This window comes from Amaranthus tricolor, chromosome 6 (genome assembly GCF_026212465.1).
Source record: "Amaranthus tricolor cultivar Red isolate AtriRed21 chromosome 6, ASM2621246v1, whole genome shotgun sequence".
Lineage (NCBI taxonomy): Eukaryota > Viridiplantae > Streptophyta > Magnoliopsida > Caryophyllales > Amaranthaceae > Amaranthus > Amaranthus tricolor.
This window is the reverse complement of record NC_080052.1, coordinates 27,878,517-27,950,605: the sequence shown is the minus strand read 5'-3', so window position 1 is coordinate 27,950,605 and position 72,089 is coordinate 27,878,517. Positions and strand designations below refer to the sequence as shown.

Below are 72,089 nucleotides of genomic sequence, written 5' to 3'. Positions count from 1 at the left end.
TAATAACTTATAAAGCGTGCACATTATCTTTAATTTGTCGATGTGGGACACCCCTCTGGCCCTCTCACATGGGAACCCTCGTCAAGCTTGCATGTGGGAATAATCAAGGGTAAGAACGCCATTCTTTTTTGACCTACAATTTTTTTATTTTTAATCGAACCATCAGCTCAGATACAATGTTAAGTTTTGTTAGACTTATTGTCAATACCACAAACTTCATAAGCCGAAAAGATACATACTATTCAAAAACCATATGACAATGTAAGAAGGATGTAACCCTCTGGCAGCTCGGACCGCCGATGACTACTCATGAAGATTATAGACTAGCTCCACAAACCAACACAAGTCTTTTCAGCTCCCTAGAAAAAAAATGCACCTTGTTGATATGAGTAGTCTATAAATCCTTTTTTCAAGCTAAATTCGAAATATCACCAAAGACTCCTATAAGTTATAAAATATAGACACCATCTTTAATTTGTCCCAACAAAAAATATGACAAAATTAAAGGAGTAACCATAAAAATAGAAAGTTCATATCCATTTTGACTCGTAAAACAAGCATGATTATTTCTAGGTAGTTAAAAAATAATGAAGAAAAGTTGGTTTTAATACGTGCACTTAAGTTATAATTTGGCACTTGACGAACCAAATTTTCTAGGATTTGAATAAGTTATGCCTTCATGATCTTTTAAAAAGCAATCCACTTTTGTCCCAATGAGTATAATATAAACAATTAGTTCATTTCCTGAGTTAACCATTTGAATATTTGATAATCGAAAAGAACGGATGCTTTCATGGTTAAATAATGTATTTCATCATGCTTAAGTGGACCTAATATGTACTTGACTGATTACTTTACAATATCAGCTTTAGATTTGCTTTATTTTCTATTATAGTAAGTTAATTATGTTAATTTTATCTAATTTTTATTTTTAGACATAATTCGACCACTGTGATACCTTTTTACTCTCAATGCTTTCTCTTAATTCTAAATCATCCCATCAATTAACATATTCAATTCTCAATTTTATATCTCCATGTCATTTTCAATTAGGGCAATAATGGGAGAGAAAGAGCAATACTATATATGCCCCCTCTTTTTGAGTTTATATTATAAGACTTACTGGCGGATTCAGAAAAAAATAAGTGATGTCAAATTAAGTAAAAGAAGCTTATTGGGGTTTGACCTCTGGTTACATATGTGGAAAGCAATACACTAACTAGCTAATTAAGCGTACATTTATATGTAATATTTAGTTTTATTTTAGATTTAAGTAATCTCTTTAACCTTAGTGACATCACTCCGGATCCACTAATAAATTAAAACTTAAATATAGAAAAGCATTTTCAGTGATATGATACAAATTTAAAAGGACGGAGAAAGTAGTAAGCAAGCAATGCAAGCAATTTGGTGATGTTCATAATAACAAATGAAGAATCTTATGCTTATATATAATGCTTTTCATCGTCTAGAGAGACCTACTTTTCTGGTCTATTGACTTGATTGCTTTACCATATTGTGGAATCCACCATGTTTGTTTATATTCTGTTTTACAAGCTACCATATCATGTAGTCTGATATTATAATTTTTGGTAACAACACAAAAAGCAAGAAAAAAAAATATGCTTCTATATATAATTTCCAGCCTTTTATACCAAGGAGTACGTTTTTACAATGTACTGTCACATGCATATGACAAGCCTATGAAGTGGATAACGTATAGGAGGAAATTCCCTATACAAATAGCTTAATGCCATCAAAATAAGCATATTATAGTCAGCAAATATCTAATCTAAATTAGACCCGAGTGATTTGAGAATTATTTATATTTTAAGATTTTTCCGAGTTTTATTTTTTTATGTCATGATAGTTGCAAATGAGCAATAGTCATCGTTTCTTAAATTTTAGATTTATCCCATTTTACATCAAATGAAAATTTATATATACCTATATAAATATTGGCATATACTTCCTCCGTTCCATAATACTTACTACTGAGTGTGACATGTTGTGTGGAAAAATGTCACTATTAGTAGTAAGTATTATGGAACAGAGGAAGTATTGAATAAGGTAATGATGATGGTGATATCTTGGAAAATAATATCAAGCACAAAGTAGGAAGGCCTTTATGTATAAAAATTTTAGAAAAATTATTTATAAATTAGGAAGTTTTCCGATCCAGAATAATCTCACATTTTCCGTTGTGAATAATTTCTATAATTAATCATTTTTAAATAATCCAATTTTTGTATATTTTTTGTAGACAACACTTCTAGTCACATTTTAATCAACTACTTTAAGTACTTACCATCAAAAAGGAGTAGAGGATGACCAAAGAAGAAGCATAAGGAGGAAGAAGTGGGTGTAACGACTAGTAGGTACCTATAGTAGTTGGTTAAAATGTGACAAGGGGTGCAGTCAGCAAAAAATACACAAAGATTAATTTATTTATAAATAGTCAATAATAAGGATTATTCACACCAAATAGTCATTAAGTGAGATTATTCAGAGCGATTTTTCTTATAAATTATAATCAAAAAATTCTAACATTTATAATTTTATAGTCATCATAAATAAAAAAGTACAACCATGGTAACCGTATTATCAAATTGTGATCACCAGCATCATAAATAACTTATAACTTTTACTCTTAATAAGTAGCCCAATAAAATCAAATTACTCAAACTACCCTTTCACACCTTTGCTTGGATTTAAGGTCCCATGGTGCGTGTAGCTCATAAAAAATAGAGGAAGCATGATGTAACTGAAAGTGGCATCATCCCTTAATGAATTGGGTAAGCATGAGATTGTCTAGGAAAGGGTTCATATGGAATAATATTCTTCATAAAGGGGCCAAAATATCAACCCTAAATTATTTTTGAAGTGAAATTTTTTATTTTTATTTGGCCGACAAATTATGCTTTTTCTTGTCTAATCTAAGCCACTATGAATGGAGGTAAGCTGTTTTAATATTTGTGAAGAGCAAATAAGATGCTAGCTGTTGTTTTACTTTTAATTTTTGTGAAATAATGTTAGGTTGGTCTTGGATATGACCCACTTATATATACTTAATGATGAATTTAATGATGTGATGAAGGTGATTAGGGAAAATTACTCATGCTTTTTAGGGATCTAATAAACCCTTAAAATAATATTAAAAGTTGTTATTAGTTTAATTTGATTAATTTCATCGCACCGTGGATTATTTGAAAATTAAAAATAATAAAGAGAACTCTATTTCAAAGTTAACGTATCACTCTTTGAAAGAATCAAACACGTCCTTACAATTATTAGATGGATTTTCCCCCAACTATGTCAATTATACTACCTCTACTCTACTGAAAATTTATCATTTACTTTTTTACGCTATTTAATGTTTTATATCTTTTATTATATTTTTTAAATATCAACTTTTTAGAATTTTTAAAAACTCATAATTAAAATAATTTGATTTTAAAGTTTACATTGAGATCTGCTATAAAAGTAAATGGAAAGAAAATTTTAAAACAGAGGTAATATTACTTTAATACTTTATATGAGATTTTCGAATCTTTTCCCATTATATTGCCCAAAATAAAAATAATTCCCACTTTGCATTAAATGGGAAAGTATTTCCCATAATACCGTCCACGTGAAAATTTGATTTTTTTTTAAATTTTTCAGACAAAACCGCCACTTGAGATGGCGGTTTGTCTAAAGCACTAAACCGCCACATGAAGTAGCGGTTTGGTCAAGGCACACCGCCATCTCATGTGGCGGTTTGGTCCATGGTAAACCGCCACCTCATGTGGCGGTTTGCTCTATGCCCTGTCTTTTTTTTTTTCTTTCATTTCCCCTAAATAATTAGCGCAACCTGCATTAAACTAGTTCAATACCATCTATTCTATAATAAACAATTACGAACTAGCTTGATTTGAAAAAATTAATCATGAAAATAATGCAAAGATATATTACAATCATGGAAAGTCATACAAGAAGTTCAAATCATATAAGAATATACAAAGTTTGTTAAACTACAATCCCCGGCCCCTTTTGTTTTGCGCACCGGTGGATGATGATGGTGTGAACTCGTCAACCTCCGCAATGACATTAAGAGCAGGAGCTCGTCGTTGACTAGCACGCTGATATGTGATGATCCTTTGCGGAGGCGATGCATGTGGAGGAGGAGTGGTGATGGAAGCTGGAGGAATGAATGGTGACATAGTACCGGATGTCGATGGTGATCTGGAAGACCGACTTCGAGTAGATGAACGCTGGCGACCTCTTGTGGGCCGAGAACTGGATCCTCCGGAAGAGCTACCTCGTTGGGCTGAACTCTGTGGAGACGGAGTGTGGAATGTGTCATCTGCCTCGCCAATGATGGGTGAAGTCGATATGAGGTACTCATACCCCGCCCGACTCAATGCATCGATCAATGACGCGTTAATGGAGCCTAGGGTCTGAGAACATAGCCGATACCCCACATCAACTGGCGATGTGGCGGCCCTTGAATCATGTCATTGCATTATATGAGCACCGATCGGATGCGCTCAGCCTGTATGTTATCATTATATTGTTAAAAGACTCACATTAAAGTATTACTATATGTTATGAGTGTTGAATGAAGACGTACCAGTAACGTAGAAGTCGGATGGTAATGTGATCCTGGCTGCGCAAATGTGGTGTTTGTTAGGCGTAATATGGAGATACATCTGTACCAACTCATGTACATACCAGAGCTATGATCTGTGAAGTTATCTCCTCGAACCAATCGAGATGCTCGGTCATTCCACGCATCTACATGCGATCTATGTCGTACGACATAGTTCTTGTCCCCAGTCCTCCGATCGATCGCATGTAGTTGAGGTTGGGTGTCACAGGCATGGAGAATAACCTGCTCCAAACCGAATTGACGCATGACACGATCCGGTAGATGTAGCTCGACGATGTCAAAGCAAATAAGTGGACAACGCGATCTCCAAATCTCGTGGCCCGATGTACATATGTGTGGCAGAGCAACCATCTTAGCCGCTGTGTAAGGCTGCCATGTCATCTGTAATAGAAATCAATATGCTCAGTAATATATACAATTTATTCTTAACTAATACAAATAGTAAATGTTAATAACCTGCTCGTCCCGTTGTCGATCAAGTTCGTCTTTGTAGTAGACGAGAGTATGTGGGAGTGGGACCTCGAAAGATATACACGAAGCCAGCTGCAAACAAATGAACATTGTTTAACATTTTCATGTATCATAAAATAGTGAAATTATGAATTTGAATAGTGAATTGAGTGTTGCTACCTTACTGCTAAAGGATCCATCCCACGACGATGCTGTGAACCTAACACCGGTCCAAAATCCTCCGCGTCATCTTCCTGATCATGTTGCCCATCGGGTCGAATTGTCCGAATTAAGGGCCTCCCTATATGAATATGCTCCCATGACCATATCTGTAACAACATCAAGCAGCCACCAATGTCCTTAGCACCCTTACGAGATGCTCGACATAAGTTACAATACAGATACGCTAGGGTAGCACTTCCCCAACTGTACTCATCTACCCGCTCCAAGTCTCCCAGTAGAGGGAGATAGATCAACTGCACCGAGTCACCGCTCTTCTTTGGAAACAAGATGCATCCAAACAGGTACAAGATGTACGCTCGCGCATGTCTATCAACCGTAACATCATTCGCGTCATCCTCTAGCGCGCTAAAATGCTCTGGAGCCAAGTCAGCTTCAATGACGATCCAATGATGATCTTCGGCTATGTGGGGTCTTGAGGGTTTTCAGGCCAAACCCCTAGTAGCTCATGAACTAATGCTGGCCAATTTCCCTTTCCATGACCTATCACTGCATGTCTTTCAATGGGCAGTCCCATTATAACTTCCACATCTTGCAACGTGATCGTTGCCTCCCCAACTGTGAGGTGGAAGGTATGAGTCTCCGGCCTCCACCTCTCCACTAATGCAGTGATAAGAGCTCGATCGAGCTCTAAGCCCCCGCCCAACAACCTGTGAATGTATCTGAAACGTGCTAATTCGACTACCTTTAATACCCTGTCATCCACCTCCCAATGTAACGTACTCGCCTGATAGTGCTAACGAGTGACCAACTGGGCAATGGAGCCCTCCCGGGCAACTAAGCTCCTGTGTGTCGCCTGAAGCGTAAGCACTGATGGATCAACTGGGCCCGGCATCGCCATTGTCGCTGTTACATACATAAGTGTTATAAAAATCACATAAATATTATCAGACTCAACATGGTATTGCAAAATATTTAAAAAAACATACTTTGTTGACCTTCGAGGGCATGTTTTCTTATTATGACCACTAAATCCACAAAAACTACACGTGTTACGAGGACGCGTCAACGCCCATTTTGTTCCGTATACGAGTTGATCGCGGACGACCCTTTCCACGCTTCGTTGAGGGATCTGGAACAATTGTAGGACCATTCCAAGGATCGCAGGTGAATATGTCTGGAACAAGCATAAAGGTCTTCTTATATGTCGATACGTATTTTATAGTGCGAAACGAAGGGTCCACAAAAGTATCATACGAAATGTTACGAGCTCGACATACTGCAAGAACATGTGAGCACGGTAACTTGAACATAGTTGGTTTCTGACAGGAGCATGACGTTGCTATGAGGTCAACCATGTAGCTTTTTCCACTTTTTCTGCTATCCTGTTGCCACAACCAGTGGTGACCTCAAATATCCCACGTACTGTGTCATATATCCTAACATCATGAAAGCGTGCTTTTTCAGCATTCTTATCAATCGTATCAGTTGGTTTCTTGGCATACACATGTCCATTCTCTAATCTGTTTCTCCCTAAATCCCTCCTTGTGGCAAAGTATTCGTTAACCCGAAAGAATGTCATCCTAACCAATGAAGTGATTGGGAGTGACGTCACCCCCTTCATTACGCCATTGAACGCTTCAGACATGTTTGTAGTTTTCACTCCATATCGATGCCCACCGTCGTTAATCAAAGTCCATTGGCGCTCAAGAATAGAACCATCCACTAAGTACTTATACGTGTCCTCATTAATCTCTTTAAGACGATTAATGTAGAAATTATATTTCCGAATCTTTGTCTGTTCGAAGCTTTTTCAAATAAGTTTTTAACTGCTATGTTTTTGAACTTTTTATGCACGTTCGAAGCTAGATGACGTTTACAAAACCGATGGAATGCAAATGACTCTTCCCAACCTTTTCCAACTCTATTCATTGCATGCAAAATTCCCTTGTGACGATCAGATATAACACATAAGTCGTCCCTCTTAGTGACATAATGCCTTATACAATCCAAGAACCAACTCCATGTGTCGTTGCTCTCTCCCTCCACACGGCAAAGGCAAGTGGGAAAAACTGAGAATTTGCATCTATCGCCATAGCAATCATAAGTGTGCCTCTGTACTTTCCGTACAGATGTGTACCATCTATAGAAATAAGGGGACGACAGTGGGGAAAATCCTTAATGGATGGTCCGAAAGCCCAAAATATTCGCTTAAACATCACTATGGTAGGATCCATTGTCGGTTGGACTTCCCATTGCACCACTGTTCCTGGATTAGATTGCATCAATGTCTGCAGGTACCTTGGAAGCTCCTCAAAGGACTTATCCCAATCCCCAAATACTTTTGTTATAGTCTTATTTTTGCCTAACCAAGCTCTCTTACATGTTATAACAAATCCGTATTTATTTTTTACAAAATTAACGATTGACTTCGCCTTAAACGCTGGATCAACTCTGATCATATCCACAATAAGATCAGCAACAAATTCAGAAGTAAGGAGGGGATGGTCGTCACTGTAATGTGCTGAGCAATCCTGATTATGACCCTTATATCGCACAATCTTAAATGATCCCGTTGAGGTCATAACAGCTCGCATCTTCCATTCACAACCTATATCCTCCGCATTAGTGCATTGGATAATGTACTTTGAAGGCTCCGACTCAATTACACGAAAATTTCTATTGTTAGAAATAGCCCATGCTTTAACATTCTTCTTAAGGTGGTCTAAGGAGCTAAACTTTTGCCCTATCCTAAAGTCTTCATTTTCATTCATGGAGTTGTCATCGTTACAGGTCATCCATGCATTAATCAATCTTTGATCAACATCATCAATTCTAAGCCAGTCTTGAGATGGAGCACCATCTCTAATCGCTGCATCTAGAGCTTCTCTTCTTTCATCATCCTCCTCTGAATCAGAATCAATATGCTCATCCTCCTGATCTAAAGAATCAACCTCGTTCGCATTACGCCTACCCAAGTGACTCGTGGAAAAGGTGTTCATTACACCACCACCAATGCCACGTGAATGAGTTGGAGAGGTAAGCTCATCCAAGTGCTCATTAACGTAATTTGGGTTACTTAACATTTCTATGAATGTATCATGGCGTACACTAGGACCTGATTCTGAAAGTTCCATGCTAGTCATGACTTCCCTCGCATTATCCAAATTTTCAACCAATTCAACATAAACCGCCGTTCCAGGGCTTGTGATGCTGCATAAGCAAGATCACTTATGCTTTCATCATTCTTAATCGGGACTAACACATTTTTCCCAGTCACCGGATATTTCATCTCCATTTTTAACATAAAAGAGTTGCGATTACAACCAATTACATCACAGATTTTGCTATGAATCACATCAAAATTAGTATTCTGACGATGGATAAACATCACTGTATTTAATCCTCCATTATACACAACATCGGATCCAGTATAACTTACTTCCCCACCCTAATACACTATAACGGGATAATGATCCATATTCTCCAAACACAAACATGTTTTTCATGTGATTTCACATACACTTTATTGTTGATTATAAGTAAGGGAAGTGTAAATGTGAATACAAGAATTTGTCATATTAAGGTATTACAACACTTATTAGAACTTTCAATTCAAATATAAAGCTAAAAATACCATGAATATATACTAAAACCATTAAACTAACCCAACAAAGTAATAAACTTTCATTGAAGCATTTCATCAAACACTTTATATGCATACAAACCAAATCATAAAATTCAACTACAATTGTGTAAAATGTAAGCTTAAATCATGAAATCAAGAGAATGTAACAAACAATCAATGTATTTATAACTTCAAATGACAACAATAATGAACAAAATATTCAATTTGCAAATTGAAATAAATTAGGGTTTATATTAATACCTTAAATGATGATGAAAATGAACAAGTAAAGAAGGAGAATATGAGAATGTAATTGATTAATTTAGTTGAATGAGAGAAATTGTGAATATGAAGTAAATGACGATTGAAGAATTTTTTTTTTAAAGAACAACCGGCAGCAAATTGAAAAGGAAGCAAATGAAATGAAGTGAAGTAATAAGAACAGAAACTGCCGTTTTGTACAGCTACAAAACTGCCACTTCAAGTGGCGGTTTGCTTCATTTTCTTTATTTTTTTTTTTTAAAAAAATAAAATTCATCTAAACCGCTATTTCATGTAGCGGTTATATTAAAAAAAAATTTAAAACCTATCCTACATGGGACGGTAGTGGGAAATACTTTCTCATAATACCTAAAGTGGGAATTTTTTTTTTTTGGGGCAATATTATGGGAAAACATTCGAGATTTTCTTAAAATTTAAAGGATAAACTGTAACACTCGAATTTCCTCCCGTCCCTTACGGTTTTGGCTGAATTTTCGACCCCTTAACGAAACCAAAACCGTAAGGGATGGGAGAAAATTCGGATGTTACATAAACTGAAAAAGAAAAGGTAAGATACGTTTTGCTAACTTTAACATAATATTTCTTATGTCTTAAATTTACTACTCTATACAAATTAATGTAAAAACTTTTGAATTGTAATTTTGTAATTTTTGAAAAATGTAAAGAATACAGGTCTATATCTTTAATTATAAGTAACAAACTCGGAAAAATAGAAAATATAACTAGTATAATTGACAAATTTTGTAGAAATCTTAGTCAATCACGGTTATTAGTAAATAATCATAAAAAGACAAAAATAAAATTAGTAATATAATCAAAATAAAAAAGAAAAACAAAATTATAAACATGATGGACCAATAGTACAATGCCACATACCAGTGATTTACAAAGAATGTGAATCACAATTATTTACCTAGTGAAACTCTAAATTTTGTACTCAAAAAACATATTTGTAATGTTACATATCTTCTAATTAAAAGTGTTCTAAACAAACTCGACGATATAATATTTAACCCAACTTTGTAATCGAATTCAACTTTAAATAGATTTATAATTATGTAAAAATAAATATGGACACAAAATATATTTTAAATCGATTCGAAAAATCTAACCAAAAATCAATCCAAGATGGAGACAATACGTCTACTTCTAATGGAATGCCCACATATGGATGAGTAAAGTAAACAAATAGAAGTATTGTTTAGTTTGATTGTTAAGGATTGACAAGAAGTGGGTGCTTAAAGGGATCATTTCTATGGTGACTATCGACTTTCCCTTGTCTCTCTAGGCTCTAGTCCTTTCACACGATACATCTTGATATTTGATATTTTATGATCGAAATGGAATATATGCATGTAACATCCATAATATTACGATCTTATCAAGGTCTATTTTAGGAAAGTTAATATTTATCTATATAGGTGGATATAGTCAAAAACCTTTGAATAAAAAATTATACTCCTAGGATTCCTTTGAATTATTTGTTGATGAGTATGGTGGAAAATTACATATGTTTTGGATTAATTAAGTTTAATTAAATTCAATTTAGGTGTTATTAATTATATGTTTGGCTATGGTATTTTATTTATACACACTTTGATTCGTGGTCGCCTTATTTGATTTATTTTTTTATATGTTTTAATATAGCCACTATATAATATTTTTAGTTGTGCATAAAATTTATTAAAAGTTAATATAAAAGTATGTAAAAAAATAAATAAAATTACATTAACTATGTATGTTTTTGTAGGTAGGAAATATACGACAAAATTAATTAATAGATACTTGGCTATTATACGAATCTAATCACTAAAAAATCATATAGGAAATAAGTATATCATACAAATCATTTCATACTTCATCCTTTAAGTTTAGAAGATATTTGTATCAATCGTGAAGTACCCCCCTAATCATACTTTCTCAGTTTTCTGATTGCTACATTTTTATTTTTATTGTTATTTAATGTATAATTTTAATCATTAATATTTTTAATTATATATGATTAAAGATTTTAAAAAGATAAAATTTTAAAAAATATGTGCATTAAAATGAATCAAACAAATATTGCACTTAACTATATTTTACGTTAGATGTAAAATGTAATATGCAAAATAAAATCAAGTGATGAGCAATAAACAAATATGATACCCTAAATTTAGCTTTAGAAAGGATTGATAAACTACTTATATCAACAAGGTGTATCTTCTTTTCATGGGAGCCCAATTACTAAGAACTCTACACTTAAGCGTGCTTGGTGGGGAGTAATCTTAGGATAGATGACCTCTTGTTGGGAAGTTTTCCCGAGTGCGCATGAGTGAGGCCAAAGTGCGCTGAAAAGACTTGTGTTGGTATGTGAGATCAGTCCACAGTCTCCATGAATAATCAGCGACGATTCGAGGGGCCCGGATTTTTACACTATAACTACTAAAAAAACCAGAGAAGAAGTAAGTATTGAATAATAAAATTATCAATCATTTCAACTTTCAACTAGAGTTAATTTTGAGTTTGTTCATGACTTGACTAGAAATCTCATCCTTAAAAGTACATGCATACTAGAAATCTCAATTATTTGAGTTTTTAATCTTGATTTTGATTATTTGACTAGATCATATCTTTGGACTAGGATAATCAAGTATAAATAAGTGTTTAATGTTTTGTTTATTAGGACAATTAAGTATGAAGAATGGCCTGACATAACCTTTTTAAAAACTTGAATATTTTGTTTGATTTATTTGGTTTGAATTTTAATGATGTGTTTTGACTTTTGACTAGTCGTCTTGTTTTTTTCCTCTTTGTTTTTTTTTTTTTGCAATTTAAAAAATTTACAAAATTCTAATTTCCTAGCAAGTTCTTTATTTTATATATGTGAATTTTTTTTCAGTTGTTAAGATAAATTTTTTTGATAATATTACATACTTCTATGCGTTAAAAGTGAGTCATATAAATAACTTTAAAATTTATTGATAAAATAAATATATAGCAAATTAAACCCTGATTACGAACCTTAGATAATTTATTTATACATGGAAAATAGAGTGAAGCTTAAAAACCATTAATTGATCGAGTCTCATAATGACCTAAAGCCATTTTATAATTTTATGTATGGGTTTTCGATCAAATTAAAATGGCCTTGCATTCCCCCTTTAATGTTCACATCCACAATTTCACCCATCAAATTCATGTGAATGTTGCTTGATAAAATACCGAAAACAATCCTTAGTCTTTCTATAACCAAATTAGCATAATAACTTAAAATGAAATACATAATCATGACTAATGGCTTCAAACAATGCATGTGCTCAAGATCATTTGCAGAATAATTAAAAATTTGAAAAAAATAAGCAATTTAAAAAATTCAAAAAATAATCAATTTCTAAACTTTATTTCCAAAATAAGCACTTTTTTCCACAGTAAAGGTTTGGGATTGTTCGCTATTACTAACAGTGAACAAAAAAATTTGGTCAAAAAAATCAAGGTTTTTGTTCGCTGTTAGTAACAACGAACAAAGATTTTGACCTTTTTTAGCAAACTTCTTTGTTCGCTGTTATTAACAGTGAATAACTACAATACTAATTTACTTGCTTGTCCCAATTTTAGCTATTTTCTTGGGTCATGTCAATTTTACAAGATTAATTTTTAGGCTTTTAATTATTAAAAAGCTACACTTATCAACTTTTTGTAATTGAATAAAATGACCTTTAATCACAATGATTATCAACTTTTCCGAATTTTTAGGAAATAAAATATGAAAGTTAATTTTAGGTTTTTAATTAAAATAACATTAAGTCACATCATATAATTGAATAAAATCACCCTTAATCCCATGATTATTAACTTTCCAAATTTTTAGGAAATAAAACAGAAAAGTTAATTTTAGGTTTTTAATTAAAATAACTGTATGAATTACAATTTAAAATTTTTAAGCTTTTTAATTATTAATAAGCTACGGTTATCAACTTTCTGATAATTGAATAAAATTACCCTTAATCCCATTATTATCAAGTTTTCCAATTTTTTAGAAATAAAATAGGGAAGTTAATTTAGGTTTTATAAAATAGGGAAGTTAATTTAGGTTTTAATTAAAATAATATTCGGCACTTTATATAATTGAATAAAATCATCCTCACCCAAATTTTTAGGAAATAAAATAGGAAATTTAATAATTAAAAGCCTAAAAATAAGCCTTGTAAAATTGACATGGCCCAAGAAAATAGCTAAAATTGGGACAAGCAAGTGAAATTAGTTTTGTAGTTGTTCGTTGTTAATAACAGCGAACAAAGAAGTTTCGTTAAAAGATGGTCAAAAACTTTGTTTTCGTTTTTACTAACAGTGAACAAAGACTTTGACTTTTTTGACCAAATTTCTTTGTTCGCTGTTAGTAACAGCGAAACCCGAACCCGTACTCTGGGCAAAAAAAGCTTATTTTAGGAATTAAGTCTAAAAGTTGCTTATTTTTTGAATTTTTTATATTAGTTTGTTTATTCTTTTCAAATTTTCAAGAATAATTATAGTGAAATGATCGATATACTAGTAAAATGAGACGAACCAAGAAATTTAATTTAAAGGTGCAATTAGTCTATATATTAGTAAAATAATTATAGTCAAATGATCGATACACTAACAATCATTTGTGACGAATTCAACAATAGCAAATTATTGAATAAAAAAAGTTAAAATTATAATTTTAGCTTTTGAATTGAAATATTTTATTGTATTAAAAGAGAGTTTGTTAATATTAGTATTTCAAAAATTTTTGCAAATTTCTTCAAAAAATTACACAAGCAAGTAAGCAACCAATAAAGGGAGTTTATTATGTTCATAGTAGGGTTCTCCAAGGCTAGTTTGAATGTAAAATGGCCCTATGATTTTGGGCGGTGTAATTTGTGCGGTACGGCTAGTAGGTGTCATGTGGACCATTTTAGAACTATTTGAGACAAACAAGAACAATATTCAATCATTCTCAAAATCTTTTTAATAAACAAATTTTTTATGAAATCATTTCATCGTAAAAGGCATTTTTCACATAAATTAAATGGTCAAATAACACAAAATATTAATATATATAGATTTTATTTTAAAATCGTCTCACGAAGAGATAATCTCTTACAAGAGTAATTCTCACAAATCACAATCATGAATTATGACTTTAAGTCGTTTAAGTTTTAAGTTTTAACAATTGCTATAGCTACTAATATACTGGGTTTGTGATCACCAATTGCATTACTTCATGTTCATACCTCATGGTCAAATATTTGCAATGTTAAAGATTTATACATTTATCCATATACAACTTCACAAATTCTTGTAAGAGACGGTCTCACTTTGAAAATGCCTCATACTTAAGTTAAATAGTCCAATAATAAAAATTTCTAATTTAAAGGCTTCTTTTATTAAGATTGTCAACTTTGACGAATATCTTGGATAGTTGACTTACATATTAAATCAAATTATTTGTTTAAAAAAAGTGTATTAATAAATATAAATGTAGTTCGATTCACTACAAAATGTAGTAGAAAAATCGATCACCCCTCCCCCAATACACTTGATTTTGGTATTCTGAATCTTTTGGTGCTAAGCATACTACTTAGCACCGAAATCAAGTTTAGGAGTGCGGAAATCAAATCCGAGCCAGTTCACGTGGCAAAATCAGAGATCATTGTAGAGGAGTTTGATGTATGGCAATATATAACAATAATAGGCATCCAGTTTCTCTACATAAAAGGTTCCAGCAGGGTGGGAGTGTTACATCACAATTTTTACACTTACATATGGGAATGTGTCCCCTTTCATTTGGGAAACTAGAAAATAGCAAGAGATGTGAAAAACTATAGATGGTTACCAGCTCTATACTGTCACTAAAACCATATACTTGGGTCTACGCCACAATACTCGGCTTACCTCTGATACATGATTCAACAATTCACCCAGATTCATAAACGCGCACAAAAGCCAGGGACGTTCATCATGCATACTGCATAGTCTGTGCATAGCATAATATGGGGTCGATTTTGCAAGTTTTCATCCCGAACAGAAGATCCACTGCTTTTTTAGGCTATAGTTTCTGTATGATTACTGAATTAGCAAGGCCAGCTTGTTCTATTGTCTGATTCAGATCATTGAGTGGCTTGGGAGGAAAACCGACAGTCTGAAGATGGTATGTTCTGCTTCCGCCTGGCTGGGAGGCATCAATGAAGTTACGAATATCACTAATGGTGTGATGGTAGTTAAAATGGGCCACCAAGCGAGTCCCATCTGTTAACCTGAGCTGAATGGGAGTTGATGGTTGGTTCTGATCGACAACCAAGCCGGCAGATGGGGCTCGGGCTCGGGCTATAGTCAACGGAGCAGGTGCAGATTCCTCGGATACTCCAGAAGAACTACTGCTACCAAGAGTTCTTCCAACACCTTGAAAAGGAACTTTGGGTTTCTCGGGTTCCTACAAGTAAGCAGATCAACATCAGACGCATAAATGTCTAACATCTACTCCCTATGTTCCTAAACGAATCGGTTACAGAAAAAGTTACAGCAAAACACTCACAGTATACAGATTATGCTTTCTTGTAAGGTTTACATGCACAGAAGACCTCCGATCAGCAGGTTCAAGTTCTTTCGGGCACTCGGATTTTTTGATACTCTGCATTATATAACACCATAACATAAATGCAGAATCAAAATTCAAAAATCATAAGTGGAAACTAAATTTGGGACTATACCTCTAAAAATGATGCATTATCAGGGTCATCCAACCTCCTAAGTGGACCATCATTGACGGTGAATCCATTCTGCCAGAACGTAATGTTGTGGACAACTGCTTCAGGTTGCTGAGAGGCTGCTGCTACTGCCTGCACTGAAGCGAGTGTTCTAGCAGTACCATGGAAGCTTCTCGAGCTAGATGGCTGAGAGTTGTCAAACGGCTCTTCAACAGCACCCAGTTGCCTCGCTTGATTGAAAATCTCATCCACATGATTCCCCCTGGAAGGGTCTTGGACCAGCATTCCACTGCAAACGTGCGTTTTCAAGCATTAAAAATCACCCCAAGCCCTCCATCCGATATTGACAGTCAGGCGTTAGCTGACAGAAGCATAGTGCAAACTAAGGTCAATGTCTGAAGTTGTAGTATTAGACGTGTTCAACACAGACCCGACGACCATATAAATTTGAAGACTTGACGACCATATAAATTTGAAGTTATCATAAAAGAACTAGGAACTAGGAAGTTATCATACACCTTTACTATTCAACAAAAATCACTTACCCTACTCAATCTTATGAAGAATCCTCAATACAATACGTCAACAACGTTCCTCCACACAAACGGGTTATCAACCTTACACGGTTATACTTACACACATATAAAGGATAAACTGAACTATCTCCATCATTAACTGCAAGTTAGAAATCAACCTTACACCCACTTTTATTGGGACAACCCCTCAATAGAGGTGATCGTTCGTATCATCGTCTCTTTACCCAATCCCGTTTCAGTCTAAATACGTTTGGTTCCAGTATACTCGTACAGCAATCGAAGTGGCTGAAAAGTCCTTAAATCTTTGACACTTAGAAAGCCAATCCTTTCACCACCCTTTTAACAATTGTCATGGCATCCCAAATTCCATTGATTAACAATGAAAATCAAGATGCTAACATATCAAAACTAAGCAACCAATTCATGGTGAAGCAACCCTTAATGCCAAAATCCGAAACAAAAGAAGAAAATCACCTCATCATGTGCACTACAAATCAAAATGAAAGAAATAAAAGGAAATAGACACTATTCTCATTTCCAATGATCATATATATCAAATTTTGTCGCCAAGACACAAGCAAGAATCAAACAGTGCAATTCAATTATATGTAGAAGTAGCTTGTCGGACACTTTTAGGCTCTTTTTAGTTACAAATAGATGGTTTGATGGTCAATTCATATAATACTATTGTTTGGTAAACTAATTAGTTAAAGCAAGTTGCAATTAATTGATTTATCAACTGTTTAAATCAACCACGTCAATTATTCATCCGCCCTTTTCCAAAGAGCCATTGTTTTTCTCATTTCAAAGAATCCCAATTGCATAAAATCTAACCAATTCACCCTATAAAGACAGTTCTGAAACATCTCAATCCTAACCAAAAATGCTTGAAAGCAATAAAAAATCCCAAAATTATCTCATGAAAAATACTCCAAAAGATATACCAACTCATACAATAAGAATTAAAAAAGAGTTCCAAACATCCCAAACTAATAATTATATCCAAAACCTTCAACAACAAGAAATCAAAAAAAAAACAAAAAAGCAATACAAAACCACAAAATAATCACAATTACATCCAATATAGAATATGGTAATCATCAAACATGAAAAATACAATAAAGCATACCCCAAATCAAATATTAGCAACAAAAAAAAAATACATGGGTAAAACAAAAAAACGAAAAAAAGAAAAAGAAAGAACCTTTTCTCACCACCAGTGTAATCCTCTTGAGGGGCATTATCAGAGTCACTATCAGAATCAGGGGTTGAGCGACGATTCAAATCAGCAAGAGTACGAAAGCCACCAGCAGGACGACTTCCACCGCTTGTAGATCTTACTGTTTTCTTGTCTTTTGACGCCATTATTATTCAAGCACTGAGAAAATATGACAGATACTCTGCCCTCTGCCCTCTGCCCTCTGCCCTTTGTTTGTCGGAAAGTGAGAGCCAGAGAGGTGAGGTTTCCTATTGCCTATAGGGGACAGGTTACGACACTTTTTTTGTTTAGACTGTGAATTTGTAAGTAGATGTATGATTAAATTAGACACTTACTAAATATCGCCATCCTTCTTATTTTATCGTCATTTCCTTTTGTATTGCCCCTAAAATTTAAAAAATTAAAAAATTACCACTCCCTACAAATTTTTTATTTATAATAATAATAATAATAATAATAATTAATTTTTTTATATTCTTCAAAAACAATATAAATAAAATTAATAATTATAACAGTAATAATAGTAATAATAATAATAATAATAATAATAATAATAATAAAATTAAAAATAATTATTATTATTCAAAAACAAAAGAAAAAATAATAAATTGAATCGCCCGGTTCTGGGCGATTCAATTTTTTTTTCTTTATGAATAATAATTATTAATTTTAATTTTATTATTATTATTATTATTATTATTATTATTATTATTGTTATTATTATTAATTTTATTTATATTCTTTTTGAAGAATATAAAAAAGTTAATTATTATTATTGTTGTTACTGATATTATTATTATTATTATTATTATTATTATTATTATTATTATTATTATTATTAATATTATTATTATTATTATTATTATTATTATAAATAAGAAATTTGTAGGGAGTGGTAAAATTGTAATTTTTTAAAAATCAGGGGCAAATTCGTTCATTTGGAGGGGGGTGGCGATAAAATGAAAAGGGTGGCGATGTTTAAGAATTGGGTTAAATTATCACAAATTATTTGCACAATCCTTAATATCGCCACTCTTTTCATTTTATCGCCACCTCTATTATAATAAATTGTCGATATTGCATCTGGACTATAATAATAATAATAATAATAATAAAAATAAAAATAATATTTTAAAAAAATAATAAAAACAACAACAACAATAATAATAATAATAATAATAATAATATTTAAAAAAAAATTTAATCCCGCGACTTGGCCACGGCTGGGTCGCGCGCAACTCACCACTTTAATTTTTTTTTTCTTTATAATTTTTTGGTTTTGTGCAACTTAGCCACGGCTGGGTTGCGCGCGACTCACCCATTTAATTTTTATTTTTTTCTTTATAACTTTTTTAAAATATTATTATTATTGTTATTATTATTATTTTTTATTATTTTTTTAAAATATTAATTTTATTTTTATTATCATTATTATTATTATTATTATTATTATTATTATTATTATTATTATTATTGTTGTTGTTGTTGTTATTATTATTAATATTATTATTGTTATTATTAAACAATAATAATAATAATAATAATAATAACATTTTTTAAAAATTAAACAAAAAAAATAATTTAAAGGCGTGAGTCGCACGCGAGTCGCGGGTTTAATTATTTTTATTATTATTTTTTTATTTTTTATTTTTTTAAAATTTTATATTTATTATTGCTATTATTATTATTATTATTATTGTTATTATTATTTTTTTTAAATATTATTTTTATTTTTATTATCATTATTATTATTTTTATTATAATTATTATTATTATTGTTGTTATTATTATTATTATTATTTTAAGTATTGTTATTATTATTAATATTATTATTAATTTTTATCGTTTTATTAATATAAGGATACCGATAAACTAAAAAGAATGATGATGTTTAGCAACACCCATTATTTGCTGTCATCTTGAAAGTTTGCACCAAAAAATTGAAAATATTCCATTAGGCTTAATGGAATGGACCCCACGCCATGAAATTGTGCCCTTGTTGGAGAAAATATCAACACTTCCACAACTATCAACTTTAAGTAACCATGCAACAAATCATTCCGCTTCTTGTGTCTACTTCTCCTTTATGACATACTCACTACATAATGTATTTTGACACTATTTATTATTTAAGTGGGATCATGTTTGATTCATTTAATCGCATACTTTTGTAATATTAAATTCTTATAATTATTAGATGTGAATAGTTCAATATATAAATGATTAAAATAACTCATTAAATTACGTAAAAAATCAAATGTAGCAAGTATAATAAAACAGAGCAAGTATATTATGAAGTACATACATAAAAGTATAATACTAATACTTACTTCCGCCACAATTCGGTCTCTTTAACTTTGACAACTCAATTATAAGAGGAGGTAATAAATAATAGTGATTTATAAAGTTAACAACTCCTGTTATTGTGGTTGGATTTAATATGGTGTGAATTTTGTGATTTTAATTTACCTTCTTTGATTTTGCATCTCTTATTTTAAATCTTTTTTTTTTTGATTTACAAATCACTGTGATCGATTAGAATTAAGAATTTCTGCTATTATAAAATGTTTTTTCTTGTGAATAATTCAACATTGTTAAGACTTGATGTGTGTATTTCATAGAAATTATTGTTGCAACTTGGAAGTATTGTTATCAAGTATAATTTGGGGAAATTATAGCTTACTCAAGTTGTTTAAGTTGGATTGCTCAGACAATTCTTCTTTGTTAAGTAGAATTTAAATCATAGCCTAATTGCAAAAAAAAAAAAAAAAATGTGTATCACAAGGAAATTTAGCACAATGACATGAGGCATGACATAGTAGGTGACCATGCTAGATCGTGCCATGGGCTGTGTTTTTATGCCCTAGACGCGACATAACACAATAAAAAACTGAACACAACAAAATTATTAAAAAAACTGAACCGATAAATCAAGCTTCTTATAGATGTCATTAGAAAACAAGTTTTACATCAATTTCAATATTCAACCCAACACCATCACCAAACAAATCTAAGGAGTTTTGAGTGAGATGGTGCATTATACCCTTAACATTTCTATACTAGATAAGACTCTTAAACTATTAGATCGTCGAATATAGATGGTCTACCAAATATGTAATAATATTTTGGTGCGAACTAGAAAATCATGTCCATTTAATCTGGTAACTAATTCATTATGCAAGCCTAATCTTTGAACTCGATTAAATACATGTGTTTGCAAAAATATATCTAACTTTTCTTCAATGTTACACCTTCGGAAGCTTATGAAGTTCTCTACCTATTCTTGTATAGTAATCGATACAAAAAATCGAACAATCATTTCTCGCTAAATGGGCATTTGAAAGCTACCATCAACCCATCTGCAATGGTCGTTTATCACTGCGATGACTCTGATTTTGATTTCTTTGCTCTTCAATCTCAACAAGGCATTTCCTCCGAGCGATTGCGCTCTCGATATATTCTTGTAGAGGGGGGAGAGATGTTTCATTAGCATTTTTTGAGGAGTTTGATATTTGATTCCGAATAACCTGTTGCATATTTGCACGTACATTAGTATTTCTCGTAATACCGAACAGGTTACGGATTAAATGGAGGAGCAAATATGTTAAACCGCAGAGCAAGAAAAAGTGAAACTCGACATTTTACCTTTGATGCCCAACGTCTCTCTGCCTGTTGACATACGTCCCTGATATCCCTTCCAGACAAGCTGGTTTTGAGCCAAAAAAAAATAGTACATTAGAAACATTAATATAACCAAGGCAAATTGGAATAATATTACATAATTCGCTGGCTAATTTGCTTTTTAAATTCTCAATTCTCTCAAAATGACCAAAAAATAACCTAAAACCGACCATACTTCACTTTTTTCGATTCGCGATTCGCGAAGAAATTAACGGATCATGTGACACTATAGGATAATTACCCCTTGATTACTTCATTTGGGAAAAACAGATGAGCAAGAAAATAAAATTATTACCCCTTCCGTCCCCATGATTTTCTTAAACCCGCTAAAACCTACAAGGCTACAATTTATTTCTCTACTACATTAAAACCAATGATTACTCTACTAAAAGACATGACCCCACCTACATAACCCGCTCAAATTGCCACTTTCACTCTTTTCCTTGGTTTGTGTGCAGTTTCCCTTGAGTAGCAAACTCGGGGGACAGAAGGGTATAATTTTTATCATGACATAATGATTAAACTATAAATCCAATGGTCAACACTATGTTTGGATAGGTTTTAGGAGGGAATGGAAAAGCAGGGAAGGGAGAGGAATGGGAGGGAATAGTGAGAATTTCCCTTCTTTGATTAACAAAACTAGGGACATTTAACCCTCCAAGTGAAACATAATTCGCTAGTAAGCTCACCTTTTAAAATTTCGATTCGCTCAAAATGATACAAAATAGCCTAAAATCGACAAGAATTCGCTTTTTTCCATTCGCGATTCGCGAGGCGATCGACAAATTATGTGAAACTTATCCCTCCAATTCTCTTCCTTTCAAATCATTCCCCATTCGAAATAATTATTCAATCAAAGGAAAGCATCTCCCTCCAAATCCCTCCCCTTCGTTTCCCTTTAATTTCCTCCATCCAAACATAGTGTAAAATTTCCAATTCTAAAGGTCCAACTCCTAGTGCCTGAAAAAGTAGCTAGAAAAATCACTTACCCTTCGGTGACTACAGCAAACTCGGCCAATTCGGACTTGGTCAGGTGCTTTGCATACTGAGACACTATTTCTTGACGATTTTGTTCATCCGGAATTCCAAAGTATATCATTGAATCAAATCGGCTGAATATAAAATGTAAAGGTAATTAATTACGGAGCAAAGTTCAAGTTTTGACTCCATGGGTGCAAGTATGAAATGACAAAAGGTGTAAAGAAAGCTACAATTTAGTGTACCTAATCAAAGCAGGATCAATATCTTGCTTTCTGTTAGTTGCAGCAATCACCACCACCTTCTTATCTTGTTCAAAACCGTCAATCTGTACAAAAGATATGGCCATTCACAACTCTATTTCGCCAAATAATGCATATGAATATTATAGAATTCCGTCCATATGAATTCTGCTTTACCTGTCTCAATAGCACTGATAAAATTCTTCGAGTGGCTTCATGCATTTCACTATCCCGAGCAGTAGCAAAAGAATCAACCTACAAGGTTTTATAAAATGCTCATGTTAGAGAAGGATCCAAATATCTAATGCAAATTTAAATAATACAAGACGAGTGTCATAAACCCTTCCTGTGTACACGTACTAAAAAAATGTTTTCTTTCAATTGATCCACGCAGAAAAAAAAACTTAAAGGATGGTGTCAGATACCTCATCCAAAAATATGATTGCCCCATCGGGAAGCTCATTGGCAAGTGAGAAGACTTTCCCAAAGAGACGCTCACTTTCACCATAATATTTGGACATGACAACTTCCAATGGAACATACAGCAGAGGAACCCCCTAAAAGGCACAAAAAAGTAGAAGAGTTAAACAAGCCAACATAAGGTTCCTAAATAAATTCATCTATTTTAAATATCATTGATGGGCTTACCGCTTGACTAGCAATAACTCGGGCACACGAGGTTTTCCCAGTTCCTAAGCAAAGACACAAGATCGTCAAGTAAAATCCAATCTTCATCCACGCCGGCAAAAACAAGATAACTTGAAGGCATACTATTTTCAGTTATTTTAGAATGCAAACCTGGAGGGCCTTCAAAAAGCACAGCTCGGGGTCTGTTCGATTCATATTTTCGCCGGGTTCCACGGGCTATATCATCATAAATTTCTGGACTACGCAGAGCCAACAACACGGTATCCTCTATTTCCCTGTACAAGAGGTGAATAGGAAAGGAAATAGCATATATCATAAACTTCCTCCGCTCTTTTATAGTGCTTCATATTCCCAAAAAAGCTCACATATTTGAGAGAAATAAGGCAGTTTAGCAAGGAAGTATATTTCTTTGAGAGAACTACACACGATTGTATATATACCAAATCATACCGAATAGGTCGTTTGTTTTAAACTTATGTAATAATTTTCATCAGTCAGAGTCTCAGATTAAAAAATCCAATATAATGTAGCCCTCCCATCGACTTATATGCTACTCATAAACAACTAGATTTATGTATGTCATACAAGCATCAAACCTTAAATAATTGGTATAGGATGAGATCAGCCACCCTTCCTATACTCCTAATACACTTTAGAGGCATCAGTCACTCCACAATAACACCCGATTACACTAAAATGTTGTGGTGGGTGTGCAGTTTTATCATAGTAAGCAATTTTCAGTGAAGTTCATTATATCAGACCTCTTTTGTTGCTCATAGCCAGCAATGGTATCCCATGATATCTCTTCATTTGCATACGTAACCCGTGGTTCGTCAAGCCCAAATACACGTACGCCCATGGATTCTAAACTAGTAATTGATTTACTTGTAGATGGTTTTCCTGTCGTTTTGCTCTGCCCTAGCTTTTCACTAGCAATTTGCATGATAGACACCAGAGCCTCAAGCTCTGCAGGGCAGAAATGTCCTTTCTTTAAGAACTCAACCTCCTGGAAATTTACAGACAGCACAAACATCAAATAAAAGCTAAAACCACATTTACTCCCTTTAGTTAAGATAAAAATGGAAATAAAAGGCATAGAAAGTATCTATATGAAGAGTCTCAAAAGCAAAACTAAAGCCAATAATTACCGGTTTATCAGGACTTATCAATGAGCGAAATATAAGAACACAAAGATCACCGTTATTTGAAATGGTTTCTCCAGTACCGCTCCCTCCACTTTCTTGCTTTACGTTTGGTAGGCTAAGTGCGAGCTGCCAAGCTACGGTGCTGAAATTTGACACGGTGACAGAAAATCATAACAAACAAATTGAAAATATAAGTGAAAATGCTCAAAGTCTCAAACTATGAAACTACCTGTCCCAAGATTGAACTTCCATAGGTGAACCCCCATTGAGAGTTGAAGCGAGGTTTGCAATCAGTCTAGGGATTTCACAATTGGAGGGTACTTGGAACTTGATTGCGATCTACAAATTCCATAAAGAAGTAACAAAGAAGTTTCAAAATCAATTTATCCTCGAGCGCACGTTAAGGTGTTGGATGCATAAATTTACAGGGTGATATATTCACCTTCTGGCCCTTCACAGCAACTGTGAATCGGGGATAAGAACCATACTTCATGCCTTTACTTCTAATTAGATCCTCTAACTTACGTCGTTCCTTTTTTGCTATTTCTTCAAGATCATCGTAGCTTGAAGGGATTTCAGATGGCAACGGAGGCCTAGTAGGTACCTGCAAAAGGGTTTAACTGTAACGAATATTTTTTGGCCTTTTTCTCTCCCTACTTTTTGGCATTAAAACATAGGATAATCAAAAGCAAAGGAGACCTTGATACCCTTAACTGTATCTAAAATTCAGCCAATATTCAAGAAATATCGAGAAGAATCTATATTTCTCTCCAAAAACTAATAGGTGCATCACAAACCTCATTGGTATCTGCAAAAGCCACGTCTAGGATTCCAACACCAAAAACACCAGCTAGCAAGAGCGGAATGCAAAGAGATCGGGTAGAATCAGGGATAAAAAATGGAAGGCGATCTTTAAAAGCATGAAATATTTGTTGCTGGGTTCTGTAACCTGCACAGCATATACATGGTAAATGTTTGGAGGCATATGATCAAGAATTAGTCCTAAATAATAAATCGGAAGAAACAAGAGTTCAACTTGGAAATAAGAACTCAAACAAAGTAATGGGAAACAAACATGTTTTCCAAGGCAGTCCAAGATCATCAAAAGAAAGCTTTATCACCACATACACACACACATACCACATAATCAACTCGGGCAGAGTTCAGTAGGTTCATATAAAAGCCAGACCTAATAAATGACAAGCATAAAAAGCCATTATTTCCATTTTCTTGATATACAACTAGTCCCCACCCGAATGCAAACAAATAGGGCTAGCTTTACAACCATCATTGATCCACTTGAGAAACTAAAAGGAGCAATCTTTCATCTCAATTATAAAATGCTACCTTAACGAGGCATTTGGTTATTGGAAAAATGAGGGTTATAGGAATGATTTTTAGTGTTAATTTCTATGGAATGCGCTATGTCATTCTCATGGTAATTAAGACTTAATCCTTAATCATGTTCTTTTCTTCACAAAATTCCATTTTCACCTAATACCATGTTCCCAATTGGTAACGGATAAGAATAAATTTTGTAAAAGAAATATATTAGAATAAGACTAGCATGATCATAAACCTTATCAATTAATTTTTCTACCTAAATCGCATTAAAATATCATTATCATTCAAACCATTTAAATCCTCAAAAACTAAATTCATTTTATTTTCCTATTTTTTCTTTATTTTTTGCATCTTGAAGAACATAAAGGAACTAGTCCTTCGAGATCATATAGTGATGGTAAAGAATGAATAGAATAGGAGTATCCTTGCAAACAATTCATGAGTTGATTTCTTTTGGTTTGTGTAACCGATCACAATCTTATACATTATGTGGACAAGAGGAAATGGAGGGAAATAGAGGGATTATTTTTCTCTCATTTGGATACCAATAGGGCAAGTAAGGAAAATGGAGGGAAAGGACTTGGAAGAAAGACCTCCTGCACAGTTAAAACAAAAGAAATTCTTCCCAACATCGGAAAGATTTGAATGGAAAACACACTAATTGCGTGCCTTTTAGACAAAACACAAGCAGAATTAAACCTAATTTTTCTTTTCCAATTAACTAAAACAACCACCAAATTCTGCTAACTAATATGATTAGCATAACTCAAATCTTGCTTACTAAATTCCATAACCAAGCAAAGAAAGTCGATTTATTAATTCCAATCAACTTCAAGCTAAAGCAAATGGCATAAATCAACTTCAACAGTAATGGCTAAGTCTGAATTACAATACCACTGAAAATGCTCCCAACAATTTAACATTCCAATGTTCAAGTTATAAAAATAAAATTAAAGATCATCATTTTGCTTAAATTCAATAATAATTCCACCTCACAAACAAAAAGCATCTGGGTACTCGAATTTTGATATTTAAGTCCATAAATAAGAGGAAAGAATCATAAAGAATAGAACTTTAAACTTAAAGACTAACAACCCATAAAATTAAAAAGAAAATTACCATGATTGAAAGGAATTTGATTATACAGATATTGGGTTTGAGATTGAGAATGAATTGTAGGGTTTATGGGTTTAGGAGAAGAAACTGCACTGCGCCACACTTTTCTTGTTAATAATCTCCTAAATGCTCCTGCCATTTTTGAATCCTTAGTTTTTTGGCAAGGTTAAAAATCTAGGTTTTGATGTATATATTTAATTGATTAAGGATGAAATGTCTGAAATGTGGAGAATTGAATTCCAATTCGATACAGAAGTGGGGGGAAGACGGGAAGTTGCGTGAAGCATCTGATTCTGGTAGTTTCAATTCTTCTTTCTTGTGGAGATGGCCATGGAATTTATTTTTCTTTTTTTTTCATAGTGTTCCTTGGTGGTTGTCAAACTAGCTAGGTTGGTTCAATTCAATTTGTTTGGGGCATTCTCTTTGGGTTAATTTTGTTGGATTGGACTTTAAAAAAAAGGCAAACATCATTGATACATAGATCAAAATTTGTTGAATGTTGACACGAGTCTTGTATCAATTAGCGTGTAAATTATGATTAATAATTATAAATTCAATATATTTTTGATATGAAAAGAATTTACACTAGAAATCTACTCAAAAAATGTAGATTGTGACTATGAATCTATGATCATCATCTAACTTTTTCTAGACTTAAACTCGACTTTAGTTTGTCATATATTATATCCAACCAAGTTGAAACTAATCCATCATAGAACACAAAAATTTTATTTAAACTTAAAATTAACTTTCACAAACTGAATATTACCCCACGCAAACTTAACCTAAACTCAAAACCTTACATAGAGTTATTCTTAATCCAAAATGACCAATTTGAAATCAACTAAACCTTAGTTACCTTGAAATTTTATTGAGTTGATCTCAAACAAAATTGATTGAACCTGATATTGACTATTATTTTAACTTGAATCTAATTTGGATTTTACTTTACATTCAAGCACAGGAAATTTGAATATAATAGAATCCATAACTAATCTGACGTGAGGAGTAACAAACCTTAGAGTTCGACTAACATGACCTGCCTAATAGGTCGACTTTGAATTTAAAATTAAAATATAATTGCACTTGACCCAAACCCGACTTACGACTATCCATAGTCAGCCGTAAGAGCCTACCTTCGACGACAACGTCACAACATCCTTTTTGGCAGGTTTTCCATGCAGTGATCTATACCTTGTGGACATTGATTTGAGACTGAGAGTTTAAGATAAACATCAACAAATTCAGTTAATGGTAATCTATATACAACAAAGCTAAACGTCTAATTCAGTTCATCTTAGAACAGAAATTCAGATTAACTAGATTGGGCCTTTAGGCCCAAGCATATGGACTAGTTAACATACAAAACCCAAAAACCGATCTATTTCTTGAACACAAATTCAGGTTAAATGTTATAAAAAAGAAATTGGCCAATTTACGGTGCTAATTGTATGAGATGATCTCACTCTGAAATGTGTTTTATATATAAAATAAATTAGCATCTCTAGTATAAGATCATCTCGTTATAAGTAATCACTTTAATGTGCGATCATTCTAAGACTAAAAAAACGGTCATTTTAAAATTGTAAGTGATCACTTTAATATTAGTGATCAATTTAAGACTGTAAGTGTATATCGGGCTAACCCAACAAAGATGATCTTACCATAACATCGTCTCATTTAAAAATTTATGGAATTAAATAACTCAATTAATACAAATTACGAGAATATGAACTCATTGTTTTAAGCACTTCTAAGTAAAAGATGATCTCATAAGAGTAGTTAATAATAAGGTAGGGCCGGGGACGATGATAAGTAAGATAATTACAATTGTGTTATGATTGATTGAAATTGTTATGAATTAAAGAAGATAAGCTCCATTTGTTTTCTACATAAAATACAATTATGATTGTGATTATGAGGTACATTTTTTCATCACAAGACTTTCAATTTAATTTAATTTAATTTGTAATTATTGAGAGGGAAGAGGAGAAAAAACAAGAGAGCAACTGTGTTGTTTGTTTGAGACTAATCATGCTGATCTTGATATATAGTACTTCTATATTCCACAGTAGAAAGGCTCAAAGTATATAACAAAAATCATCATCTACTACATTTATTAATTAAATTAACACTTTAAATTGTTACAAAAGGGTTTTCTATGAATTTGTAATACAAATTTTTATGATTTATCATAAACATGAATTTTTTTTTTTTTTTTTTTTTTTTTTTGTATCCTACATTAAGCAAATTGAAATGAGAGTTTCTTAAATACTCATTTAGCATTATTTGTTATTTTGGTGTGCTAAGTTATTTTGCATTATTTCATTTTTATGATTGTTATTGTTTTCTATTGTTGTGTATCATTGCAATATAAATCATGCTTTAGTAAGAGTCTATTGGTGCATCAATATATAAATATATGTGTCCTTTTTAGTACAAAAAACCACATTATAAAATAATCAAATCCAGAATTAACAACCCATGACATCATGCGCCCATTAATATATACTTCTAATCCTACCAAATAATAGTACTTAGTTAATTCTATGATAATAATCATTCTGATTTGTCTCCACCAAGATATAAAAAAGACAAATAATATATTATTAAGATTAATTAAGAATTGTTAATGGCACTTTTACAGTTACAAAGTTAGGATAATTGGTGACAAACCCTTCATTTATGGTATTTAAATATGATTACAATTTTGAGATGGTTGTAAAAGTAAAGTAGGAGGAACTTCCAGGATGAGACAAGCCACATGGGGTTAGGTTGTTGTTAAACTTTAATGGGGAAAACAAATCCTTCATTGACAGCTCACTTTAGGGTTTTAAAAAACTCCTGACCCCACTCTTGAACTAGAAATATTTTTTATATTTGTACTTTTATTCTTTTTCCATCAATCTAATTTGCCTTTTTTTGTACTTTTGTTTCTGATTTTGTAGGGATCATTTTTTTTTTATTTAGTTTGAGAGTAAACATTTTTTTATTATAAAGATGGAAATGGAATTGTGTACATCATATTTGATTTTTTAAAAATTATGTTTAATTGAAACTTGATAGTCTTGTGTGAACCTATTAATAAAATCAAAGAAAATAATTAAAGTAAATTTTTAATTAAAAATGCTAATTGAAGATATATAATTGATCAAATTAGTTAATTTAGTAAATTTATTATTAAGCTTATAAAAAAAATTCCATACAAAAAAAAAGCTAATTGCAGACAAATCTTATAAGGTCTGAAACCATTTAGTAATAGATGGACCGGAGGAGTAGCTAGCCTATCCAACTTATATCTTGGTCAACTTTATTTATTTATTTCTAATTTTTAGATTTTAGATGTGAAATCACACGTAAATTATTTTTGCAATATAATTAACTTTTTTTTAATCCTACAACATAACTAATTTATTATTATAACTTATAAAGACAAGGTACACTGATACTTAAGGTAAGATAAGAGAAGAGAAATAATTACCGATGTACCAACATTAAATTTATAAAATCCTTTTCATAAATGAAAATTAATAAGTGTTAGGTAACATATATGTATATGCTATCCTTTATAATTTTTTGTTTAAAAATATTTAGAGATAAGTGGGGTAACAAAGCCCTCATTATTTATACATCTTGATCGACCTAATTTATTGATTTGCAAAGATTTGAAATCGACCTCAATGAAGTCACTAAAGTGTAGGACTTTCATTTTTCTTCTACTTAAATTATGAGTATTCTTTATTCTCTAGACATAGCCATTCGTCCAACCAAGTTATGTAAACAAATGGGAATCATAGTCATATATTCATGTCTCATATGCACTAAGTTCGTTGAAATTCGTAATGAAAGTTTTGACCCATTTCCTACAGTTTAGAAGCAACCAATACTAATACTATAAATCAAGGGTGAGTGGGACCAAATGTCGGATCATCTTAGGCAGAGCTAAACCTTATTATGAGTATATTTTCATTTTCTACATCAAACAAAAAAATTAAAGATAATTTATAATTGCATAAATAATACTTCTTCCGTTATTCAATGAAATTTTCATAAGAAATGTTTACGAGAATTAAGAAAAATGAAATATTTTAGATAGAAGATATATTATTTAATTGTATAATAAATTTGATGGAAAAAAAGTAGAGACTATATACATTTAAAAATATTAAAAGAAAGTTAGTGGAAAAAATATGGAGATCACAATACAACTAATAAAAAATGTTTTGTTAAGTTAGTGGAAAATAAGTAGGGATCATAAGAAATATAAAAATGTTAAAATGAAGTTAGTGAAAGATATGTGAGAACCAAAACATTATAAAAACATTAAAATGAAGATGAATAAAGTTATTTTAATTCAATATTTATGATATTATAAATAGAAAAAATTATTTATGGAACAACAAATAAAACACCCAAAATGACTAATGGGGACTTCTTTAAGAAATGAAGGGAGTAATATAATTTATATTACTCAAACAAATGTAAAACAAAAAACTTGAAAATCCTTGTAAAAGTTCAAAATTCAAGAACAATGTCCATTCCTTAGGGTCTAAGACCTATGTATTTAGGTCCGAGTTTGGATCTAACAAAAAAAATAAAATTTAAATGTGAATTTAGCTGAACTTGATCCATATTCGAGTCATGTTCATCTCTAATTATAAGAGATCATTACTCAAAAAGTGTCTCAAAATAAAGGACTTATATTTTTATATTATATTAATTAGTTTATTTATTTTTTTCTGGGGCTAATATGTGTATGAGGGCAAATTGGAGCCATATAGACAAAGGAGAGGGGGCCAGTTTTGAGCCCTATCAATAACAAAGTCTCAAGAAAGTGGGAAAAAAAAAGTAATTTCTAAGAAATTAAACCTGTACCTTTTATAGCAATTAGCAATATGTCATATGTGTACCATACACAAAAATAGGAAACTAAGTTGATGAAATAGTAATTTAGAGAACATTTTTCGTCTCAAACAAATAGATTATTGCAGAAATACTCCCATCTTACTATTGAGAGTCACTATTAACATTTATACGATGTGATTAAAGATATTTTTTGGGGTCATAAAATTATTATTAAATTAAATATTTTAGTTCAGATTAAATTATTTAATCTGTTTTGAAAACATCACGAATATGAATATATGGTACTCCCTCCTTTTTTTTGTCCATTTAAAGTTTGTCCACTTTAAGAGCGAAAAATTTAAATTAGATTTTTAAAGTATATATTGAAGATAAAATATATTCATGTAAAATCTTATTAGATTTGTCTTGATGTAAAGTTTTTTAATATATAATTTTTTTAAGTTTTTATGATGCGTACTTAGAAATATTAAGACATAAAATTTGCTAAAAAGTAGATGCAAAAGGTAATGTGAATAAACAAAAAGAGACGGAGAAAGTATTTGAATAGTATATCTACTATTTTACATTCTCCTTTATAAACTGGTTTTATGCTTGGTGTTTCATAATTCGTGGACCCTCACTTATTTATATATGATGGGATAATTAAGATATTAATGAGGGCCCATATTTTCAATTGTAGGAGTAATTTTGTACCCTCATTTATTATCATAATTGAATGCATTTTATTAGTAGGAGTTTTCTTGTAGTAGAATTTTAGCCAATCATTAAAATTTTTATGTTTTCACTACATAAATTTCTCATTGTTAACAATTTTTAATTTTGATACCTCCTAAAATCTAATTTGAAGTATCCGTACATATATTCTCATACAGGATAAAATTTTGTATTCCATAATATTCTATCATTATTAGCAAATATCATTAACCCTTTCTCCTATTATTGTTTAATGCTATGTTTGTATTAAAGAAAATAAGGGTAAAAGAATAAGAAGTAATAAAGAGATTACATTTCCTTTATTTTGATAATAAAATAATAAATCTATTATGACATTGAAAAGATTTGGATAAGTCCAAATTTATTCAACTTAATAAGCGCTATTTAAATAAGTTAAGATTTGTTTTCTCTAATTAATAAATTTTAGTAAAGTTTTATTTTAACTTGAATAACAACAATTTTATTCAATTTAATAACTTTAAGACTTTTTTTTGTTTTAGGGTAGGTCGAGTTTGGAAAGGGAAGGACTAGATAATAATTGAACTTGGGATCTTATCTAAATAATGCATGTGATCTTTGCTCCAACTAAAATAAGACCAATTTCTCACTTTCGAGCATTTATTCTCGCTTATTTATTTTACATTAAACAAAGACCTGAAATAAGAAAATGCTCATCAATTTGAGTAGATATTAGTATATATGTAAAATAGAAATTCGCATAAGATGTCTACAAATAAGCCCGACTAATGGATTGACTATAAGACTATAATGACTTAATATTCTCTCTAATTTAGAGTTAATGTCTTTGATGGGATTTGCAAACAAGCTACGGGTTTAGCTCCATCGTTCCTTGTTCTTGATAGAATTAGCACTCTTACGACTTCTTTTGCTGGCTTTAATTGTAATTCAGTGGGTAGGAATGAAAATACGACGGCTCACTTTGTAGCTCAATGGAATTTGAGTTTGGTGCAGAGATTTTGTTTTCATGCATATTTTTTAACAAAGTCTTATAATTGTGATTGATCTCAATATATTTTCAGGTTTTATTTAAAAAAAATTACTTATTTGTAATAAAAGTATATTTACATATACTATTATTAGCTCATCATTTAGAGACGGAGATAAGTTACGCGTCATTCACTCCGTTGGTCAAGTCAAAATACATTCTAAAGCAAAGTCAAGCAATAACTTGGAGATATAATCCTACCACTCCTAATCTCCTCCTATAACCTACTTAATACTACAAAGCCTACACTATACTAAAAACTAGTAATCTACAAATACTTTGACCACTCAATGAATATTATACCCAATTGACTTTCCATTTACCATAGCTCATAGATAGATTAACGTATTTGACTTGCCAATAATCAATAATATGAATAAGTAAGTCAATTATATAGTTGAAAATGAACGAATTACATAGCTAAAAATAAAAATAAAACAAATTCAATAAAAATAGAGCAAGTTTATAGATTGATGATAAAGAGGGCAAAAAATTCATATTTCTATAATTTCATTATTCATAATAATTATCATTAATCAAATCATAAAATTGATAACAAGTTTAACATAGCATTTTAGGCTCTATATTCAACAATAATAATGTAACTAAAACTAATATAGAGTACAATGTAAAATATACAAAATAAAAAAAAAAAATATTAAACGTCATTGTGAGCAGCAAATTACGAGAAATTCACAAAGGTCAGACGAAATCTGACTCACAAAGTCAAACTACTTACTACTACTAGATTACTGCAGTAATAATCCTACTAGTTGCAGATTTACTAGTTTAACTTAACAGTTAAAATAGAAGTTAAACCGTTAAAACTGTAGTTTTCTTACTAAAAAATCCACGCAAGCTAAACAAATGATTGTTAATTCCATTACCACCACCATTCCTGGGCCCACTTCCGCCGCCACTATCATCACCACCACCAACTCCCCCTCCGCCGCCATTTTCGTCGCTTCCACAACTCAAACTCTGTCGATATCCGATACAAACCGGAACATTCAGCTTCAAAACCCGGCCTTTACCCGAACCACCGCTACTAGCTGTGCGGTTCACTGGTCCAGTTTTCTTTACTTGCCAAACCGGACTGGTTCGACCCAAGTGAACTCCCGGTCGACCCGGACTACTGGGCCAAGACCTTCTTGATTTAGATTCACCTGAAGAATTACTCCTTGAACATGGTGCACTGCTGACTTTCCGGTTTGATTGAGCCGCTGATTTAGACCGGCCTGAATTATTTCCTGCAGACCGGCTCCTTGAAAACGGCCATATATTGATATTCAACTCGGCCGAACTACTATTAATATTACTACTACTTTTCCGATCTTTTTCTTTCTTTTTCTCAAGTTTATTCTCTGGTTTATCTTCAGTGATATTTCCCGGTTTTTTCTCACCTCGCTTAAAAATCTCTCTCCACCGTTTCGAAGCACTGAGAATCGGGTTACCTGAACCGGAGGAAGTAATCAACGCAGAAGGTTCAGACTCCGGTTCACATAAACCAGGATCCGATTCAGATGGACCGGAATCCGGTTCAGGATCGAATTCAGATCTGTGAAGACGGAGGAGATGAAGTGGGAGAAGGAACCCATCAGAGAAGAGCTCATCAGCTGAAAGAAGTGTAGTTTGTGAGTCGCATCCGAGACTCGAGAACTCAAACTCGGGCGAGTTAGCCGAGTCACTGCTACTACGCCGCCGGCGGAAGGTGGTGGGGGAAGGAGAATGAGGAGATGGAGAGAGGGTAAGAGTTCTAGAAGGAGATTCCATCATATTTAGAAAGGATGAATGAAGAGAAAAGGTAGAGAATTTGGTGGTTGAAAATTGAAATAATGGAGGAAATGAAATAAAAAGAGGGGGGGGGGGGGGGAGAGGAGTTTAATGAGGAGATGTTGAGAGAAAAGAGAGAAATAAATGAGGTGGGTGTAAGATGATGGATAAACACATGCACTAATAACCCAAGTTTCTACTTATGGAAAAACTAGAGTATAGTAGAGTATTTTATAATATTGGTGATACATTTTTTTTAACATTAAAAAAAAAAAGAAAATAAATTAGAATTAAGTATTCATTAAATTTGAAAATTTGAATGTTTTGTCAACACATGATGGGGAATTAAAGAGGAGAAGATGATGTGTCCACAATATGTGATTTAGTAAATTAATTAGTAATTATTCTTGCCAAAATTATATTATAAGTTATTTTCACCATCATATCTTCATGTATCCCGTAAATAAATATGATGATTAGAGTTTAGAGAAGGATACGCACAAAGAGAATCTGATCTCGAAAAAGACTTACAAGGAAAGTCAAAGTGCACAAGATAATACAAGACAAAAAACACGACAAGACGTACAATACAAGATAAACATTGATACTGCTAATTTGACCAAAAATATAAAAATAATAATAAAGGTCAAAACAATAAACAAGCTATATGTGACATATAGACATAGGTGATATAGGCATAGGCATAGGTGACTATCTAAAGGCAATACAAATATAACGTCTCCAACTAACTTTATCGCCACACAAGTCGTTAGTGATTGCAACTAACTTTATGTGAATTATGATACTTATTTTATTTAATGGATTTATTAATGTGGTGTTAAGTTGGAAATTTTATGTTATAATCGTCAATTAATTTAAATGTTATGAATTTCATACTTTTTTATTTTTATTTTTGAAAATGTGGACAATTTTTAAGTAAGACTAGAGGTGCTATTGAAATGATGGGTGAGAATAAGATGAAAATTTCTGAATCTCTTGTTTGGGACAAAGATGAAATTAGTGTAGTTGAGGTTTTGTTACTAAAAACAAAGTTATAAATATATTCTTAAGACTTGAAAGTTGATGAACTTAAAAAGTTGATTAATTAAGCATTAATGAAAAGTATATATTGTGATATTTTCCCTTCTAAATCACACTAATGTCCTCCTCCTCCTCCTCCTCCAATACATGAAATGATAGGGTCATGGGTTTTGGATGAGTTGAGATTATAAGTACCATTCTCATTCCGTATCATTAAAAACATGAGATTTTCCCATTATTTATCATCAAGTTTCTCTCCCATCCCTCAAATCCCTCCAAAAATCATTCTCAAAGTTTCTTATACATATTCGAGTTGTGAATTAATATCATTTTTCTTATGTTAAAGAATTGAATGTTGTAGTATTGAAAATGATTCGATGAATGTAATTTTTATTTATTTAATGTGGTTAAAATAATACTTTAAGAATTGTTAATAGTGATTGCAGAAAAACATAATTGCAAGAGAAACTAAGTGAAAGCTGAATGTAAAACATTTATACATGATTTTTATGGTTCACTATATCAATTTTATAGTTGCATCCTGAGTGCTCCAAATTAAACAAAACCTACTCTATTGACCCTTGTGTTTCTCTCTGATTTTAAATCTACTGCTAGGCGACTTGTTCAAAAACAAATTATTTACAACAATAGGTTGTTTTATCAACCAACTAATTTACCAAACATTAGCATTTAATACTTTGACTGCCAAACTTTATTTTATATCAAAATAAGTTAAAATTATCCAATAAAATATTTTGCAAAACATCCCATATGACCATATATATTGTATAACCTATTGGCACAATTAATAATAGGCTAACAAAAATAAAGTATTTTAAAATTAAACAGATAAATCAACAAATTATAATCATTATCATATATTTTCTACTAAATTTATTATCTAATAAAATAATATTTTATTGTGTATTTCATTATAATTCACACGGACACAAGAATTTTTGATATTTTTTTAAAAAAAACTTCAAATATTCAATCAATCAAGAACAAAGGGGTATGAACCTTTTGTGGATAAGAGTATTTTCCGTTCCAACAAGAAAATTCCTCACTAGTCACTACCTTTTCAATTAACTTGGCGTTGTATTACTTGGAGGCTTACACTCTGAGGATCTAACAAACTTGATACACCTGGATCTCATCTTTTTGGCCTTTATACATGGTGACTTTTTAGTAGTGATTTTCTTGAATCATAATTAGCTAATTATACCATCTTTATTGCAATAAAATAAAGTAATGCACTGCAATTTTAAGTTTTTTAAAAAGCAACAATGTTAGTATCTTAGTATCAAAAAATTAAGGTCGGCTAAATTAGTGGCGGATATAGAACAAATCAATAAAATATCGATAATATTTTTAAAAATGTCCTTAATAAGGTCTCAACTGGGCCAATACTATCATATAGCAAAACTCCTACCAACTTGACCCGTACATCTATTAATATCTCTAGGTATATGATTTTGTGTATAAGTTGAAAATTGTCGGTTAACATTATTAACTAAGAGATCCGCTCTGAGCTAAATGAATTAATTTATCAGATTTAATAGTTATTCACATAATTTAATTAGTCCAATCTATTTATCTTCCAATATCAAAGAAAGTCATAATTTACATGTTATTATTGCTTGACAAAGCCTCAAATATCTCTTCTTGAATGCAGAATTAACGCATTTATACCGTTGTTATTTTGTTATTTTTGTGTACCAATTGTGTTAAATATTCAAATCTTGGGTATATGGTTTTTTGAATTATTTCAGTATATACTTAATGTCATTGCAATTTTCCTTATATATTTAGAAATGTTAAGTCAATTGATATGCGTCACAATTGTACTCTCAAAAAATACTTTTTGTATATATAAATACATATATTAATTATAGGGATTTATAAATGTTAAAAAGGGCTTTTATTTCGTTTTCTCAAATTTATCTTAAATAATAGGATGGTGTAATACTACCAAATACAAAATAACAAAAAATGATCACAAAGCACTTGTAAGTACATTGCTCTAGAGTATATAGAATTGACTACACAATATCAATAATTCAATTTATAAGCTAGTAATATTAGCTACTATGAAATTTTTAAAAAACATGATCATAATAAACCAGGAAAAAATTAATTTAAAAAATAAAGATTAGATTAATCGAAATCAGGTGATGATCAGTCTAAGTGATGTCATATCAAATGGGCACGTTTCATGTGATCGAGGGATCATGCTCCTCACATTTCACTTTCTCTCTTTGAACCTTTTGTAATTTTATTATTGTTAAAGCGTTGACTCTTCAACTTTTTATTATTTTTTATATAAAATTATTCTTTAGACCCGTAAAAACTATAATACTATGTTTGAGAATTTTAAATTTATTTAAAAATATAAATTTAATTTAAATTTAGTATTTGACAAATAAAAGAAATTTTAAATTTGGATTTGAGTCAAATTCACTAATGTTTTAAAAGTGGATAAGGACGATTTTAGAATGACTTTCCTAACCTTGTCATTCTAAAATTCCTCTTTAATGAATTCATAATTAAAATCTACAATTTGAAATGAAATATTTGTTTTCAAACCCAACCTAATAAAATTTTTTAATTAGGTTTTGTTGCTTTTGAGTTCGATCGATTTTTTTTTCTTTGAGTTTTTATCGATTATCAATAAAGTAATTGCTCACAAATATAAATTATAATATAATTAATTTTTAAATATTTTGTAGCAAATTTTAAGCACAGCGAAAGTAGGACAATTTTTTTTATTTTGATTCTAGATAAGGTAAATATTATTTTTTTTTACCATAAGTTAATTAAAAAATCCTAAAAAATGGATTTTTCATGGCAGTTTTGACCATAATTGGTAATTCTGTGAAGATGAATAAACAAATATTTAACGATAGATAAAATAAAATAGAAAAGTGGACTTATATATATATGGATAATAAAATAGTCTTACTTTACAAATATATTCAATGATTATGATGGCTTGAGGCAAGAGGTTGAAAGTTGATATTTTACTAGACTTAATTGTATATGAAATCTTGTAAAAAAAAAAAAAGAAATGGTAGTACTAAGTTTAATTTTATCAATAATTGTCAATTTTTATTATATATTAATCATGATGTATTTTATATATAACAACGTATGTGATTAAAATAATAAAAGGATACTTTATTATTATTTTGTTATATTTGTTGTATAACGTTAAATTACAATAAGATTAAATTTCAAAAATTTTGCAGTAAATTTAAATAACAGAGAGAGCAAGTCTTACTATCAGTACCGATCACATGCAAGTAGGAAACATGAATTAGGACCATAGCAAAAAATGACTTGAAACTAATCAATGTGAAGGCAATGCCCATAAATAAGAGTCCTACGACCAAATAATTCAATACAAAAGTCATCACTATCTTCGTTGCACATGCATCCATGCATGCTAACTCATATATCGTACAGATTTTTAATTTGCTAAATTAAGCTCCAACCTTGAATATTTTTATTATATTTTATTTGGCAGGAATCCTACCTAAAATCCAACCATCATGTCTAAATATATATTGTGATTATGTAAAATCAAAATTTTGCACGGTTGGATTCTTTAAAACAAAGAATTTCACATTAAAATACACAAATTCCCCTTTAAGATTTGTTTGATTGTAAGACATTTACACATTAGCCTAAACAAACTAAACTAAATTAATTAAAGCATCTTGTTTTATACTCAAAATAATTAATATAATTGTTTAAGATTTAACACATCATTTTAAATATTAAAAATAACACTTTGAATATAAAATATTAAAATTTTTGAAATTGGGCTCTTTGATTATATATATTAAAATGCCAGAATCTCTAATTAGTTCTATGCTATTTCCATTAAAATAATTCATTTCTTTTTTCTAAACATTTTATAATCTTTAAAGATATTAATTAGAAAGATATAATATAATATAAAAAAGGGAAAAAAGGAATTGTATTTAGATTATACTTTTATTATGAAAAAAGACACCACCCAATGACTTAAGAGTATGGGTTATAAAAATTATTGTAATTTTTAAAATGAAAAAATATATAAAGGTTGGTAAGTAATTAAACATCCTACTACTCGTGGGGACTAGGAAAATAGGAGGTTATGAAGAAAATTAATAAAGAAAATAAAGGTGTAATATTTGTCAATTAGTGGTTTGTTTGGTGGCTAAATGATAAAACAATGTGTTGGCTAAAATCGACATTTTGCAATTACATAATTTGGCCTTACAATTACTTTTTATTCAATTCATTCTTTTTGGAGGTTGACATTGCTTTATTATCATAAAAAGCTAAGTGTGTGAATATAAATGTTTAAACACCCCTTTAGATCAAACCTTGGAAGTTGCCTATATTAAATAGTATTTGGATAGATGTGGTATTGTCTTAATTAATAAAATAAAATAATCATTGCCATATATTTGTGGTTTTTATTAACAATGACTATATAATATATCGGATTTTTTTTGTCGTCTTATATGAGAATGAGAATGAATTTTGGTGTAATTAATTCATTAGATGTGATGTCATACTTATGGACTATGGTAATGAAGTTCTTATTTGTGAGTAGTGGATGCATAATTATAAATCTTATTTGATAATTTTTCTAATTATATTACATTAAATTTTTATTGTTGTTTTATGTCGACAATAAAACAATTCGTTAATGTAAGATCATGAATTGACTTAGTATTTTAAGACTTTCTATTTTATTAGAAGCGGAGCAAAAATACACTAACTTATGAGGCCCTATTTATTTCACCTTTTTAAAAAAGTCGAGTCTAAAAGAAATATAACTTGACTAAATAAAAAATAATATAAATTAATGTAGCTAATATATAAGAGGGTATGTGATCCCCGCCCTCGCCCTCGCCCTCCTCCTCCTCTCAACCTACCATACCTTATAATTCTAAAAAAATATAAATGCTAGCTAAATGCAATTAGACACTTAACATTATGCCTAAAATTATCACCCTCCGCTTTCTGTTGAATACATAACATTTACTGGCTTTTGGTTGAGTTGGTTCCTTGACAGGGTATCAGAAGCCAATGTGACAAGAGATCAAAGGTTTGAATCTCAACTACCCCTCATTTAAATGGAAGTATGCACATCCACACTTCTAACCTAATGAGCTCTCGTGTGATGGACCGTGTAAGAGTATGTAATAGATCATGGGGCTTCAACCATAAGTTTAAACTTTTGATTGAGTTGGTTCCTTGACACTTTCATCTCACGATCAAGATTCGATTCATGAAACCAGTTATAGGAGTCATGAATTGAAAAGATATATAGTTATTGTTGGCATTGTTTTGAGGTGAGTATAAAGAAGGGTGGTGCAGTGGGAGGCTAAATCTTTATAGAAATTTGAGATTTATGATGGCAGAAGAAATGTATGTCCTTCTTCAACTCAATCAAATAACGACATAGGACTGTATGAGAGTAATAAGTTGCATTTGCACGCAAAGGAGTTTCTTGATTTTTGTAAATCTACAAACTAAAAGCCTTTTTCATTGTCCTAAATTCATTGATCCTAATGCCCAACTCTTCTTTCTCAAGTGTATCTAAACAATTATTCACTCCCTACTAAAGAAAATAAACCTCAAAATATTAATAGAGAAAATTAAATTGTATGAATAAGATTAATGGGTAGAGAAACAGATAAAATGTATAAATTAAAATTAAAATAACTAGTCATAACACTATCTAAAATAAAAATATTGTAAAGTTAAATTAGCGGACTAAAAAGTGCGACAATCTCTTAAAAAACAATTATTCTATTAGGTGGGGCCAAATTTTTTATTTTAATTAATATATACATCTTCAACGAAATTCATTTTACAATCTATTTAGTTAATCCATATTAAGAATTAAGATTCACATGGACATTTATTTTACAATCTATTTAGTTAATGCAAGAACTAAGATTCACATGAAACAAAGTTTAAATAGGAGAGAATTTCTAGTGAAAGTTGTTTTAGATGATATCAAAAACATTTTAAAAACTTCAAGGCAAAACCAATTTATACAAATATTTATAAATCAGCTCGTTAGATCATTTCACGGTGAGACGACCTTAAAATAAGAGAGCCATAAACGAAAAATTTCTATTATTGATTATTTAACACAAATATAAGACTTGTCTTACGATAAGACGGTTTTATAGAAACATTTGAGTTTATAAATAGGATGATTATGAAACTCGGTGGACTTTAACTTTAGTAAAAGCATTTTTTTCATTACTTACAGAAGCATTTTATTGGGTTATTTATAGAAGCATTTTTTGGATTATTTACAGAAGCATTTTTTGGATTATTTACAGAAGCATTAGATTAAATTAAATTAAATTATTTTGATGTAAAAACATATATACATTACAACTAAATAAGAGTTGATGTTTTGAAAGGTAAAGGCTAAAGTTTATATGGCAATTTTTTTTTGGATTCTTGTAGAATTTATTATCAAAGTCTTTCAAATTATAGATTAGTTTGTGCAAATATTTTGCTCAAAAGTTAAAAAAAAAAATGCATAAAGACCAAAAAAACGCCCACCGTGGGGCTCGAACCCACGACCACAAGGTTAAGAGCCTTGCGCTCTACCAACTGAGCTAGACGGGCTTATATTACTTAATTTGCATTTATTATATTTGTCGTTTAGTAACCTTCATTCTAATCAACAATCCACAAATTTGAAGGTGGATTAATGTTAGCCTTTCATCAACCTTATAAAGGCCAAAATGCATCCCTTTCAGCATTATTACACGGCCCAAATTTACTAGGCTCTGAATTAGGATTTTTTAGGTGATTTTTTAAGCATACATAATTTTGTTTTTTACTTATGATTTTCACAAATTACTGTCTCTCCGAGAAACACATTAGATATACGGATTAGATAGCTCAGTTAATACAAATTAAAGAGAAAATACGAATACGAGATTCTTGTTTTGAGATCGTCTCTTTAAAAGACAGTCTCTAACAAAAGTAACTGTAGTATTTTTTTTAAAACAATCATTTTCAATTAATAGGAAAAGTAGAGGTAGCAACAATTAAAAATTAAGGTACTCTTTATTTCATGAAAATTGCCCCATTTGTATTGCTGGAAAATTTAAGAAAAACAGGTAAATGATATTTTATGAAAAAGTGAAAAAAATGTATATGAGAAATACAATATAAGTTAAATATATAAATGAGAATTAAAAAAGAAACATGGATAATAAACTTTGGGTCTAAAATAGAATTAAGGCAAACTTAAAAAAGACAAATTAAAAAAACAGTGAAACAAAATTTTATGAGACAAATTGAGTAGTATCAACTATCAAGTTGGTTAGGATTTGTCTATTTTTCAACAAAAAATACTTATTCATTTTGATTATAATTTATAAAACAACTAGAATAGTTCCGTTACAACTTATTGAATGTAACAACCCATTTGCAATGTTCAAGTCTAAATTTATAGACCCTACTTAGCAACTTGCAAGAAATGGATAGCTCATATTATTTATTATTGAAACATAGAATTAGTCCAGATTAATAGGATTAATGGTTTTCCTAAAAGCGTCTCGTAAAATTAATTAATAGTTAGAGAATATATTTAGTTTGAAGTTAGAATCACTAATATAACGTATAAAAAGTTAAATATTTATAATTTTTTAAGTATTACATTAATTATTCCAATTTTTATCCGAATTCTAAATTAAATTTTAATTTTAATGACCCAAATCTTTATTAATTTAGACTCAACCTTAATTCGATCTTAAAATATTCAGCTCTAATTGAAAAAATATTTTTGAAAACACTCCTTTAGAATTTAGCTATATGCTTTTTTAGTTTCAAATGAATTTTCATCATTTGTTTTAATGGCTTCTTGGTGATTTTACCCCATTGTCTTGTATCAAAATGTTTCCTTTTTTTATTTTTTTGTTCCATCTGTATTCTTACAAAGATAGCGAAGAACATACCATTATATCTACTATCTACTTAAGCGTTAAGATTGATGCATAAAGAAATAAAAAAATGAAAAATTTCACATGTTAATCCTAAGATTTTGGATTTTTCACGTGGTAATCAAAATTTTTTAAAAATCCACGTGGTAACCCTGAAGTTCTACTGTGACCTTTTTGTACCAAACATTAATATCGAAGCTTGATGGTTGATGTATCCCTATTTATATAACTAATTATTACCAATTTCATCAGTTTCAACCTTTTCTCCAAAATCATAAACCCTAACTCTATCTTTTTTCATTCAAATTACATTATGGAGGTGAAATGTAATTTGAATGAAAGAAGGTAGAGTTTGAGTTTATGATTTGGGGGAAAAGGTTGAAACTGATGAAATTTATGATAGTTATACCAACCTTCAAGCTTTGACATTAAGATTTGCTAAAGTCATGGTGGAACAATTTGGCAAACATCGGGGTTACCGCGTAGATTTTAAAATGTTTTGATTATTACGTGAAAAATCCAAAACCTCAGAATTACCACGTGAATTTTTAAAAAAATTGAAAATCACAACCATTTTGGAGGAAAATGAGTAGCTATTGGAGCAAATATACGGTCAATATTTGTTTTAATACTAGTTAAATTTAGTTTTGTGGTGCGTTTGTAAAAGTTTTTTTATTTTTTCTTTGGTAGGTTTTTGACTTTGGCTTTTTATTAATCAAAAAATTAAAAAGTATTGGTAAATAACTTTTGTGTAGTTAAAATTTTGACTTTTAAAGTAAAACCAAGAATGTGTTGATAGTTTTTTCATTGACATTTGACTTTTTGACCTATTTTTTCTCTAATATATTGACGACGATCAAAAATTAATTTTTTTAAACATCTCAATAGCATCAGGCTTAAATAAATATCATATCAGCTAGCAAATTAGTCCATACATTCAATTGGACAGTCAACAATTATGCCGTATAGACTCCAAAGCAAATGCACTTTTGTTTTTGGTTGGTATTAGATTCTAAGAAAATGATTTGGGCCAAGGTGCAAAATATTTAGCAGCTTTGTTTGTGATATAGGCTAAGGACCTAAGGTTGATTTTCTATGGAAACTAGCAAAGAATACAAGTCCTATTTATAGCAGGGTCTTTCCTGAACCTTAAAGGGGCCAAGGAAAATTAGCAAAAGGTAAGAAAATTTGAATAAAATAATTTTTTTTTTTAAAAAATTCCCAAATAAACTTCGAAAAAATTTAATTTTCAAAATAAGCGTTTTCTTGTTCGAGACTAAAGTCAGCTTTTGTTCCCTGGTACTAAAAGTGAACAATCTTTCTTTTACTTTGTTCATTATTACTAAAAACGTATAAATAACGAATAAAAGAGAGACAATCATAACGTTGGAGCGACGAGAAAAAGCAACAAATGTTAGTTCACTGTTATCAACGGTGAACAACAAGTAATTTATTTTTTTATCTTTACAAACGCTATGACATTATCTCTATTTTGTTCGTTGTTAGTAATAACGAACAAAGTTAAAAAAATTTCTCTTTTTCGTTGTTAGTAACAGTGAATAAAACTTGATCTTAAGCTTGGATACGAAAATGCTTATGTCGGAATTTTTTTAAAAAAAAGTTTATTTTGTTCAGTTTTTCCTAAACTAATACTAAGGGTCTCGTTGCCTATGTGTGCTGTGTGGGTTGGTTGCTAAAATGTTCAAATTATAATTTTCGAGAGTTTTTAAGTTGAGAAGTGTATAGTTAAAAAAAAAAAAAAAAAAAAAGTGGCTACAAATTAAAAAGTTCCTACATAATCTCATACTGCCATACATCTCTCCCTTTGGTCTACTCCAAGATGAGCCAAGGAAAAATGAAGAATTGGAATCAAACATAAGAAAATATACATTAATATTCAAGCTGAGATTAAATTAATTATAGTTAAGACTATAAACTAATTAACAGAAGAAACAGATTTAGCTTACAGGTTATTGTTAATATGTAGCTTAGAAATTCTTTTACGTATATAAACTTGCAATATATGAGTAATTTGTAAGGCATGTCATTTATGCTTGCACTTCAAGTGCATCTCTATATAACTAATTTCCATTCAATTTTCCCATCAATTATTATTTCATGTACATTATTAATTAATTAACACAAAATGGTTAATCTCAAATATGCATCATTTATCTTGTTAATTGCCATTGTTTTATCCCTAACATCCACTAATTACCCAATCTCATCATCCTTCAAAACTATCATCAATAATTCATTACTCTCAAGCTCTCATCATCATCATCATCATCATCATCATCATCATCATCATCGTCATCATCATGGTCACAAAAATGATAAAAATGCAAAAGTGAATATATGTGATGATTTCCCACCTGATTTTCCTCCAGCAGATACGAATACAACATCAATATTATGTGTTGATAGTAAGGGATGTTGTAATTTTACAACGGTACAATCTGCTGTTGATGCAGCCCCAGTTCTTAGCCTAAAAAGAATCGTTATATGGATCAACTCTGGCTTGTACTAGTAAGTTTCAATTTCTCTAGCTCTTTTGATACTACTATAAATAGTAGGTGATCGTTATTTATGGAGCCAAATACATCATAGTTCTTCAATTTCTGATTATATCAGACCGTAGTAAATTAACTTATACTCTATTATTAAATCATATGCACTTTTGAAAACTTAATTAATTATGTGAAGTCGTAAATAATAGTTGTTATTAAAGCTTATCGAAAACAACCTTTATATTTATACAAGGGCAAACTTACATATATTAGGCTCACAAACTTTAACTAGATGGGAGTATATATAGGCGACCTAAGTTTTGTTTGAGAATAAGTAATTATTTTAAATTATCGATTTAATTTAATTAGGAAATCATAAATGTGGAATTTGAGAATGATTTTAAATAATAATGTTTGGAAAGTTATTTTCAAATTCTTAACTTTAACTACTTTTAAAATAATGGTGAAATAAAATAAATCCAAATTTAAAATTTCTTATTTATCAGACACTAAATTTAAGACATTTCTAAATTTCAAAATAAAATTATTGTTCTAAAACATAACATTAAATTAATATTTGCAAATGAGCTTTTTTCATGATATGGGTAAACAAAGTGGTAAAAGTTATAAGCATAACATGGTACATATATTGTATGCAATGAGTAGTGAAAAGGTGACGGTGGCAAAAAACAAGGCAAACATCACCTTCCAAGGGCAGGGATACGCCTCTACCGCCATTGTATGGAATGATACGGCCAACTCTTCACATGGCACTTTTTATAGTGGCTCAGTTCAAGTTTTTGGTTCCAACTTCATTGCTAAGAACATAAGTTTCATGGTAAGCATTTCTCATATATTTTTAAAAAATGTACTAAAAATATTGGTGTTAGCATGTCTAAGTATTGTACATGTAAGGAATCAATTCAACAAAAAGTTAAGTTGATAGTTAAGGTTCCAAGACATTTATATATTCTAACACGTACCTTCACACGAGAGCTCTTTGGATTAAAAGCATGGATGCAACACAGAACCTCCTAGCTCATACTTAGTGCAAAATATTCCACTTGAATGTGGGGTACTTTATCTCTAATACCATATTAAGAAACCAACTGAACCAAACACTTAAGCTAATAATTAAGGCTTTATGATATGTTATATATTCTAATTTTTTCGGTTCATGTATACGAGAGTTTAATAGTTAGTTATTAATTATGTGGACAGAATATAGCCCCGATGCCTAGTCCTGGTGCGGTGGGAGCACAAGCAGTGGCCATTAGAATTGGAGGTGATCAGGCTGCTTTCTGGGGTTGCGGTTTCTTTGGAGCTCAAGACACTCTTCATGATGATAGAGGCCGCCATTACTTTAAGGATTGTTACATTCAAGGTTCCATTGATTTCATTTTTGGAAATGGAAGATCATTTTATGAGGTATTGTTTTCCAAAATAAGTAAATTGTTAATTATCTATTAAGAGTTCAAGAGTAATCTAAATTTGCTAATTGATTAGTACTAAATTGTAAGAGCACACCCCTATTTTTATATATTAATACACAATGACTTCAATAATAAGACAATAAGTATATCATAATAATCAATGGGCATGATATGAGATTCTAAGTGATCATGATATGAGCCTCTAATACCATATCAAAGCAGTAATTCGATTAAAAGTTTAAATAAATAGTTAAAATTTTAAAATATGTTAAGATTACTATTACTCCTATATATCTAAGAAATTGTTATACCTTTTATTTTAGCCCGTATTTTTAACTCTGCAATATTTCTTTTTTGAATAGGTTCTTACCATATTTTTTTTATTCTTATCCATACATTTTCTCTTATTTTTCTTTCACTTTTAATCATACCAACGCAATTCGCTACTAGTTTCTATCAATTTCTTTAATACTTATGTATAATTGGAACGACCCTACTAATTATGATTAAAATGAATGGTGTATAATAGAATTGCGCAATGGTATCGATAGCAAGTCCTGTTCCAGCAGGGCAAAAATATATAAATGGAGTGGTGACAGCAAGTGGAAGAGCAAGCCAAGATGAGAATTCAGGGTTCGTATTCTACAATTGCAGCATTGGAGGCACCGGAAGAATCTGGCTTGGACGTGCATGGCGTTCGTATTCACGTGTACTTTATGCATATACTTCTATGTCTGATATTATTGCCCCTGAAGGCTGGAATGACTTTAACAACCCCAACAATGATCAGTAAGTACATACATACTCCTACTACCTACCTTTATTTCATACTTCATCCATTTTTCTAGCTATGCGTGCCGTTTTATTGCTCTTAATCCATCAACCTTCTTTTGTTTGATCTATCCGATTAATATATGTACATTTTACAAATATTATTTTTTTCAATTATTATTACTCCTCTGTTTGATGTATTTTGTATCGTTAATTTGAGAAAAATCTCACATTATAGTTCAAAAAATGTAAAATGAGTGAAAAATAGATGCATGCACAATAAGTGCATTAGATATCATATAGAACTAAATGCCATATAATATTGCCAAATAAAAGGAGTATTTCTTGCTTATTAATCCCTCCACTTTAGTGCGCACGTGAGTCCTATTTATACTCATATGAGTTATAACTAGAGTTGTAAAATGGGTTAGGGCCCATTGACTGCCCAAATCCGACCATGAAGTATGTGGAATTTAAACGGATTGGGCCTTTAATTTGCCAGGCTTTAAACGAGTCCTTTATTTACATAAATGAAACAAGTTAAAAACGGTTCTATACGAGCATTACACAGGTCATTATTTTTTTGTTTGAATTATAATAAATTAATATAGTTTTATAATAGTTAATAGGCTGATTATAATTGACAGAAGCAACTAATTAAATTATAAGACATATTACTCAAAAGAACATTCTTGTTTCAATGAAAATATTAAAGAACAAATTAATAAATGTGTTGAGCCGAGTTAGAATGGGTCAAAAGGGCCCATAGTCCATAAAATTATTTTTGATTCCAATACAATCTGGCCTAATTTTATGTGGGCCCAGTCCGATCATTTATCCTTATCCACTTATTGTAGAAAATTTGAAACAATTAAGCAAATTTAACCAAAAAAAAAAATGAACTCCGGTTAAACTTAATTCTAAAAATAAGTGTGGTTTTATGTCCGAGCCTAAGGTTAGGTATGTTCGCAGTTAATAACTGCGAACAAAAGAAATTGGTCAGAAATTGGTCAATAAAAGTGAAAATTGTTTGTTCACACTTAATAACTAAGAACAAAAGTGAGACAATGTCATAATGTTAGAAGGAACGGAGAAAACAAAAACATTGTTGTTCGCAATTAATAACCAGAAACAAACATGACTTTCACTTTTTCCGTCCCTTCTAACGTTATGACATTGTTTCCCTTTTTTTCGCAATTACCAAATGCGAATAATTTTGACCAATTTTTTTGTTCGTAGTTAATAACTGCGAACATACCTAATCTAAGGCTCGGACATAAAAACACGTATTTTTGAAATCAAGTTTACCCAAAGCTTATTTTTTAATTTTTTTTGTTAAAATTGCTTAATTGTTTCAAATTTTCCCTATTATATAGGCCTAATTGTAACAAAGGTTTTATTTTTACTGTTTATAGGATAGGTTAATTATATATCCACTTACCCGTATGCATATTCTTACTTCAAATAAAAAGATAACATCTTTGTTCTTTGCAATTATTTGTTTCTCAACTTATTTATAAGCAAAACTGGACTAAAGTATACCCATATGATTTAATTTTAAAAAAATTAATTTGACTATTTTATATTTTCAACCCAAAATTATTAATATCTTTAATTACGAATAATCAACAATATTGGTTATTGGATGTAGGACGGTGTTCTATGGGGAATACATGTGTTCAGGAGCAGGAGCAAATTCAAATGCAAGAGTAGCTTATGTACAAAAGCTTAACGATACAACAGTAGCTCCTTTCTTAAACCTTTCATACATTGAAGCAGATCAATGGTTGGAAAACTATACTACTAACCTAATTCTTCATTCCCCTACACATTCTCTAACTTATTGAAATTAATACATATTGTATAGTAATGTATTGCTCGACTATTCTTTGAGTTATGACTTGGGTGTAATTCTTCAAAAGTAGTGTTCAACAACATAAAAAAAAAAATATATTGACGCGTATAATATATGAAGTATGTAAATACTTCGATTTAAAGTTTGTTCTCGAAGTAATTCTTCGATTTAAAGTTTGTTCTCTTTGAGTTATTTCAAAATATTAAGTCATAGAAGTATAAGAAAGTCATGAGTTGTGATTTTGTCAAGGATATTTCATATATAATTTTTTTTTCATATTAAGTGTAAATGCCTTAAATGCCAAAAAGTGTCTTGACATTATCAGTAATAAGATAATGTAATGTAAACTAAGGTAAACTAAAGTTTGACGCTGCATCCTTGATTTTGGAGACTCTATACAATCGGACATCTTACACATGCCCAAAATCAACTGATCATTGTGTGTGGTTGTATGTATGTAATAACCATCACAAATATGAAACTTGAGTGCCAAACTAGCTAAGAACACTCTATCTTGCACTAATGGTGATGATAATATTGTTTATAAGTATGGAGAAATGATGTTTACTTAGGGAACCAAATCAAACATTAAAGTAGTGATATCAAAAATGTGCTAATTACATCACATGCATGCTTAATACTTTGTACTTGCTCTTACTGGTGTCTTACTACTTATGCTGTGGACTTAAAGCCTATAATTCTATCATTTATATTTGTTAAAAGGAAAAAAGAACATGTATTATCCTTTTCCTCTTTTTTGCTGTCCAAATTGTAGGGAAGAACACATAAAGCAACTTATTCTCACAAGTTGTTCTAATCCTTTGTCAAGATACTCATAATTTGTTTGATTTTTCAACTACTTCCACCAATTTCATTTCCAATAGTATCTAGTATTAATTTAACCATAAATTCTTAAATGACATGATATTATAGTATAACCATTTCTATTGAATTGACACATGTATATTTAGTATGTTAAAATAATTACTTATAATTTTAAAGTGATCAACTACAAAAATAAATTAATTATATGAATCTGTCTTATGGTGAGATGGTCTCATACAAGACAAGCTATAATTTCAATTAGGTTGATTGGTAAAGTCAAATATTCAAAAGTGCACTTTGTTAGAGTTGTACAACATGATGAACTCGCATAGCCTGTTCAAAAGGGTTAGTCTTTATTAGAGTTGTGCAACATGATGAGCTCGCAATGTAGCCTGTTCAAAAGGATTAAGCTTATAAATGTGCTAAATCTATAAAGTATATGACATATCTTGTAGTTTTAAACGAGTCAGGTCAAATAAATTGTTGACTTGCCTCAACTTATAAGACTTTTATCTACCAGACTCAATCACGCACTTAAACGAAAGTGCTTTAACTTGTATGAGTTTATCTACCAGACTTGATATTATTGTACTTCAATCAAGTATCTTATCTTAGTTTATTACAAGAAAAATCCTAATTTTGCAACAAAGTAAGAGAGGAAGTCTTGTTTCAATGGATCAACACCTAATTCTTGCCTTTAAAATTTGTATTATTAGGTAAATCAATTCATAATAATTGCATTATCTTCCCTTTTTTGGGAGGTCTTCATTTACTATATATCTTTATAATTGTGATCTTGCTAAATTTTGATATATAATGCAATTGATAATGTTGTAGCTAATTTATCAAGTACTTTAATACATGTGCTTAGTTTCTTAAAACAAGAAGCATAACCCATGTTTCATTGAATCTGAAACCACCTAATCATCCATATCTCCCCCACCCTTTCTTTGTTGCAATGCTTAATCTGACCTAATTTAAAAAGTTTGGGATTCAATAATAGGAAATTACTTTTCAACATGATTTTGACAAAAGACTAATATTTCTTTTTTTAAAAGAAAAACTCAAATTTCTTATGGTTTGGCAAATGATTGTTGACCGAAATTATAATTGTTTTGACCAGCAGCATCAGTTGATTTGGTAGCTGTTAAGCCAACTCTTACACGGATTAATATTGTTAAAAACTAATTGTTTGTTGTTCATTAGAGAAAAGGTAGGTCAAAAAGCCTAAAATTAAAAAAAAAAAAAAAAAAAAAGTTACTCATTTTTGCTTTTTGGTATTGCCGAACAAATCAACCTTTTTACTTGCAAAGTCATTTAGCCAAGTATTTTTTTTTGCTATTATACCAACCCAAAAAATGCATTTGCCAAACAGACACTTAGACTAATCTTATCTCTAAAACATTTCAAATGCCAAATGATACTCTCCAATAATCATGTAATGTAAAACCTAATAATACTCTCAATTAGCAAAAGTTATCATGTAGAAGTATATATGGTGTAGTACTTATTCTATTTTTTTATGGCCAACAAAGAGCTAGTCTAGTTTCATTACCTTGTGAAAGAACATAAGTCAATTGCAATCAATCCTAAGCTAGGATTAGGAATGATAGATTAGTACACAAGCATTTGTATTTAATCAGAAAAAAACTTAAAAACTACACAAGCATGACATGTAAAGTAAATCAAGACTAACCTTTACCATCATATTCAGCATTACTAACCTACTTAGATGAAAACTAAAAATATGGTCCCCTATTCTAGTAGCAATAGATCAAATTTTCCAGCAAAGATGCCAACTAATGTAATGGTACAAAAGTTGATTAAATCACAGTAAAAGTTAAACAAAACATCATAATCACTTCATATTATAGTACCCCAAATGCTTAATAGAGTAGTTAATATTACTATAATCAAATTTTGGTTGTAGTCTCAGCATATGTTTAATGAGGATGCAACACTGATTCTTCTTATACCTGATGCTAATTAATTTCACTTGAAATATGGGTGAATGAGATTTAAACTCATGATCCATAGGAGGTTCTGAGCATGTTTCACATTTTCGACAAGGCCTAAAAATATGGGAACTTGAATATTAAATTACGTAATAATATATGTTAAGTGTTTAAAAATACAAAGTTGTTAGAAAAATATCATATTTTTTTTGAAATTGCACAAGACCTTTAAAGAATTCGTCAATTGTTGCTTCATTTTTGTTGACATCATGTAAAGAAATCAACTGAACTAAAAGATTAAGCAAATGATTATAGCCCTAGAATATGATTTCTCATATGCCTTTGTTGATATCTTTGAATATCCCAAGGATCAAAAAATTAGCACACAATCATAATTAGCCAGACCCTACATGCCAGATTTGCTAATTAATCCACTAATTATACAATAAAAATCTTATCATACTCATCTTAGTAACATAATGCCTCACAATAAAATGCAAGGGGGGAAGAGGAGGACTAACAGGTCTAAAAACACAGGAAGGTGCAGGGTCTTATGCTGCACTAACTGTAGGAGATCAACAGAATCAAGTGTCGAAAACTCAGGGTTATCAGATCGGTATGCATCAATCACGAGCCTTGCACATTTCATGGTTCAAGAAAGATTAGATCAAATGATTAAGGAAAGCGAGAAAGATCAAGCAAGAAGATTAATGGAAGCACGAAAAAGGAAACAAAAGACAGTACTTAAAGACGCTAATACGAATACAACTGGTACCAGCAGTAGTAACAGTTATAGTATCAGTAATAGTAGCAATAGAAGGTTACTTCTGATGCTTGCTATGGAGAAATCGTCTCATGATCCGAGGGAAGATTTTAGACGGTCTATGGTGGAAGTCATATTAGCAAACCGAATCAAAGAACCGAAAGATCTTAGGTATGTATTGAAGTGTTATATTTCAATGAATTCTGTTGAGTACAGAGGAGTTATACTTGAGGTTTTCTATCAGGTTTGTTCTGATATTTTCTTTTGCTGTAAATGTCACTGATTATGTATTATGGAGTACAAATCTTCATGTCCATATTATAGCGGAGATTATTCTCATGCTTGATGGACGTAACGATCAGATTAATAGTGAACCACGTAAATCTTTGTGTTATTTCTCTTTATACATTATCGATTATTTTTCTATTATTTATTTCTCTTTATACAACGTACTTGATCCATATAAGTTGAAGTATTTTATTATCATTAACTTTAAATTACATCATATCTTTCATAGTATCAACTAAAATATACATGTATAACGATACAGCCTATAATTAGCATTCCTTATAATTAGTTGCACCAAAATTGGTGGATTCATAGCTACATATAGTATGAAATAGCATAAAGGGCAGTACTGTACTTACTCATTAGGGGACGTTAAGTGTGTTCAGGGAGACAAGAGAGAACTTCCTTCCTTAATGAAAACGAATACACTACCCGCATCGCCCCTTGAAATTCGAAGTTCTTGATCGAGGTAAGTGGTAAGTAACCACGACTCTGCGTTTTGAGAGATCTGAGAGATGTTGATCTTTAAAGGCGGTTGGTTGGAAATTGTCTTTGCAACTGACGAAGCAGTATCCTGTACTGAGTTGAACAAGCCCTTTAAAGGGGTAAGATCAATCTTTTGTCCCAGAAACTCCACATTCTCGGGTAGAACAACACTGTCAGTTATCTGGGGAGTACCAACAACACCTTCGACAAACTTGATCTGCATAAGATAGATACGTGTGATCAAATGTAAGAGAAAAATTAAGTACGAAACAAAAGCATATAAGTAGATTGCGGTAATATTACTTCGAAATAGTTTACACTGGACAACAGTCAAGAAGGGGAGGGAGGGGTTGCTAGGGTAGGCCATGACCCCCCACAACTTCAAATTTTCATTTTTGAGTATGAATTTTGACCCTCTCGACATTGCAACAAGAGCAATACAGACGTTCGATATTTATGAGTGCATAGTGAATAGAGTATTAATCTGTAACCAAAGTATACAATCTAGATTAGCTGCATGAACTGCATCGGTTTTCTAATTACTAAACAGCAAGCATCTGGACAATGTGTCTTCTTTGACGAACTCAAGCTACTTTTATCTCGGAATAATCAGAAGAAGCATTTAAAGTATACCTGAACCCTCTTGGGGCTGCGAACTTCAAAACTAGCATTGGTACTTAGAGAGGTGGTAGCCAGAGGACCAGAAAACTGTACAGAGTTCTGGACAGTAAAATTCTCCGAGTCAATACTCTGTGAAATTTCCTCCACTTTGACTAGTGGCAATCTTCCTTGAGAAAGCAGCGGGAACAAGCCAGAAAATGATGTGTACCTGAAAAATGAAATGCATAATCCAAATGTATCATCCCAAATCAACTTGCACGGAGTATTAGATTCTAAGTTGATTTTCCTTCATAAAATACATCAGCATGTATCGAAAAAAGATTGAAAACCAAGAAAATAATTTCAATCTTAGTCTTCATCATCTATTCTATACTACAGAATGAAAATCAGTAAGATCACACAATGACTTGGTCTAAGTTTCTTAATCAAATGACATCCACTGGACTGCAAGCCATTGAAGCGTGAAACGCAAAACTTTGCCCCATACTAAGTTTTGAAGTTTGTACCAAAAATGGTATGGGAACGCGGTTCAAAATACTAAATCAACTATCTCATTTTTCATTTGCATCAAGATGGAAAAAACTTGTTTTTTATTTTATAGTTGTAGTTATATTATGTTCTACTTTTGTGATATAATTTTTTTAGACTTGAATGATTTATGATTATTGTTGTGGTTATTTTTCCTACTTGGACAACATCGTTGCCGTATCTTAGCTTCTATTAGATCATATTTTGTTTCCAAAGTCTCCGACACACTAAATTGACGTTTCTCGTTTCTCATATTGTTTTTCCAATGAATCGAATTTAATTTCGAGTAATATTGATTCATCCTTGACGGTATGTAAACAGCACCATACCCTGATGATCAATTTGCTGCAACATAAATGTAGTAATGCAAAACTCACCTCAACATCAACCTTCTCCCCTTTCAAAAATAATATATTGAAGGTCGGTAATAATTGACAAATAAGTTGGAACATAACCATGTTATAAGCTTCTAGCTAGATCTATCATAACAATTTGTAGATTTTACTGGTTCATGCTAGAGAATAATTCCATTTTGTCTCAAAAAATCAAATAAATTACGACTTTTGCTAGCATCTAATGTGAGGTAAGTATACATTAACATTTGAGTCTTTCATTAAACACCCAAATCTCCTGATTTCAGTTTTTGAGAATATCGAACGTCAAAACTATTTCATCCTAGTCATCCTGGATGTTTTTGTCTTGCCCACATCCCCCTAAATCCTGAATCTTCCAGTGATCATGGTCGGTCTGCTTAATATAAAACAAAATAGATATTCTAATTATGATCCCAAATGTTGAGGGTATTTCCCAAAATAATACAAAGTGAACACAAAATTTGTTTAACTAATCAATTGTTGGGTTGTAATTCCTACATTTTGGTTTGGAATGGCACATCTATGAATTATGATATACTACAGGGTTGGTCGAACACAAAATCTAATCGCTACCATTTTGTGTTAAGGTCTAGACAGACCCAAGCCTAGATTCCTCCAAAGGTTTGCCATCTTCCTTTCCAATCCCCTAATATACTATGATTGAATGTGTCATCGATAACTTAGAAATTAGAAGAATAAACATGCTGTTTTAGGTCGGTGGATCATTTTGGGATTACTTGAAAATTATTAGCAGACAAACCAAGTAAATCCTGATATGAAATCAATCAAACATTCAATTTCAGCTACAGTTAATAAGTCCAAATCTCACAAACCGCATATCCAAACTCAAACCAAATCAAACAAAACCCTAATTTTTAAAAATAAAAAAGAAAAAACTTACGCAAGAATCCACTTTCCATTAAGAAGTGGAAGTGCATCAGTAGGAGCAGGAGTTGGATTCTTAGCTTCCAATTGAGTGATTAACTCAACGATTTCTGCTCTTGTTTCACTACTTGCTTTCAAACCTCTATCTGTACCGTAAAATGATTCCACCAATTGTTTCTTCAACTTATAAATCTCTTCGACTTCCAATGATGTCTCCTCCTCCTCTGCTACTGCCACAGCTCCACCACCATTGGAAGATGAGGTGGATTTTTCTGGACCCCACTCATCATCAGCTGCTGTTGCTTTGACTTTAAGAGTGTTGACTTCCCTTCTTGTATATGCGTTGAATCTTAATGGGGATGTTAAAAAAAGGGATGATTTTGTGGATAATTGATGGGTTTGAGAGGGAATTGTTGGAGAATTGATGGGTAGTTGGCAAAATTGGTAAATAATCGACATTTTTCTGATTAGATTAGGGGTGAAATTGATTTTTTAAACAAGAAGAGGGAAAATGAAGAAAAGTGTGGAAATATTGTATTATTAATTGATTTTGAATTGGGGAGTTTGATTTTTTTATGAATGTTTGGAGTATGAGAGGATTATGGAGTTTTATAATGGTGGATAGTTTGGACTTTTTAGCATTTGCTTGTAGGAGTGAAACTCTCAAAATATTAATCACCACCAAAATTATTATTGTGAGTACTATTTTAGCCACACATGGAAAATTATCTACTTTTAGTTATTAAAATTTGAATTTTTTTGGCCTTTTATGATTTTTCTTTAGTTTCGGTATTAAATATTTAGTTTTATCTATTATTGATGTAAAATTATAATATCATTCTGATTTAAGTGTCTCTTTATAGATTAATATTAAAAATTATTATATACATACTTTTTAATTTTGTTTAATTATTGATCTTAGCTAAAAAAAAAATTAGTTCACAAAAGACTATTACTAAGTGATTTGTTATAACATTGACTTATACTTTTGTAAAACATACCTATTCTATTCAGCCTTCTTAAAATTTAATTTTATTTCTATTTATATCCATTTTTTACAACTATCAACAAATATGGTTAGGGATGGCAATGGGTACTGAACCCGACCCGGATCCGTGGATTCGTATCCGTTTTCACGGATCTGGATCCTAAAAATATAGACCCGTCAGACTCGCACAGTCGCACTCTCGCAGACTCCCTCCCGAACTCCCTCCCTCTGCCAGCGGCCCAGCGCCATTCATCAATCATCATCCTCGAGCCTCGACAGTCGACCGGCCCAGCCTCCTCACTCCCTCCCTACTCCTCCTCAGCGCCATTGAAGGTAATGAATCCTAATTTTTTTATTTTTTTTTTTCTACAATACTTTTGATTTATGTTGAGTAGTAGATATATGTCTAATGTTGAGTTTAGGGTTGATTTATGTTGATTTATTTGAGTTTAGTGGTTGATTTATGTTGAGTTTAGTGGTTGATTTATGTTGATTTATTTGAGTTTAGTGGTTGATTTATGTTGAGTTTAGTGGTAATTTTTGATTTATGTTGAGTAGTTTCTTATTTATTTGAGTTTAGTGGTTGACTTATGTTGATTTATTTGAGTTTAGTGGTTGATTTATGTTGAGTTCAATGGTAATTTTTGATTTATGTTGAGTTTAATGGTAATTGATGACTAGTAAATTTATCACAGTGTATTGTTGAGTAAATGGATAATCAAATGTTGTCTGATTTTAAGAGGACATTGTATAAGTTCCTAACTTGTACGAGCAACTTTGAATCTTGCAGTGCTTTTGTAATATTACAACATATCTGAAACATGTCCGAAACATATGAAGCATTTCTTTAAGTTAATTGATATGATTTGCTTCTGTTTTCTAGCTTTAAATCTGGTTGAAAATCAACTCCAATAAGAAATTCGGATATTTCATGATATACCATTGAGTTTCTTCGAAATTCACCATATACCACACGAAATGTTTTAATTCACCATATACCATTGAGTTTACGTCCGTTAGCACAGAATACCATTAATGACAACTGCCGTCAGTGTGCCGTCAACACTTCCTTCCTCTAGGGTTCTCTCCATTGAATTCCTCCATTTCTCTCTCTCTCCTCATCGAGAAGGTACTAATTTCTCTTTAATTTCTGAATTTATCATCTTTCAACACAACTTTCGAATGAAACTCAGCTAAATTCAACGCGTAGTGGAAAACCATCGCTAACATCTCCAATGAATCTCACCATCATCAACCTTAATCGCTGCAACACCTCTAGCATCTTCAACAATTTGGTATGGTATGTAAAATGAATCGATCTTGTGCTTAGTGTAACTGTAAGGTTTCGCAATCAAATCACGAATTTGGGCGTAAACTTTATCAGGATACCTAGCAATTAAACCAACGGATTCTTCACCGATCAATCGAATTCCAAATTGAAATGAGAGTAAATTTGGGGATTTTCGCTTCGACATTCATTGATTGCGATTGAAATAGGAATTTGACCTGGTTTTAGGTTTACAACTGCAACTTTTAGCCATTCGGAACCTAAATCTATGCTTAAAACTGCCGATTGAGATTTGATTGGGATTAATGCAAGTATGCACAAAATTAACCCTAATTTAATCAACATTGCAGATTTTTAAGATCAATAATTTCCCCAAAAATACTATGAATTCAGAGCAACAATGGAGGATTATCTGTGGGGAAGGAAGAAAAGTTAGTAGGTGTTTAATTTTCTTGATGATAAATTCAGAAATTAAAGAGAAATTAGTACCTTCTCGATGAGGAGAGAGAGAGAAATGGAGGAATTCAATGGAGAGAACCCTAGAGGAAGGAAGTGTTGACGGTACACTGACGGCAGTTGTCATTAATGGTATTCTGTGCTAACGGACGTAAACTCAATGGTATATGGTGAATTAAAACATTTCGTGTGGTATATGGTGAATTTCGAAGAAACTCAGTGATATATCATGAAATATCCGATAAGAAATTACTTTTCACGTGGTGAGCTTATGTTCTTAGGTTCCTTGCTACACTACCACACTGTTACTACTATGGCTTTCCGAAGTCCCCTATTTTCTTGGCTCATTCAAGCAGTGAGCTCTAGTACTTTTTGCGGGATGTATTCCATTCTTCCTTTTTCTTCTTCTTCTTTATTGGATGAGGTAGTTAAGTTGAAGCATAGAGCTTCGTGCTTCATTTTGTTCAATTTCAATGTTACCATATTATTATGATACATCTCATCACATAAATCCTTCCATTGCAACTTGTGATATTTATAAGATGTTTGTGTTTACTAGTTTTGTTACGCTAAAACTTCCTCATCTAAAAACATTAGCTTCTCTTATTGCACTATTTTGCCTACATGCTCTGATATTTATAAGATGTTTGTGTTTACTAGTTTTGTTACGCTAAAACTTCCTCATCTAAACACATTAAAAAAAAATAAAAATAAAACTGGACCCGTTTTGGACCCGGATCTTGTACTGGATCCGCAGTATTCACGAATTTGGATCTGGGTCTTGCAAAATTGGACCCGCGGATCCGGATCCACATGGACCCGGTCCAGATCCGACCCGTTGCCATCCCTATATAATATGGTCTAAGGGTGTCATGTTTAAACAAAATTTGTACTTTGAATAAGCCGTAGAAAATCAACATATCTTAAGGGCCACAGTGTTTTGGCTGCTTCGATCATGTTTCTAGATGCTTCTTTTCTCTACTAATTTTGGCAAATTGAAATTGGAAAAAGTCTCTAAACTGATTCTCTGTCATTTGGGCAGAATTATTCCAGTGATTTGTACTCCTATCCGATAATGAAGAAGATGGGCCTAAACGAGGATGGATGATGGACTTACTTACTAATAACACCTTGATGTAGTAACTTAACTCCATTGAATGTTGTTGTGGCCCAACTTTAAAGTTAAGAGTCATCGTGATGTGATGATCTCATCGTGATACGTTTTTTATACATGGATTAAATAGCTCAGTTGATATAATTATTAATATATGAGTTTTTTGTTTTGATTTGTCTTATCAAAAAGATAATCTCTCAAAAGAATAGTTTTTTAATAAAGATAAATTCTTCATGAGACAGTCTCACGGTGAGACCAACTCTAATTGGTCAGCTTAACATACATTTACTGTCTAAAAGTAACCAATTATAATTTTAAAGTAATCAATTAGAAAAATAAACTAATTATATAAACTTATATCATAATAGATGGTCTCATACAAAAACTTTTGGAATAAAAAAGTATCTCAAATCCTCATTTAAAAGTCTATTTTAGACATTAAAACATACACTTCTTGAATTTGGCCTTTTTATATGTATATTTCCCAATTAGACATTCTACGGGATTTGCTCATAGAGTAAGAAGAATCCTCTATCAGCAAGTATAAAATAGGAAATTAATCTTGTTGTAAGAGTTGGATTTATACGTGGAATAAAAACGTTCAAATACTGTGTCAACCCATAATTTTAGAGTTAGAAATATTTAATGGTATCATCATTATCATTATATTCAGTGTATCTCACCTATAGAAAACTATGGTCAGAATCTGGGGAAGAAAAAACGACGGCAACTTATACCATAAAGGAAAGCGCGGCTAAAGAGTCTCCCGACTCGAGAAAGAATAAGATAAGATTCTGCAACTGATGGAACCAAGTGCGGTTAAAGCTAACTTTGCAAGTCTGCATGTTATCACACACAAGCGTGACCTTTAGACATAAGATAATTATAAATAGAATGCATATTGATAAAATAAAATAAAGTAAAAAACAATTAAAAATGAAAAAGAAAACAATAATAAAAATAATAACAACGAATAAAAGTCGAAAACAAGAACACTGACAAGCAAGCGAAGGGAGAATCAATAGTCTAAAACATGGATAAGGTGCCTCCACCTACCCTTATCCCTGGCTAAGTCCTCAGATCGGTTTAATTCATGCAAGTCAACTTTTATTTACTCATCCCAAATTCTCATGGGTCTTTCTCGACTCCTCTTACCCTCTATGATGATACTTTTTATCCTCCTCACAGGGGCGTCGAAAGTCTTTCTCTGTACATGTCCAAACCACTTCAATCTATTTTCGCGCATTTTTGCAGAAATAGGGGTAACTCCCAGTTTGTCTCTAAACTCTTGGTTCTTAATGGATATATAAAAATTAAATTAGGAAAATAAAGTTAGTTAGATAAAAGATAAAAAGATTTATCACGATATTTATGGGTAAATAAAAATCAAAGTAGGAAAACAAAATTAGCTAGATTGTGTCAACTCATCGAATTTGCATATAGTCAACTTTAATATTATATAAATGTTATTGTGTAAAAGCAAAATAACAAATTTATCACGATATTTATGATTTTTTGGCCACAATCATTTCAGATGACTCGCATTATCATCATATCAAAATATCTTCCTCATAGATGAAAGATCAGAAATTATTTTTTATCCAAATGATGAAAAATTAATTTTCAATATAAAAATGAAAAGAACCTATAATTCTCTACTAACCTACCAATATATTAGAAACAATGAATCCTAACACCGTTATGAAATTAATTTTTATTATTTATTAGTAGTGGATTAATGATCTAATGAGTAATGTATCTATATCATCTTTCTTTGTATATTATTGTGACGCTATTTTCAAGTCAAGCCATCTTAAAGAGTTGTAGGTATTTGAAAGTTTGTTTAATCCCCCTTAAGCTTGAGGAATATGTATATCTATAAATCCATCTATAAATAAATATAATTAAAATAAAATGTGTTGAAGTTATTCTTATAAAAATGCTTACAAGTAACTTAGTCATAAATTTTTCACTTTAAGATATTAATAATATCACTATCAACATTATTATCGCATTTTGTATTCTTATTAAATATTTTTTACTGATTTAAATGAATTGGATTTAACATTGTTTGATAATTCTTTAAAATAAAATGAATTAATACACAGAATCATGCAGAGCTAAAAATAAAAATAATATTTTTTGTAATATTTTCAAGTAATTTTGAAAAAATTATCATTACTGTGTATCATATAGATACTAACTACGAACTAGTTAGTTAACAATTAGCATGTCTATCAAGTATCAATCATTTAATTGTCATTAAGAAGTTAATCATAGCAAGTAAGGCTCGTCACCATTGCGTCAATAGCTTGAACTTTGGAACCACTTGTAGTTTAGGTGATCAAAGAAGAGTGTCCAGCTTTTTAAATTACTAGTAGGTAGCCTACCTAAACTTATTCATTGCATATACATGGATTAATTTATATGAGTAGTACTTTGGACTGAGAAAATTCGTTAAATAATTAATTAGTCCTTAACTAATCATCATAATAAAAAAAATAAAGATTCAAATTACAAAAATAAACCATCTTGGGTCAATTTTATAATGCTCCTAACAACTATAATGAATAGTGATATGCATAAGGATGATTTTTGACACCTAAAATAAATCTAATCAGAGCTGATTGTTCATAAATTGAAAAATAAAGGGCCTTAGTATAATAGTTCATATGCAAATTCTTAATTGAAATAGTCTCTTGTGAAACTATTTTTATTAGACTGACTAATTTAATGTACTTTTTGTATGTTATAGTGATCATTTACAATTTTAAAATGATCAATTATAATAATGAGCTAATTATATAAGTCCGTCTCACGAAAATTTGTAATTTATATTAGTTTTTCTTTAAGTTAATAACTTATTTTTGGCTCTAAAATTTTCTTTTAAAAAATAATAATAATTTTACAGATTTTACTCCCCTCTTGAAATACACTATATAATGTGATGGCTAAAACATTTTTTGGCCGTAAACAATATTTTTTTAAAACTTAGTATTTCCTTTTTTGGAGTAGTAAATATATATAGTAATAATTATATTTTATATTACAAAAACTATAATTCATTTATAGGCAAGGAAAATTTAGGTTAAAATCTATTTGGATCATATTGTGGGTTATTTCATTGAAAACTTTATCAATATAATTTTATAATATACAAAACAACAAAATGACAATCGATTTAATCCCACATAAATATCAAAATATGTATTTAAAACTCATTTTATATTAATATCCTGACTTCTGATAATTTAGGTTCTAGATTATATTATGGGTCATTTAATTAAAAAGTTTATCAATATTTAATTTTATGACATACAAAACAAGAAAACCACAATTAATTTGAAACCGTATAAATGCCAAAATATGTACTTAACTTACTCTATATTAATATCCTAAATAGTAATAATTTTTTTTTCTAAATAGAGAAATTTGATTCTTTTGGGAGAAGTGGTTTGACATTATCGTGAACCCCACTAATATAAATTATTGGGTCTAAATAATGAATGACCTTAAATTACTTTTCTGTTATTATTTTTTGAGATGATAGTTATGGATAACTTAATTTTAAATAAATAATTTATAGAACACAAGGCATCTCAAAAAAGAGTGAAATAAGACAAAAACTTCCAAAGCTGTCAAAATGTAGAAAGGTTTTACATAATAGAATGTGATAACTCATAACACATGGTCTTTTTTTTTTAATTATTGTGATTGTGACAAATAAATATGGACATACATTTGGCCACCAATTGTTTATTTTATTTAAGTATTAACTATTTGGCAAATGTAAAATCCATTTTGTTTAGACTTGAATGAAGTACTCTTAAATATTATTCCTTCAAAATATGATTAAAATACTCTATTATATTAAGTATTTATATTAAAAGTAACCTAAAATTCGAAATCATGGCCGGAGTAATATTTCTGAATTAATTATAATTGTTGATATTGGAGTAATATTTTTGAGCTGTTTATTTATATGAGTCATGATGTCTTATACATATTGAGTTTATCAACAGCGAATTGACATTTAGATTTATTGCCACTTAAATAAATTATAGTGGATCTAGTAAAAAATCAATGTGAGTATAAATTTGTAGTATACTCTTTCCGTTTCTTTTTTTCTTCTCATTACAATTTTTGTATAGTTTTCAAAGTAAATTTTGAGACTCGATATTTCTAAATACGCATCATCAAAACTTATAAAAAATATATAATAAAAAAAGTAAACATTAAGACGAACTTAATGGGATCTCACATGGATATATTTTATCATCTACATATGTCTTAAAAATCTTAATTAAATTTCTTTCTCCAAAATAGAATATTCTAAACGGGAAGAACATTCGTAAACGAAGGAAGTATTTAGGAAAAATGAAAATCCAACGCAATAAATTAGAAGTTTTTGGAGCAACTAGCTTTTTCATTTATTTATTTTTTTTTGTTGGTTTTTGATTTTTGTCTTCTTAATTGGTTGAATGTCTAAAAAAGTGTTTAATAAATAACGTTTAGTCAATTTATTTTATCTTTTACCTACTTTTTGTAATAACCAACCACAATTCAACAATTAACTTTTTGCGAATACTTTTATAATAGTTAACTTAGGTGTGTCTGAATCAAATACGTTTTGTGGGATGATAGGATCTAAAGTCTTATTAAAGCTTTAGCCCATATTAGATCGAATTTCACAAATGTAGTCTTGATTCAACCGGTTAGACCCAACTCAGACCAATGCAACACAATTTTTTTAAGATTGTTCAAAATTAATTAGTTATTTATTATTTGTCAATTTATGAAAATTTAACCATCAAATTCATATTAAATCAGGTTAAAATTATTCCAAACCTTTTACAAAAATCACAATAAATACAATATAGATGATTTTAAAAAGGCGAGAAAAAATATACTTTTATAGAATAAAATAAGTGAATAAATAAACATAATAAAGTAAATATACGCATAAGATAAAAATAATAATAATAATCATATATCTATAATCTATCAAAACACTATTGCTAATTTGAAACATACCATTACCATGCCAATATAATTCGTCATGCTACCCACCCCTTTTCCACTTTACATCACTATCCTATTTCTTTTCTTATTTTGGAATATGTTAATTTCTAATTATTGTAATTTAATAATAGAAAATCTCAAATGGTAGGATCGAACTTTTATGAAACGTCAGTGGTACTGGTAACACATTTGTAAGATTTTTCCACATGGTAGCATCCAGTTTATGCCTTATCTAACTGTCGTAGTATTTTCCGTTAAATTATTGTCAATTTCCGTTTAATTTTCCATTTTGACGTTTTCACCCTTATTAAATGTTGGTTCTTGTCTTTATAGTTTGCCTTAAATCATTTTTATACTCTTAAATGTTTAATTCATCATTTTGATGTTTTATTTACAGTTTAATTCATCAACGCTTTCAAATATTTAGGGCAAATTATAAAGACAAGAACCAATACTTAATAAGGGTAGAAACTTCAAAATGGTAATTTAAATGGAAATTGACAAGAATTTAACGGAAAATAACAGTTAGATAAGACTTAAACTGAATGTTACCATGTAGAAAAATCTTAAATAATGCTACTAATGGAATTTTCTTTTAATAATTTTTGATCTCCTTTTTTTTCTAATTTCTAATTTGTCTTTTCCTCGCTTCAATGTCCTCAATAATAAATCCTCACAACCGAAGAAGCTGCCATACCCAACCAAATTCCATCTTCCCAAACTTCTTCTTCCCCTACTTCTTTGACTTCCCTCTTTCTCTCTCTACATTTTGGGACCCACCTCCATTTTTCATTCTTTCTTCATCAATTAATGTCTACCCATTTCAGCAATTACTGCATCTAATTATACTGATCTATAAATTGCGGAATCCTTAATATTCTCACGAGCTTTTCGTGTGAGCATGTCCTACTCATATTCAATCAGAATTTATTAAATTCTTTCATTTTCAGTTTTTTTCTATCTATTGAAACTTTTACGATCTAGTGAGAATGAGTGCAGCAGTTACTAGTAGTCCAGCGAATCAAGACCGTTCGTTACTTCTACACCCAAATCAAGGATCTTCAAATCAGAGAAGAATCAGAACCCTACTTGATCTATTAACAATTGAGAAAATGGACAGTGTAGATCGCACGATGAGAAGTGGAGAAACAGGTAATAACGATAACAATATTAGCCGGTGGAAAATGCTCCGGGAACGGCTAGGATTAAAAGCCATCGGTTGTTGTGGTGTTGCCACATGGCGGTTAGATAATTCATCACAGCCGGAGGATGAAAGCGGCGTCGTAATAGATGAGGTTGGGACACGCCAGCAAGAGGAAGAAGTGGGTCCTAGTGAAGGGATGAATTTGGCTGATGCGTTGGCAGCGGAGAGGCAATTCCGTGCGGGAGAGAGTACGGGAAGTTACCGTGTGGATGAGGGTAGTGCTAATACGACACCGTCAAGGGTGTCGTTGATGAGATTACTGGAGGAGACAGCGGATGGCTGTGATTTAGAGAAAGAAAGATCAAAGGGTGGAGATCAAGAAGAGGAGGGAAGTGATAGCATGTGCTGCGTGTGCATGGGAAGGAAAAAAGGTGCTGCGTTTATACCATGTGGACATACGTATTGTAGGGTGTGTTCTAGGGAACTTTGGCTCAACCGAGGTTCTTGTCCCCTTTGTAATCGTCAAATTCTCGAGATCCTCGATATTTTTTGATCTCGAGTTTAGGTCATATTTGATTTGTCTTTTTAAATTTGTTACATTCGTATTAGATGTTCTCAATATGATTATTGTCTCGAGATAATTTCATCCCGAATCAAAAAAAGATTTAAATGTGTCTAATGTGAACATGATGTACAAAAATTGTGGGTTTGGATTCGTGGCGAGGTTTATGTACGTTCTTATATACGTGAGGTGGTAGCAAACAATTAGACTCCGGAGATTTATCATCGTTGGAAGAATATGATTTACTGATATGGAAAGCAAAGTAAGGTGGGTGGTCGTATCAACTTTAATTAGTGTCACTTTCTTTTGCATTTGTTAGATTCTTGGGTCTAGGATCTGTGATGTGGAAATCATATGTGATCAGTGCTTTGTTTGAAAATATGTGTACAAATTTTACCATCATATTCTCTGCATAAACAGCTTTTTTTTTCACTTTTAACACTTTTATTTGTGAAAGGGAAAGTAAATCATCTTGAAATATATTTAATTTTGTCCGATTTTTGTAGTTAATGACCTCAAATTTCGAAAATTATATGCCCCTAAATCTCTAAATCTTTAAGTCTTTTAAGTTTGTTATAATTGAGAATTAAGTCTTATTTCAGTTGTAGTAAATATTATTTTTTCTTATAAAATTCTAAATAGAAGTAAGGGCTATTGGGAGCTTAAGTTATGTGGGTTTTAAACAAAATCAGGCCTTAAATTGGTTGAATTTTAATTGGGCCCTTATTTACATGAAGGACAAGGACTAACAACAATCTCTATTAGGGGCCTTAAGCAAGCCTTTGTCATTTTTTTCATAAATTATGATATGATATGATAAATGTCTATAATAGTCAATATACTCGATACTCAATAGTCTTAATATAATTAATAAAAGGAAATAATTAAATTGAAAGGCATTTTATTTCATTTGACATGTTTATTTCAGTGAAAATTTAAAAGAATAAAATGGTAAATGGGTCCAGATGGAATGGAGCAACCCGAGAAAGCTGGGTCAATTTGAGTCTGTTTTAGTCAGGTCTAACCCGACTCTTACTTATATTGAGCTCCACCCCAACTCTTAGCCGAACTATTGCATTTTTTTTTTGAATAATATCTGATTCATTAATTAAGAGTCATACGACATCTATATCAGAGATAAAAATTAATAAATGCATAACAACTTTAACCAAAAACAATTCAAATTAACAAAACTACAATCGTTGTGTATGAGATCAGACAATTCTGAATATCCTCTTTCACATCGCTGTTTGATACAGCTGAACTATTGCATAAGTCTAATTCTAAGTTTGATTCATACTTAATGCTGTTTTTTTTTCTCACTCTATCCAATAATAATAAATTCGTTTGTCATACTTAAAATATTGATTTAGAAGTTTTTTGAGATGAAGGTCAAAAATAGCCTCCTTATTAGACTGAAGGCGCGAACAAATGGTATCTCTCCACCAATAATAATAAACTATAAATAAATTGCAAGAGTAGTAGCGATGCGTTAAAATGTACTGACGCGACGAGCTTGATATGCGGAAGGTCGGCGATTCCAAAATGGACCGGAGACAGTTCGGCAACGCTCAGAACCAGACATGTACATATTATAGACAAAGGTGAGAGAAGCTTGGACGTGGACGTCAGGTATATCCAGCAAAGACGTATTGGTGTCAAACATCAAAGTAGGGAGCCCAGAGAGAGTGTAGTGACCGATTTGAATCATGTGGCCGTTAACGAAAGCGTTGTGAGCGCCCGATTCAGGAATCCACTCTGGTTGAGTGAACATTGTTGTCTCATTGACGTTGATTTTGCAACGGACAGCTCTTGCAGTAGAAACATTGGGGGAACATACCGCACATTCTTCTAAGGACGAAGAATTCTTCCAAAATTGGCAGTAACGTGCCATCATGGTAGAAACGGTTGAAAACTAGTTTGATTGAGCGGTAAATTTGAGGAAGGTAGACCAGGAAAGATCGACTTGATCTTCAGCTCCATTAAGGTTTGGAGGGACGTTGGCAGTCAAAAGGCCGAGGGCGGTGGATTGCCAGAGTCGTAGGTCACCAGCATAAACTATGGAAGCGCCAGGGAAGGTAAGGAGAAGTCGTTCTCCAGGTTCTTGAGGGTTGCAGGGTTGATCGAAGAGGGTAGCAAGGTGGCGAGGTCCATCAACATCGCGAGCAAAAGAGAAATCGTTCACGCCATCACGAGCTGCAGCGGCGCATACAGATTAGAGTCTCGATATGTAGACACTGAGGTTTGGTAGGTGGTGGTTAAAGTCAATGAGGCTGAAGGAGGTGTCATTGGACCAATCAGGATTGAGAGGTATAACAGGAGTGACACAGCCAAACCAGCCGATGTCGTCGGGGGTAAAGCAAGCAAGGTTGCAGTAGTAGCTGACTAGGGGACCAGGGATCCATAAACTTGACAGGGGATAGAGGCCGCTGAACTCTTGGAGCAAACATACAGCTCGGATCGGGGAGAGAAGAAACCAGATATCAGCATAGATCCCATAGTCTAAATTTAGAACAACATCCCAAAGAAGATTTGGGAGAAGATCGGGGAGAGAAGGAACCCAACCCATACAATTATTAATCCGGCAACGGGTGGAAGCCATTATGGAGTCCATCTCGTTAACGCAAGTCATTAAGACTGCAACATTGGTGACAAAAGTGGATATGGCAGGATACTTAAGCCTTTGAAAAGGGTAACTAGCAGCAGGAGAGAAAGTAGCAGTCTCTAAAGCGAGGTCACTCGAGGGGCGGGTGACAGAAGCAGAAGGTCGGACAGCGAACCATTGGGTTGGGGCTTGAGCAATAGAGCGTTCAAGAGAAGCTTCAGCTTGGCGTTCAGAAGCCAAATTTCTTTGTTCATCGAGGAAACCAGGAGGTGGTTGATCTCGAAGTGGTGGAATAGGGGGAGGAGCAACATTCCCTATGTTAGGAACTTGCGAGTTTGAGGGGAGAGCCATGGTAATTGAAAGAGGGTGGTCTTCTTAGGGAAGAGAAATAAAAGCCTGGAAAAAGCAACTAAACAGGGGTCTATTATTTTATGAGCGGCATATACTGGGTAGGATCATGATGATGATGAAATAAATTGCAAATTGTAAATCAGTCCTAAATTCTGATATGTTATAATTTTAAGGATTATTTGCAAAGAAACACCTTTTAAAACCCTTTTTTGTAAAGAAACACCTTTTATAATTTTTTTTTTGTAAAAAAACACCTTTTAATAGACTTTTTTTTTAAAAAACACCTTAAATCAGTTTCTGTTGACTTTTGTCAACTTTCCGGCGTTGACTTTTATTTTTATTTTTATTATTAATATTATTTTTTTAAAGAATTTTTATTTTTATTATTATTTAAAAAAATTAAATAATAATAATAATAATAATAATAATAATAATAAAAATAAAAACAAAAATAAAAAAATTAATAATTTTTTTTAAAATTTTTTAAAAAAAATTTTTTATTATTTTTTTTTATTATTATTTTTTTATTTTTCCTTTTGTTTTTATTTTTATTTTGTTTTTACTTTTTATTATTATTATTATTATTATTATTATTATTATTATTATTATTATTATTATTATTATTATTATTATTATTATTTTTAATTTTAGTTTTATTATTATTATTATTATTATTATTATTATTATTATTATTATTATTATTATTATTATTATTATTTATTATTATTATTATTATTGTTATTTTATATTTTTTATACTTTTTATTTTTATTATTATTATTATTTTTTTTAAATTTTTTAAAAATTTTTTTTAAATTTTTGTTTTTATTTTTATTTTTTTATTATTAATATTAATTTTTTTTTAATTTTAATTTTTATTATTATTTTTAAAAAAAATTTTATAAAAAATTAATAGTAATAATAATAATAATAATAATAAAAATAAAAATAAAAATAAAAATAAAACAAAAATAAAAAAATAATAATAATAAAAATTAAAAATAAAATAAAAATAAAAACAAAAGGAATAAAAAAAAATAATAATAAAAAAATTTTTAAAAAGATTTTTAAAAAAATTAT

At 31.1% G+C, this 72,089-nt stretch overlaps 7 protein-coding genes and 1 non-coding gene across 11 annotated transcripts; 3 read left to right on the top strand and 5 right to left on the bottom strand.

Moving 5' to 3' along the window:
- Window positions 1-14,847: 14,847 nt before the first annotated feature.
- LOC130815356 (plant UBX domain-containing protein 4-like) lies at window positions 14,848-17,958 on the bottom strand. 4 transcript variants are annotated; one of them, XM_057681798.1, is made up of 4 exons: window positions 17,642-17,958; window positions 15,905-16,190; window positions 15,730-15,825; window positions 14,848-15,627 (listed from the first exon to the last, which is right to left on the bottom strand). In XM_057681798.1, the coding sequence occupies exons 1-4, from the start codon at window positions 17,800-17,802 to the stop codon at window positions 15,244-15,246; spliced, it is 927 nt and encodes a 308-aa protein (XP_057537781.1). In that variant the 5' UTR covers window positions 17,803-17,958; the 3' UTR covers window positions 14,848-15,243. The 4 variants fall into 4 exon arrangements, with proteins under 4 accessions (XP_057537781.1, XP_057537784.1, XP_057537783.1 ...); XM_057681801.1 differs by having other exon boundaries at window positions 17,652-17,788; XM_057681800.1 differs by having other exon boundaries at window positions 15,905-16,262; window positions 17,652-17,787.
- Window positions 17,959-20,574: 2,616 nt separating this feature from the next.
- Window positions 20,575-27,204, bottom strand: LOC130815272 (uncharacterized). Its single transcript, XM_057681687.1, has 14 exons — window positions 26,814-27,204; window positions 25,148-25,299; window positions 24,793-24,954; window positions 24,580-24,689; window positions 24,354-24,492; window positions 23,967-24,211; window positions 23,356-23,480; window positions 23,206-23,249; window positions 22,983-23,114; window positions 22,735-22,812; window positions 22,561-22,643; window positions 22,327-22,449; window positions 21,302-21,362; window positions 20,575-21,183 (listed from the first exon to the last, which is right to left on the bottom strand). Exons 1-14 carry the CDS (start codon window positions 26,947-26,949, stop codon window positions 21,007-21,009), a joined length of 1,767 nt encoding a protein of 588 aa, XP_057537670.1. The 5' UTR covers window positions 26,950-27,204; the 3' UTR covers window positions 20,575-21,006.
- Window positions 27,205-33,877: 6,673 nt separating this feature from the next.
- LOC130815464 (uncharacterized) lies at window positions 33,878-35,376 on the bottom strand. The gene has a single exon (XM_057681947.1). The coding sequence runs from the start codon at window positions 35,170-35,172 to the stop codon at window positions 34,210-34,212; it is 963 nt and encodes a 320-aa protein (XP_057537930.1). The 5' UTR covers window positions 35,173-35,376; the 3' UTR covers window positions 33,878-34,209.
- A 7,412-nt stretch (window positions 35,377-42,788) lies between these two features.
- On the bottom strand, window positions 42,789-42,861 carry TRNAK-CUU (transfer RNA lysine (anticodon CUU)). The gene has a single exon. It is a non-coding gene; the product is annotated as a tRNA-Lys (tRNA).
- Window positions 42,862-46,312: 3,451 nt separating this feature from the next.
- LOC130815157 (probable pectinesterase 8) lies at window positions 46,313-51,265 on the top strand. The gene is made up of 5 exons (XM_057681527.1): window positions 46,313-46,715; window positions 47,363-47,534; window positions 47,918-48,124; window positions 48,659-48,918; window positions 50,552-51,265. Exons 1-5 carry the CDS (start codon window positions 46,333-46,335, stop codon window positions 50,745-50,747), a joined length of 1,218 nt encoding a protein of 405 aa, XP_057537510.1. The 5' UTR covers window positions 46,313-46,332; the 3' UTR covers window positions 50,748-51,265.
- A 2,749-nt stretch (window positions 51,266-54,014) lies between these two features.
- Window positions 54,015-54,581, top strand: LOC130815733 (probable transcription repressor OFP9). Its single transcript, XM_057682215.1, has one exon. The coding sequence runs from the start codon at window positions 54,015-54,017 to the stop codon at window positions 54,579-54,581; it is 567 nt and encodes a 188-aa protein (XP_057538198.1).
- Window positions 54,582-54,751: 170 nt separating this feature from the next.
- On the bottom strand, window positions 54,752-58,180 carry LOC130815211 (plastid-lipid-associated protein, chloroplastic-like). Its single transcript, XM_057681596.1, has 3 exons — window positions 57,497-58,180; window positions 55,706-55,901; window positions 54,752-55,289 (listed from the first exon to the last, which is right to left on the bottom strand). Exons 1-3 carry the CDS (start codon window positions 57,937-57,939, stop codon window positions 54,969-54,971), a joined length of 960 nt encoding a protein of 319 aa, XP_057537579.1. The 5' UTR covers window positions 57,940-58,180; the 3' UTR covers window positions 54,752-54,968.
- An 8,807-nt stretch (window positions 58,181-66,987) lies between these two features.
- On the top strand, window positions 66,988-68,588 carry LOC130815068 (uncharacterized). Its single transcript, XM_057681404.1, has one exon. The coding sequence runs from the start codon at window positions 67,338-67,340 to the stop codon at window positions 68,043-68,045; it is 708 nt and encodes a 235-aa protein (XP_057537387.1). The 5' UTR covers window positions 66,988-67,337; the 3' UTR covers window positions 68,046-68,588.
- The last annotated feature ends 3,501 nt before the right edge of the window (window positions 68,589-72,089 follow it).

What these genes read in the sequence shown, in the direction of transcription:
- LOC130815356 (XM_057681798.1), bottom strand. Translation starts at nt 17,802, where the DNA reads ATGGCGTCAAAAGACAAGAAAACAGTAAGATCTACAAGCGGTGGAAGT. An exon ending in TACACTGGTGGTGAGAAAAG is followed by an intron (nt 16,191 to 17,641) that starts GTTCTTTCTTTT and finishes GCACGTTTGCAG; the next exon opens with TGGAATGCTGGTCCAAGACC. An exon ending in GAAAGCATAATCTGTATACT is followed by an intron (nt 15,628 to 15,729) that starts GTGAGTGTTTTG and finishes GCTTACTTGTAG; the next exon opens with GAACCCGAGAAACCCAAAGT.
- LOC130815272 (XM_057681687.1), bottom strand. Translation starts at nt 26,949, where the DNA reads ATGGCAGGAGCATTTAGGAGATTATTAACAAGAAAAGTGTGGCGCAGT. An exon ending in GAAGTTCAATCTTGGGACAG is followed by an intron (nt 24,493 to 24,579) that starts GTAGTTTCATAG and finishes GTCAAATTTCAG; the next exon opens with CACCGTAGCTTGGCAGCTCG. An exon ending in GCTTTTTGAAGGCCCTCCAG is followed by an intron (nt 23,250 to 23,355) that starts GTTTGCATTCTA and finishes GTCTTTGCTTAG; the next exon opens with GAACTGGGAAAACCTCGTGT.
- LOC130815464 (XM_057681947.1), bottom strand. Translation starts at nt 35,172, where the DNA reads ATGATGGAATCTCCTTCTAGAACTCTTACCCTCTCTCCATCTCCTCAT.
- LOC130815157 (XM_057681527.1), top strand. Translation starts at nt 46,333, where the DNA reads ATGGTTAATCTCAAATATGCATCATTTATCTTGTTAATTGCCATTGTT. An exon ending in ATGGAAGATCATTTTATGAG is followed by an intron (nt 48,125 to 48,658) that starts GTATTGTTTTCC and finishes GGTGTATAATAG; the next exon opens with AATTGCGCAATGGTATCGAT. An exon ending in AACAACCCCAACAATGATCA is followed by an intron (nt 48,919 to 50,551) that starts GTAAGTACATAC and finishes TATTGGATGTAG; the next exon opens with GACGGTGTTCTATGGGGAAT.
- LOC130815733 (XM_057682215.1), top strand. Translation starts at nt 54,015, where the DNA reads ATGCCTCACAATAAAATGCAAGGGGGGAAGAGGAGGACTAACAGGTCT.
- LOC130815211 (XM_057681596.1), bottom strand. Translation starts at nt 57,939, where the DNA reads ATGTCGATTATTTACCAATTTTGCCAACTACCCATCAATTCTCCAACA. An exon ending in AATGGAAAGTGGATTCTTGC is followed by an intron (nt 55,902 to 57,496) that starts GTAAGTTTTTTC and finishes TTCATTTTTCAG; the next exon opens with GTACACATCATTTTCTGGCT. An exon ending in GCAGCCCCAAGAGGGTTCAG is followed by an intron (nt 55,290 to 55,705) that starts GTATACTTTAAA and finishes TATCTTATGCAG; the next exon opens with ATCAAGTTTGTCGAAGGTGT.
- LOC130815068 (XM_057681404.1), top strand. Translation starts at nt 67,338, where the DNA reads ATGAGTGCAGCAGTTACTAGTAGTCCAGCGAATCAAGACCGTTCGTTA.